The sequence below is a fragment of the Artibeus jamaicensis genome, unplaced genomic scaffold (assembly GCF_021234435.1).
Source record: "Artibeus jamaicensis isolate MK-2021 breed Jamaican fruit bat unplaced genomic scaffold, CSHL_Jam_final contig_475, whole genome shotgun sequence".
NCBI lineage: Eukaryota > Metazoa > Chordata > Mammalia > Chiroptera > Phyllostomidae > Artibeus > Artibeus jamaicensis.
Window position 1 is genome coordinate 6,083,579 of NW_026521852.1, and position 72,089 is coordinate 6,155,667.

The window sequence follows — 72,089 nt, forward strand, 5'->3', positions numbered from 1 at the left end:
GTCAGGGAAAATAGGGTCTAGGAGCCCCAGTGCAATTGCAGATTAGGGCCTTCCCCTCCTCCAACAGTGGGCTTCCCTTTCTTGCCCTTCAGCACAGACACTCTTCCTGAGGAAGTGAGTCTAAGCCCTGGCTGGCTCACAGACCTCCAAGTCATGCAAAAAAGTACATCATTTTCACTTATCCTAGCTTCAGATGGACTTCCAGATGTTATCTCAGGATATTAGGCCCAACTGGCCAACTGAGACAGACCTCTTCCCCAGGGGTGGGGAATGAACCCAGAGTCTGATCACCACTAGAACTCTTGTTCTCCATTGCCCAGGGATCTAGGTGAGTCTTACTTTGACTGTGCTTTCCTCAATGGTGACTGCATTTTTCTTAGGAAAGGTGTAGTATTGTTACCACCTTTATCCCTCTAAACAAGGATCAAAGACTTGTTTTCTGCACCTTCCCTCCAAAGAGTCTTGTTCCTCCAGCCTATTTCTTGTTAATTTTTGTGTATACTGTGGCTCTTTTCCAAAAGACCCCAGTGCCACATTTTCTTGGATCTCCCTTTCTCTGCCTAAGAAGTGCTTGCCAACAAGGTGGCTCATTTTTTGGAAAGGGATCTGGTGAAAACTCCCTTAGGACCCAACTCTTCCCAAACCCCCACTTGCCTTGGAAATAGGGGCCCAAACCCACGTCCCCCATGACTCAACTCACAGTGTGTGGAGAGGAGAGCAGCCGGCTGCAGCAAAGACCCCTGGGCAGAAGCATCCATGCCCCCGACACTGCCCCTACACCCTAGTCCCCTTGGAGGGTGAGAACCGCAGACACTGCTGTTTCTCCTAAATGTAGCGGCAGCTCTGACTAGGACTTGCTATCTGTGTCATCCCCACTTCCCAGGCTCCCCTGCTCTTTTCCTGTTTCCATAGCAACCAGCTTGGTGACAATTCTAGAGCATCCAGCTCCCCTCCCCAGTTCTGGGTACCACTAGAGGCTGATCTACACGACATCGTTATTTTTAGCAAAGTCCCTCCTCTTGGACAACTCAGAGCTTGTGTCCTCACCCCTTCAGGAAAGAAAAAGAAAGAAAAAAGTTGGCATGCTTGCTCTTTCCTAGGAAGCTCCTTGCTCTGGGAAAACACTAGCCCTGTGTGGACTTCTGTGGTGGACTCTGGCCATGCAGAGTCCTCCTGTTGTGACTGAACACAAGAATAAATGCACAGGCAACACCAATCCTGTGGAGAAAAAGGGAATGGCACAGCTACTCTCTCAAGAGGAGAGTGTCTATGAATGCCTCGGCCACCCTCTCAAGAGGAGAGTGCCTCGACCCTCACCTAGACAAGCTTTTATTGTTTTCTTTGACTCTTACATCAGAGAAAGATATTATCTATTACATAGAATATTATTGTCTACATTTTAGGTACAATCAAGGAAATTAAAATAATATGCAAAGAGGAATGGCAACGAGCTGATTAGCTCTGTCCTTGGGAAAACTCATACAGGCTTTGGGAATTACCTAGAAGATAGACAATACACATTTGTTGTTTTGGACCAGGGTGATGGAGTTTTAGCAAGAGCAAGTAACCGTCTGTATGCATTTTCTAGGCCTGATTCCCACCGGAAAACTTGGTTTGAAGGTTTGGCTCCTGGCCACCACTTTGCTTCTGTAGGTTTTCCATACAGAGCTGAGTCACATTTGCCAGACTAAAACAAACCGGTCCCCTACAGTGTTCAGTTTCCCGGGGACTCAAAGGATCCTCTAGGAACTAGCAGTTTATCACTTCCAAGAGGGGTCTCTGGGTGTGGGTGCTGGCCAGGACTACTTTCACAGTTTTCATTTTCAGAGGTGCCACCCTGATCCAGAAAGAGATAGCTAGAGGGAAAAGAGACTTACCCAAAGAAGGGAAGCAGAGTAAAGTGTTCTAATCTTTATTACTAATTAGTGATGTGACCCATAGGAATCACTTCCCTTAGCCACGCTTTTTCCATCTATCACGTGTACAAATATCCCTTTTCCACCTTCTTCACAGGTGTGCAGATCAAATGAGGCAATATATAAATATAAGGTGTTTGAAGTTAATTTTGTTGATAGCAAAACTCTAGAAATAATCCAAATGTTTGGAGAGAAAAGGTTAGGTTTGAGCTTACTAATTATTCATTCAGCAAATGTTTATGGAGTCTAAGTGTCAAGCAATGTGCTAGGTGGGGGGGGTTGGTAACAGAAATGAATAAGTGCCCAAAAGAGCTCATGGTCCAAGTGGGGAGAAAGGCACCTAAACCCATAATACTAACACTATTGCTAATCATTTGTTGAGCATCAGCTATGCAGTAGACACATACCTCATTTAAAAACCCTGTGAGATACCCAATGAGATAGGTATTATATTCATTTACATATGAGAAAACTAAAACTGAGAAAGGTTGAATGATTTACCACATGTCATAGAGTTTGGATAACGGCAGAGATAGTAGTCAAACTCACACATCTCTGTCACCTCCTGTGCTATTTTCACAAAGTTACACTGCCTCAATAATGTAATATCTGTGGCATATCATTATAATCAGTTACTATGGTCATACATGTAAATGTGCATGTAGGCACAGTTATATGAAAAAAGCATATTCTTTTTAAAAAAGATTTTATTTATTTATTTCCAGACAGAGGAGAAGGGAAGGAGAAAGAGAGGGAGAGAAACATCAGTGTGTGGTTGCCTCACACAGCCCTCACTGGGGACCTGGCCCATAAACCAGGGATGTGCCCTGACCATGAGCCAAACCGGTGGCTATTTGGTTTGCAGGCTGTTGTTCAATCCACTAAGCCACACCAGCTAGGGCAAAAGAAAAAAAAACATAAAATATTCTTATAAATTGATCATAACTGTATCATAATAAGAACACTGATAAAAATCAGGGGGAAATTTTGGAGAAATGTAAATATTTCAATGTTCATTTTCTCCAGGGAAATAATTAAAAGCAGAGAGTGGTATACAAACATCAGGTGTTGTTATTATCACTATTATTATTGATCTGTTATACTCCAGATTTCTTAAAGTTGGAATAAGAAGATATGATTTAGAAGAACAGGAAGAGATAGAAATGGACACCGGAGGTTTAAAAGTTCCTGGAATGAACTGGCAAGATGGAAATATGGTACTGAATAATTTCTGGAGGTAGTGACCAGGGTTCAAATCCCAATTCTGTCTACTACCAACTGGGTGATTTTGAGCAAGTTACTTAATCTATCTAAGAAATGAAAGTAACTATATTACCCATCTCCTGGGGTTGTCATGAGGATTATCATATTTTGATGTGTATAATGCACACTTTTTGCCCACATTTTTTAGGGAAAAATAAGGATGCTCATTATACTTGGCTACAATGATTACATTCCATGGGTATAATAATCCTGTGTATAATGTGCACAAAATGTGCATGTGTACTACGCATGGCAAAATACAGTAACATGAGGCAATATCTGGCACACTTTAAATATTCAGTAAATGAAGCAAATAAAATATAACCAGAGTCATTGAAACTAAGAACAATCTAACAATAGCCAGAAGGGAGTGGGGAGAGGACAAAGGGGAGAAGTGTTTTCAGGAACTATGATAAAGGACACATGGACAAAACCAAGGGTGAGGGTGGAAGCAAGGGGAGGAGGTGGGTTTGGAGGGGGTAGGGGTAGGAGTGGGGAGAAAATACAGACAACTGTAATTGAACAAAAATACAATAATTTTTAAAAGGAAAAATAATCAGTAAATGCTTGCTAAATCCTCCTCCTGGTCTGATCCTCATCCCAGGCATCTCCTGAGATATCCTCCCAGCTTGTGCTTCCTTCCTCTGTTCTGGTGCCACCCAGTGAGACCTGCAGAGGGCACTCCTGGTACATGACCTTCCTCTACCCAGCTCCCTGCTGATGTTTCTTGTTCAAAGTGGAAATATCAAGTTTTCAGCTGAGATTGGCATCAGGAGGGCTGTTAAAGCCCCAGTCAACATCCTCATCTCCTGGGGCTAGCCCTGTCACCTGAGCTTTGGGACTGCTAGCCTGCCCCTCTCTGTCCTGCCAAGTGACTGCTCATGTTGGTTCCACTGTGCCAGGAGCTCTGAAAGAAGAAACTAAACTCCTGGGCAAGAACGCATTTGCATAGAACTGGCCCCATTTCCTGAAGGGGGACATCCTGGGGCTGGCAGGGCCTTGGGGAAGGAGGATCAACCAGCCCCCTGCCTCAGTTCCTGCTGCCCTGAGTCTGGCCTCACTACCTTTCCTTCGATTTACTGATCCTGTAGGTCCTGGACTTTACCTGATATCTAACCTGGATTCCTGTTTATCATTGAGCTTGAACAGAGCGAGGTGGAAAATTTTTTTCTTAGGTACCAGGATACAGAAAAATGGGCATGATCCCAGCTTTCAGATATTGTGAGATTTGGGGAAAAAAAAACTTTACAAGGAATCAATAAAATATGTCAGTACAGTTGTGATGATGGAAAATAGGTTTTGGAACTGGAGAATATTGAGGGCAGCAGGGGCACAGCTGGGGCCACATTGATGATCTACAAAGAACTTTGGTACAAACCTCTCTAGGAAGATGAATTCCTTGTATATGGCATGCAGCTTAGAGAGCAGGTGGTACTAATTACGAGGGAATCCCTCCAGTAGACACAGCTCTGAGCCATGGTGCAAGAATTGGTAAGCTAAATGCAGTTCAATTCTCAACTTGCCCCCTCAGCAGGTGCCTTCATGCAGTCCACAAACTGCACAACGATATGTGGCAGTCCAGGGATCAACCAATCTGAGAAAGTTTCTTTGAGCAAGATCATGAGACTGAGCTTGGGTAAAAGCTCAGAGGTGGGGGAGAAAGCATGATGGGAAGACAGGAGATGGTTGAGGATATGAGTTGAATGAAGCAGTGAGGCTGACATGGTAGATTATAAAAATTTCTGTAAGTTCATAGGAGATGAGACCCTAGAAAACTCTGAGCAGAGGGAGGATATGGTTGAAACACTGAATGTGGCTGGGGTTAGAGTGATATGGGAGAAGCACAGGACAACTCAAAGAAAGGTAGAGAGAGTCCCACTGGGCTCCTGAGGCTGAGGTGCTTGCTGGATTTTTGGCTGTTTTCAGCGGAACTAGAGGATAAGAAGACTTCTCATACATGAGACTATCTTGCTTTGTACGATTGGGTGGAGGTAGATCAGGATTTAAAAGTCACGGCATTGGGGGCAGTCTAAAATTAGTCCTCATTTTACAGGGGAGGGATGGGTTCTAGGAGAATAGACAGGACTCAGATTCAGGCCTCTCAGGTCCTATTTCTTCATTTCTTTATTTCCTGTTGCCTTTTTCCTACCTTGGTAGATTGGGTGTTAATGAAATTTTATATATTGGACTTAATTGGAAAGTTACTAGAGGAACCACATAGTTGAAGAAATTCTGGAAAGAATCCTTTAGTAATATGATTAAATATGCCCGAATTTATCTAATAAATGTGTTTGTATAGATTGCATTTGCTGAAAGAAGGTGGTATACTGAAATAATGATCTTTAGTGACTATGGAGATATAGCTCAGGCCCTCTTGGATTTCTCCTCAGTGGTCTGAATTATCCAGCTCTGAGGTGCCCCACTACCCATGGGAATTGTTCAGCTTTATGGGGCCTGAACACTAAAATGTCCCTTGGAATTCAGTAGTGAACATTGTCACTCTTTTCAGCCAGCTTCTATGACTGTGAACTATTGCCTATTTTGAGCCTCATCATACTTTCTGATCCAAAGTTTCCATCATCCCTTCTGTCCAGCAGAAGTCTTTCATACTGCTGCCCACTCATAGACTCTCCTTCTAGAACAGATTACTTACCCCTGTCCCATCATGAATACAGTGAAAGAATAGATAAGGCCAAAGTTGGAAGGAGTAAATCTGATTGGAGCAATCAAAAATAAGAAAGACACAACTTGCTAAACTGAAAGAAGGGAGGTCCTCAAAGAAAGGTGGTTCCATAACTGTCACTTTGTATGGTGGACACTGGACATCACAATCCTGCTAAATTTTTCATACCAACATGTACTCATGTTTACAATGAATATTATATTTAAAACATGTAGATTCATTCTATGTTACCAAGACAAACACATGTGGATTCAAGTTCCACATTTCACACTTTCTAGCTATGTTACCACAGACAAGCCAGTTACACTTCTGAACCTCAGTTTTCCCATCTCAAATAACATACCTATCTTATATAATAAACACAAATACAAATTTTCTAAACCCTTTATCATTGATTTTCTATTGGGATCCTAGTGACTATTCTAGGATTTCTCTTATAGAAAGAGAAAGTTAATAACTATTAAAAGTTAATAACTCATTGGCTATGTACAAAGGAATTATGTATGATAGATGTATATACATATGTTAATGACATAATTTAAGAACAAAACCTCTATTTTTAAAAAGATTTTATTTATTAAATTTTAGAAAGTGGGGAAGGGAAGGAGGAGAGGGAGAGAAACATCAATGTGTGGTTGCTTCTTGCATGCCTCCCACTGGGGACCTGGCCTGCAACACAGGCATGTGCCCCAGACAGGGAATTGAACTGGAGATCCCTTGGTTTGCAGGCTGGCATTCAATCCACTGAGCCACACCAGCCAGTGGCAAAAACTCAATTTATATCACTCTTTCTAAATTAGAAAATCATGGAACCATTCAAGCTTATCGGTGTACTTTTTATGCCATCTCAAACCCCATCTGTTGTTGAATATCTACTCTTTTTAAATATATATTTTATTTATTTAATTTTAGAGAGAGAGGGGAAGCGAGAGAAACACTGATTGGTTGCCTCTTGTACAGGCCCTGCCTGGGGACCAAACCCAAAACACAGGCAACACAGGCATGTGTCTTGACTGGGAACTGAACTTGCAACCTTTTGCTTTGCAGGACAATGCTCAATTAACTGAGCCACAACAGTCAGGACCATCTAAACTCTTTCTAATTGTCTGGTCCCATCCTAACCCTGAGTTTTAGCAAATTACATTTCTGCCCTACAGAAAAAGTAAAGGCCATTTGAAATGAATTTTTCCAGAGAATTCTCTTTCACCTCAAATTATCTTTTTCTGGAAGACAAACAACCCAATTAAAAAATGGGCAAAGGACCTGAACAGACACTTCTCTAAGGAGCACATACAGAGGGCCCAGAGACGTATGAAAGGATGCTCAGCATCACTACCCATCAGAGAGACACAAATTAAAACCACAGTGAGACACCACTTTACACTGATCAGAATGGCCATCATAACCAAATCAACAAGAAGTGCTGGAAAAGTTGTGGAGAAAAGGGAACCCTAGTACACTGTTGGTGGGAATGCATACTGGGGCAACCACTGTGGAAAACAGTATGAAATTTCCTCAAAAAACTAAAAATAGAACTGCCTTTTGACCCAGCAATTCCACTGCTGGGATTATACCCTAAGAATCTGAAACACTAATTCAAAAAAATCTATGCACCCCAATGTTCATAGCAGCACAATTTACAATAGCAAAGTGCTGGAAGCAGCCTAGGTGCCCATCAGTAAATGAGTGGATCAAAAAACTATGGTACATTTACACAATGAAATACTACACAGCAGAAATAAAGGAGCCCCTACCCTCCTCAAAACATGGATAGAACTGGAGAGCATTAAGCTAAGTGAAGTAAGCCAAGGGACAAATACCATACGATCTGACCTATAAGTGAAACCTAATCAACAAAATAAGCAAGCAAAATATAACCAGAGACATTGAAATTAATAACAAACTGATAGTAATCAGTGTGGCTGGAGGGGGGATGGGAGAAAGAGGGGAAAGGGTCATCAAAAATATGTATAAAGGATCCATGGACAAACCATGGGGGGTAGAACTGAGGGTAGGAGGTGGGGGTGGGTGGGGTGGGGGAAAGTGATGGTGGGAAAATGGAGACAACTGTATTCAAACATTAATTTTTAAATGATAAAAAATTATCTCTTTCTGCTCCTTCCATTTGATTCTTTCTTCCCTCCCCTCTCAGAGGAGTACCCTATGTCAAGCTAAGGAGTTTGGACTGTGACCGCAAAGCAAGGAGCATTTGGGGTTTTGATACAAAGGTACAGGGACTGACGTGATGAACACAGGTTGCTTCTTCTTCTGAGACTTCCTTTGTGAAGAGTGGGTCAGGGTCCTGGGCTACCAGTGATCTTCCAGATACTGGTAGTAATCTTGGTGAGAAGTGATGGTGTCCTGGACCACAGCCATGATGATAGATAGAAAGGAGGAGGATTTAGGTGTTTTAAAAAGTAAATGTGTTGATTACATAAGGTAAATAAGGTGGAGAAGAAGGGAGAATCTAGGATTGCTGCCATGTTTCCCCTTGATTCAAACTATCTTGCTTGCCTCCTGATTAATTTTTCTGTAATTCATCTATGGCTTCCCCAACTCCAGCGCCCCCACCAAGACCCTGTGATTGCTCTCTATTGTTCAGAAGCTCAGAGTTGACCATGAACATTTGAAACGTACATTTATCCATCATATATGGCTTTTAGAGGTTGCACTAAGCTAAAATTTGAAGTTTCTTATTTTAAGATATACATCAACTCAATATGGTAATACTGATTACTGATTAGCAGTTAAATTTTCATGATGAATAGAAATGGGGCAATAATTATTTTCTTCCTTAATAAACACCAAGAGTGGGGGTAGATTGAGAATAAAAACCTCTTAAAACATGAATTTGGGGGTGGGGTGAAAAGGGTAAAAACAAATAATGAAACTGTTAGACAAACTGTTAGACACAGACAACAGTATAGTAATTACGAGAAGGAAATGGGGGTAAGAGCAGATATAAGAGGGTAAAGGGGGGATAAATGGTGATGGAAAGACTTTTGGTGGTGAACACACATACAATTTATTGATGATGTACTATAGAATTGTACAATTAAAATCTATATAATTTTATTAACCAATGTCACCCCAATAAATTAATTAAGATTTAAAAAAACATAAATTTAGATGATGAGAGAAGTCATTTGCTGATGTAAAGGCTGAGAACCACCACCCTGTCCTCGTTCAATGGACCAGTTGCTGCATTATCCCAAATAGACTTGTATTTTCATGTCCCCCAGGATTTTGTGAATGCTGTTCCCTCTGCCTTAAGTACCCTCGCTGTCATCTCCGAATACCCGAGCCTTCCACATTCTTTAGATGTCACCTGGGTCCTCCCACATCTGCTAGGACCCCCCCTAAGTAGAGCGATCTTTCACTTTCTGCCGCCTCCAGCGTCCCCTCTCTCTTTCCAGACCCAGATGCTGCAGGCGGAGATGGTGTTTTGCGCATCTCGCATCCAGGACTTCGCCCAGTGCCTAGGGAACAGAGAACACAAGGAAATTGTGCTGAAAGACAGAATCCTGTAGCCCCAGTTGTGCAGCCCCTTGTTTACCCCACTGGGCTGCCCTGAATTCATTTCCACCTTATTAACTCCGCCCAGGCCCGCCCCCGTCGGCACCGCTCGGTTCCCCACTCTGTCAAGATCGCCTCCTTCCTTCTCTCTTCCCTGTCATCTTGCCAGCGTAGTTTCTATCGCTTCGCGGATCGTCTCTTCTCTCTTTCCCCCGAGCCTGTCGGGTTCTCAGTCTTCTGGAGTTGAGCTCTGCCTAGCCTCTCCCTCAGTCTGGGCTCCGCACAGTCGCTCCTTTCGCCCCGCCCTCTGCCTGAGACCCTCCAATTAACGCAGCGCGGGCCTGGCGCTCCACGCTCCCATTGGCTTGTCCTGAGCCTCCCGCCCCGCCCTCCCGGCCCCACTCTAAACCCTCCATTCACACAAAGTTTGGCTCCGGAGTTGTGAAGGGAGGGGGCGGCCCGGCCCCGCCCGGCCCAGCTCTGCCCCCAGCCAGCTCGACCCCGGCCCCGGCCCCTGGACCAGCCCTTATCTGATCCCAGCTCCGGTTTAAGAGTCCTGGCCCAGCGCGCCGCACAGCTCCTTCCTCACTCCTGTCCTCCCCGTCCATCTGTCAGTCCTGCTGCCCATCTGAAGGGCCACTCCACAAGGACCCAAGGTAAGCCCCTGGCCTTAATGAGGGAGGGAGTGCTACCGCCCGACCGGTGTCCTGTCCTCCTTACTCTCCAGGAAGGTTGGAGCCCCAAGCCCCTCGGTCTCTACCCTGGCTGGTCTCAGCGGGATGGCTCTGTTCCTCAGCCTCCCACGTTAGGCGGCCCCACACTGATGCCCCTGGGAAGGGCTCCCAGAAGGTAAGCCAAGTTGGTTACCTCAGCCCTTTAGGCTAAGGAAGGGGCTTTCCTGATGCTCCTTCCCACTGGGCAGCCCTGCAGTTGCATCGGGGCTCCTGCAACAAATACAGTGACCACCACCTGCAACCATGCACTCCCACACTGGCACTCTAGACAGTGCCCCCTCTTCCCAGGATCTTCAAGTTACTCCCACTCCCATGCCCAGCCCTTGCCCCCTCCCTAGACAGTGACACTCACATAGCAACACCCACTTACCACTAGTTCACACATGGAAGGAAAAACACAACTTGAACTAGCGATCCTCAGTAACCTGGTGTGCTTAGGACCCCTGCCCACCCAGTCTCTTCCCTCCGTTCCTACTTGCCTTCCACTTCAAGATACCCCTCCTCATTTCTACTCCACTCCCCCAGCTGTTTCACACTAAGATCCCCAAGAGGAAAGCAGTAGGGCCACTCCAGCTAGAGGAAGAAGGGCAGATTGCACTCTAACATTCACCTTCAGATGGAGATGACCTTCCCTTCCCATTCCTTCTACCAGACAGGAACTAACCAAGGGCACCTGTGTAAGGAAAGAAGTAAGAGAACTTCCTGATTTGGGGGGACTGGGAGGAGAGCTGAACCCTGGGGTGGAGAGAAGGACAAAGCTGGGCAAAAGTGGGACTAGGGCCTCTCTTATCCTGAGATTTCATTCTTGTTAATGAAGTACCCCAGGCAGACTGAGGGAGATGGTGAACTGGGATTGCTGGGGACACCAGTATGAATTTGGACCCAAAGAAGGCCACAGCTTCAAGCCTGATTATGTTGCTCATCAATACAAATTCTGGCTAAAGATTTTTTGATGGTCTGCCTTGGTTGCAGGGTTTGAATTTTTTCCCCCCACCAGGACTGCTTTTAGGCAGTTCTGTATGGGAAGAAGATGATGATATGAGATTTGGTGCCCTTCTATGAGGAATGCTCATTGCTTAAGTGTGCTGAGGAGGGCCTGGAGTGGGTGTCAAGACCAGCCTGAGGAGGGACAAGCAGCCACCACTGAATTCCCTTTACTTTCATCTCCAAACCCTTTTTCTGATCTCCAAAGATTTCTAAACATGTTTCAGGCATGATGGAGGCCACCATCCTGTGATGAGGAGTGGGGCTTTTTAATTCCTAAGAGTATAGGCAGGGTATGAGGGACCAAGTAGAAGGAAGCAGGTGTCCTGGCTCATAGCTAGTTTTTCATGGAGGAAGAAAATGAAGAAGGAGGGGGAGGGAAGGCACTACCCCAGGAAGAAGGGCCAGGGCTGGTCTGTAGAGGCAATAGGCATGGCTCAGGAAGTGCCAACCCCTCCCTGCACTCTGCCCCTCCCCTCCCCCCCCAGTCCTTTGGTGGTGGTGAGGAGGGAGGGAGGGGATGTGTGGGGGGTGATCTGGGCCAGTCCAGCCTCCCAAAGGCCTTGCCAACCTGGGTCCTGAAAGGAGCTGCTGTTTTCTGAGCCATCCCCCAGCCCCCACCCAGAGTCTGAGCAGCCAACTTGTTGCAGTGGATATCAAATGGCAATGACTACTGAGTGGAGGGGGGAGGCAGGGTTATGGTTCCATTACTTCTGTGGTTCTAATGCACAATCCCACTGCTGCCCCTACCCTGAGGAAAAACTCTATATCTCCTCAACATCACCTGAACATCCAGTCTATTGACATATGTAATTTGTGTCTACCCTTTGGCATCCTCCATCTCATCCCTGTGCCTCAGTGAATAGCACCTGCTACCTTCTGTACAGGAGCTCATTTATAGCCCCAGGCTGGTTGGATTGGGCTACAAGGAAAAAGCCTGGCAGAAGACCCAGAGGCCTCCTTCCCTTGCTGTCCATAAGGACCAGAGAGGCTGGGACATGGATCTGAGTGTGCTCAGGTGAAGTCCCCTGTGGTCATCCTGTGAGTGGTGGAATAAGGGGTTTAGGGCTCTGAGGGGTGAGTCATGTGGGAACTCCCACTTCCTCGGAGGAAAAAGGCTTTCTGGGTCTCCTAGCAATATGTGAACAATATGAAAGATAGGCTGAGCCCCCTGGTGGGGAGGGAAAGAGGCATTGGGCAATGGCACTCCTCAACTCTCCTGCCAAGGGTTATTTAGGACAGAAGAAAAAACCTCCACTCTCCCTCCCTTCCCTGGCCTAGATTCTTCTCTTGCCTGACTGGTCAGTGTTACTGTCCAGTCTGAGGCCAAGACGTTCAGGACAGTGGTGAGGCCCTGGAAGGAGGTAGAGAGAAGGGATCATACGAGGCACACCACTGAGAAGAAACAGTGAGATTGGAATCCAAGTGTTTTAAAAGCACCCAGTGAAAGGTGGCTGGCTTGGGCAGCTGCTGGGAATCAGAGCTTTTTGAGTTTAACATATCACCCCACTCTACCACAGGCTAATATTCATTCATCTGAGTTTAATGTATGTGTTGCCATCATTCTTCATGGAGACAGTGCATCTAAGTGTCCCCTCTTTATCCCCTCCCCCCATCAGAACCTTGAAAGAGCAAAGAGAAAGGGATTGTGGGAAAAACTCTCCCGTGGGTGTCTGCCAGCTTGGAGCTGGATTTGAGGTGGTGGGGAAGTGGGAGGGGCTGACTCTAGAATGTGGGAGACAAGTAAAAACTGAACTATGTGGCTTGCAGAAAGAGGTTCAAGAAGCTGGACCCCGAGAGACCTGAATTAACACTTCAGGCCTCTAAAAAGGTGAAACATAGAAGGGGCGTACAATGACCATCTGCTTCTCTTCCAATGGCAGAGGATCTGGGAAAGGAGTGAGGCTGCAGTTTGAGGAACTTAGGTTAGATTTCAGAAACCACTTCTCATAAAAGGAAAGAAATCTAAAATAAGGATTGAGAAAGAAAGGAAGACCACCTTCTGCACAAAAACAAAACCAAAAATTCCAGAACAAAAAAGCCCATCAGTAGACTTCTGAGGTGAGCTGTGAAGCTCAGATAAGTGCAGGGATTATTGTGGCAGCTGTTGAGACCTCTCTGGAATGGCTGTTCCATGCCACAGTGTTCTCCCTGAGTCCTTTCTGCTCTGGCATTGCCTGAGAAGCAGTAGACAGAGTGATTAAGAGCATAGCCTTGGAGTCAGACTTCCTGGGTTTAAATCCTGGTTTTACCACTTAGCTACACAAGTCTCCTCATCCTTACAATGGGGCTAATAATAGTTGTGGACTGAAAGAGTCAATATTTGTAAAGGGCTTGGAATGGTGCTTAGATTGGAGAAAGTACTCTGACTCTTTCTACTCTGTCATCTTTCCTGGCTCCTGTGCCTCACCACAGCCTTTCACTGTGGTTTTTCTGAGGTCCTAGGTCACCATCCCCCCACAGTTCTAGAGTTTGGGAAGGTGGGAGAATTATCATGTAGTTTAAGATGAGTTTCCTATCTTTATTCCAACAGGCTGACCCAGGCACCAGGCCCTGGGTCTCCATACTTATAGCCTCTTCCTTCTGAAGTTTTCACCAAGCAGACATCTTACCTCAACTTGGATTCAATAACTGAGCTGTTCAACTTCTTCCCTTAGATGACAGGTGGCCAACACAAGGGCCGCAGGTCGAATCTGGCTCTCCATTTTGTTTTATCTGGCCTGGCACCTTGTTTCTATGGGCAGCAGTGCTGAGCTCCTTGCCCCTAGTTAAGGAGTGTAGGACTGTATAAATGTCCTACAGTCCTACAGTCCTACAACTGCATTTGGCCCTTTGAAGGTAACTGCAAGGCTGATGTGGCCCCAGTGAAAATGAGTTTGACACCCCTGTGGCTTAGATAGTCTCTTTCACCATTCTGCACAACTTCTCTCTTTCAGCTTCTCTATCCTGCCTTTCACCTGTTCTCCTCAATGACCCTGCCTGTTCCTCTCCCTGCCTAGGTTCCCCCCCTCTCACACATTCTCTCAGGTGTATGTGCTCTCCCCTTCTGTTAGCTTGTCCATCTCATTATGGGCTGGGATGCCCACATAATGACCTCCCTAACGTTAGCCTGTCCCTTTCCTTGATTCCCTTTCTACCACAGAATTGTCCCTGAAATTGTCACCATGAAGAATCAGTTTTATCTTGCTCCTTTCCTACCTATATATCCCTATTGGTTTTCAGATGAAAACTCCCAATCATAGTCTTCAAGATACTTTTGTAAACCTTCCCCCTGTCTCCTCAAGCACCCCCATTTTGGGGGACTGCTTTAGTCAGATCTTGTTCCAGGGGAATATATTCAATGGCAATTCTGAGCCACACTCTTTCTCCCACTCTGGGCCTTCACACAGGCTATTCCTAGTCCTACCCTTCCTGCCAATCTCCATTCCTCTGTTTCCCTATCTGCTCTGTCATCTTGTACCCTCTTCTCCTCAGCATCCTGATTGTCCCTTGTCCCTTGTGTCTGTAACTTTGCCCAGGATGCTCTATGCAGTGGTGATGTTGGAGGACATCCTGTCTGCTTCATTACACAAGGGCCCCTCTAAGGTTAGGCCTCTGCCTGTGTCAGATTGCAGACTCCCCGAAGCAAAGTCATCTTTTTCTGCATTAGACCCTTGGCTCGAGAGTTCCTGCTGACCAACCTGGCTCTACCTAGGAAACCTTTCTGATTGTTGATTCAGGGGCAGGGGGGACCTTGCTTTAGATACTATGAGTGTCCTGGAGTAGGATATATGTAAGACCTCATTATCCAACTCTTAAGGGACCCAAAAGAAATCCACCTTCTAGCAATAACCCCAACCTGTGGAGACAAAATCACCTGAAGATTAAAAGCAGCAGACCCTAGAACCCCTAATTTCCATCTCTATCCCTGATGCTAGTCCCAACCATGAGACCACAGCACATACTTCCTTCCCATATCTAAACCTCCCAGTTTGACCCTGTCATAAAAAAAAAATGACATGGCAACTGGTAAGAAGAGAGGGCAAGTATATTTGGGCCTGGGGTAGTTGTTCTCAAACTTTTTGATCTTAGGATCCCTTTACATTCTTAAAAATTATTGAAGATGCCAAAGAGCTTTTGCTTTATATGGGTTGTAACTATTGATATTTTAGGAATAAGAACTGAGGCTCTGACCAGTGTAGCTCAGTTGGTTGGGTATTGTTCTGCAAATCAAAAGGTCCCCAGTTTAATTCCCGGACAGGGTACGTGACTGAGTTGTGGGTTCAGTCTCTGGTTGTGGTGAGTACAAGAGGCAACCAGTTGATGTTTCTCTCTCACACTAATGTTTCTCTCCCTCTCTTTCTCCATCCCTTCCCCTGTCTCTAAAAAAAATAAATGAAATCTTAAAAAAAAAGAAGTAAGAACTAGGAGACTTAAATAGTTATTAATTCATTTAAAAATAACAACACTGGCCAGTGTAGCTCTGTTGGTTGGAGTGTTGTCCTGTGAATCAAAGGGTCATGGGTTCGATTTCTGAGTAGAGCACATGCCTGGGTTGCATGTTTGGTCCCTGGTCAAGGTGCATATGAGTGGGTTATGAGAGGCAACTGATCAATGATTCTCTCTCACATCGATGTTTTTCTTCCTCCTCCTTCCTTCCCCATCTCTATAATCAATGAGCAAGTCCTCAGGTAAGGATTAAAAAACAATGACAAAACCATTGCAGGTCAATATAAGTTACACTTTAAATGAAAAATAACTACAGTTAAAAATCAAACAAAAACTTCAGTAAGAAGAGTGTCATTGTCTTGCATTTTCACAATTCTTTTAATGTCTGGCTTAATAAAAGAGTTGGTTTCTCATGTCTGCATCTGCATTCAACACTACTATATGTTGTATAGCTTCTGGAAAACTCTGAATACTCATGAGAGAATAAGTGAAAAAAGCAAACAACATATTAGCATTATTATAAAGGTAGGTTTGACCTCAAAGAACCTCTGAAAGGGTTTCAGGAACCTCCAGGGGCCCCAGACCATACTTTGAGAATTACTAGTTTAGAGGAACCTCAGGAAACAGTTTGAAAAAACTCTTGGCCAGTCTGGATATTCTGGCTGATCTTTCTTCATTGCCCACATTTTTTTAAATGTTTTCAGTAGGGATGAATTTTGGGGCCAATCACGTGGGCTCTGGAGACAGACTGCCTACTAAAATTGAGCTTGAATATCAACTTTACCACTCACTATCAGTGTGACCTTGGGCAAATTATTAACATCTCTGTCTTTCAGTTTCCTCATTTATAAAATACGGCTTAAAATGTCTACTTTTTTAGAGTTGCTGAGAACTAAACAACATAATACTAGAAAAGGTCTTAGCATAGTGCTGAATAAAGTAAGCTCTTATTAAATTCCAGAGCCTTACCCTCTGAGTTCACTGTCCATTGGCCCAGAAAGCAGGGAGCTACAGAGGTAATCCTTCCCACATTACCGATAGGGCTTCTTGGCCCAGACAGGGAAAGTACTTGTACCAGGTCCCAGGGAAAGTTAACAGAGTTGTTGGACCCCAAACACAGGAGTTCATCCCCTAACCCTATGCTCTCCCCACCAGACTTTTCCAGTGGGGTAAATAAACCCAAGCAGATCTTACCTTTACTCCAGCAATCCAGGTGAGCCATCAGAGCTCCAAAGCTCATGGGAGTAAATCAGGAAGCCTTGAGGGCAGATATCCTGGAGGACTTCCTGACATCCCAGGAAGAGGAGAAAGCCAGAAGACTTGCTTAAGTCCAAAGGATCTTTCTGTCTTGTCTTATGGTGAACAGTTCTGTAAAGTGGCCCCAGTCCTTTCTCCTGAGGGTTCCTGGACCTAGGGCAGAGGGAGTCTGTGATAGGGCAACAGTGCTTCTCATGTGGTGCCTGTAGCCTCTTCCCAGAGCATTGTCTGCTCTCAGTGGTCCCACCATTTCAAGCGCACTCACTTTCTCAGGCTCTCCTGATCTGCCTTCTGTGCTGAGGTGCCATAGGGCAGGACACTGCATCTTGGGAAAGTCAGCTGGCAATGTTGAGGGTGATAATGGGGGTTGGGGAAGGGCTGGGGATCCCCTGGGCAGAAGAGAAGCCTCTCCCCACAGCATGGGGAATGAGTTGAGGCACATGGGGAGACAGATAGACACACACTGAGGAAGAGCTAGTCCTAGCTCTTGGGCCCTTTAGCCAAATCCCCCTAACCTGGACTGCAGGCACCATCTTCATTAGAAGCCCAAATACCCCAGGCCTGAGTGCACACCCTTTCTGCATTCTGGAGGTTCAGCTCCTACCCACAACCCCCAAACTTGACAACTCTGAGACATGGTGGGCTTAGGTTTGAGATCTCACTGTCTGTTGCTCTGTTTTTCTTCTACTGCCCACATAATTCCCTTGAATAAAGGGTAAAACTGAGGCAAAAAAGTAGGTGGGCTCAGACTGCCCACTGCTTTTTTCTAAAGCCTGCCTGAAACCAAGGGGCCTGACCTCCCACAGCCGCCCCCCCCCCCATCACTACCAGTCCCTGTGGCCTTTTCCACTTGCAAAGTCCTTTCTGGCAAGTGGCAGGTTTGGGGACTCTGGTCTAGTCTCCTCGCCCTGTCTCCTTGGTAGTGCCCCCCAGGGAGCCCTTGTGGGCTAAGATCAATTCAGTCTGAGCCCTGCCCCACCCCTGCCTCCATTGGTATTGCCAGCAGTCCCCTACCTCCTGCCCCTGGGCTGGAGGACCGGGAGAAGGCTGAGGGGCTGGCTCTGCATACTAATGTCCTGCCCATTGTCAAAGACGCTTTGTGCCAGAGAGCTCCATTGAGGTGGCTCTGGGGCAGGCACAATGGGGGCTCTGTCCCCAAGTTCCCCCAAACAGTCACCTGCTTTCAGAGACTGCCCCCACCACCAACCCCCACACGCCCCAGTGTCCAGAGGGCTCAGAGAGCATGGGGGAGTGGGCCCAGAGCTGGGGTAGGGAAGGGAGAGGGCAGGAAGCACCCTCCCTTCTCTTGGGCAGGCTGGGGAAATGGGCACATGGAGGGGAGAGGCCCCAGCTGGCAGGGCAGGGGCAGCTTGTAAATGCAGTTGGAGAAGAGAAGGGACACAGCCTTATCCCCTCCTCTGCTCAACTTGCCCAGCTGGGCCTGGCTGCCACCTCTCCTCCCCCGACAACTACAGGACTCATAATATATGCAGAGGCACACAAGCACACACTCATCTATGCAGCCCCACACTTGGCATGGGGAACAGATGTACCCAGACACAGAGACTGCCCCAGGCCCACAGACCTGCACGTCTGCCACCATCCACTAGCCGATGTCCCTGCTCACCCACTCTCCTCCACCCAGCCCCCCTCTTTCCCCCTTGTACCCTCTCTACCAGCCTCAGCCAGCTCAGCGCCATTCCATCCCTCCCTCTCATGCCCTCGCTGCCCCCTGCTGCTCCAACACAGGTTATAACAAGTTTGCACTTGTTGTGACCTCAAGAATGTGGCCCTGAGGAAGGGAATGTCCAGCTGCCCCAAACCCACCTGCTTATATGTTAACCACAGACATGGCCTCTGCTGAACTCTGAGCACAGTGCTCCCCCACCTGACCATGAAGGAGTTGGGTGGGCTAAAGTCTCTGCGCCCAGCTCCCTCACATCCCCACCTGAGCAGAGCCAAACATGTTGGAGGAGCTTTGTGTGAATGACCAAACCCTGGCCTGATACAGCACAGGCCCAGGGAAACCATCCTTGCATTTTCCCAGTGCACGTGGACAAGTCACAACCCTTCATGGCCCTGTGGAGTAAATGGAACATTTATCATTTCCCTTGTGAGAGGTAAAATGATGTGTCCAGGTGACAAGGCTGGAATGAGAATGGAAGTTTCTTGTCTATAAGGGCTTTTTTTTTGGTGATTTTTGAGGGTCATTATCTGCCTTGTGGCTTCATTCACATGATCCTATGGAATTTTCACAGAGTTATCTTTTACCCACCTTCCTTGGGAAGGAATGGGAGCATGGTGGGGTGGTAGGTAGGGCAAACAACATGTACAGGAAACTTAAGTAGGATTCTGGGTCTAGAAAGAACTTCAAAAGGTCACCTTGACCCTTCTACTGCCTCTAGGAAGAGTGATCCTAGATCTTTTCATTCCCTCCCCTCCCTTTAGCCCGCCTCTCCTCCTGACTTTGGATGGCTAGAGAGGGAGAAACCCCACTGCCGTCTTGCTAGGGTTTAGAGTCTGAGATCTCTATTGATTACAAGTCCTTCATGATGCCTGGCTCTGATCCTCCCTGCTAATATCCTATGTCTGTACAAGGATCTGTAAGGGGGTGTCTATTCCTCTCCTACTATTCTGGCCTGAGACATCTTCGGGAAGCCCAGAGCAGGTGCCCTGAAAAGGGAGTTAGATGGAGGACTCACCAGAACCCCAAGAATTTGAGGGCTACCGTTACAGTGCTATGCTGGGATTTTGGGCGGTGGGTGGGGTCACAGTGGCAGAAACTCCATCAGATGGAGAGCTAAGCTAATATTGGTTTTCTTATTTGCTGATACTATCAAACACTGATCTACATGATGTTTCCCTTACATCAGAGTGGCTCACACACTTGCATTCCTTAACTCTACTCCTCACTTAGAATTCCCTCTCTGTGGCTACAGGATTTTGCTTAAGCCATCTCATCCACAAGATATTTTCCCCACCCTTAAACCCTGGGATGGTTCCTCTGCCTCCAAATGCCCCTTCTAATGTCCTCTGTCGGAGAAAGAGGCCCACCTTAAGTATAACTTCAACTCTTCCAGCTGCACTTAGGCAGTTAGCTACTGAAAGAGGGAGGACAGGGATATAGTAACCTCTTAATCTAGTTCTGCATCTCGTCAGTGTCTTTATGCTACCCCTACTCCATCCTTCTCTTAAAACAAGGAAAGTGAATAAAAAATAAGTAGAAAGTTGAAAAGGGAGTAGAGATATTCCTACCCAGGTGATCCCCTTAGAATTCTGTGTGCGAAGGTCAGGTTGCTCTCCGTACATGATCTTGGAGCCCTGAGAAGGACAGAAAGTTGAAATAACCTCTCTCAGAGAAGGTGGCTCAATTTTCTGGATATGCATCCTAAGTACAGTGTACCTATGGGTCTCTATCTTCACCAAGGGTGAAAATAGGGATAAACTGCTTATGCTACAGCTGGTAAATTTTGACATAACAGGAAAGCATGTCCTGGATATAAGGTATTTCTAGGCAAAGGGGAAGAATAGAAAGAGGTGGACAACTCACACCCCCTGATGAAAAAGAGAGGTCTCCTATTGAATAAAGGCTGGTGGCACAGAGCTCCTGTGGGCTGTGGGATTTCCAGCTGTCTTGAAGAATTCTCTTGCCCATTGTCATACCCTGAGCAGAGAACATCACTGAATCTGCCCCCTCCCTCTGGGCCAGCTATTTGCTGTTGTTTATGATCTTGATGGTGTATTTTTGGGCCAGCTGCTAAAGGGGTGAGGAGGATTTCTGATACCTGGTGATAGGCTGGGCACATTGGACACCTCTTGGGCTGTGGCTGTGGTTGGACAAGGGAAAAGTCAATGGACAATGTTCCCAGGTTGGTCCCCTACCACTTGGCTCTTTGGTACCCCAGGGTCAAAAAAAGGATCTTGTAGGAAGAGAGGGGTTGGGGAAAGAAAGAAGTTCAGGGTTATTGCTCTAATTCTGATTGAAATCACATATGATACTAGCCAGCTGTGTGGTCATGGGAAAGTTATTCAGCTTTTCTAGACTTAGGCTGCTTCTTCAGTAAAATGAGGGAATTGAATGGGATGACCATGAGTAACTTTCAGCATGGATATTCTATGACAGTATGGCGGTAGCAAGGTGAAAAGCATAGACTTCTGTTTAAGCAGACCTGGGTTCAACTTCCTAGTGGGCCTCCTGGGCAAATCAGCTACCCTTTCAGAGTCTGGTTTCTACATCATCAATATGAGGTAATGGCACTACCACTTCCCAGGGAGGATAGGATGATGTGGTGCACAGCACCACACACAAGGCTGGCTCATTGTAGGGGCTGAAGTGGTGAAGTCCATGGTACTATGGGAGGACATAGTATGGGTTGCAAATCCTACTGCAGGTGTGGGCATTCAGAAGGGCTTCCCTGAGAAAGTGATATCTAAGATGAGACCAGATTGGGTATAGAAATTAAGCAAAGTGAGAAGAGGAAGAGTTCACCACAGTGAAGGCCCCATTATTTGCCAAGAACTGTTGCTGGTAAGAGAAAGCAGAGCCTAGTTCAGGTTATTATGGCCTCTGTCCCACCTGTAATTCAAGGGGCTTAAGAGCTGGTGCCCCCCTGCTTCCCCTACATCTTCCTTTTGCTACTCTTCTTCCTCCTTTACTCAAAGCCTCAGTTCTCTTGTCCTTGGTCCCTGGGCACAAAGAACCACTGGGCTCCTCAGAAGGACCTTGTTGGTCAACGGAGAAGCTCAAGTCCAAAGTTGTCCAATTCTGGAGCAGTTTTTGGCCCAGCTCTGAAGTTTTCTGGCTCTCTGTACTGTGAAAGAGGAATTTACCTCCCCATAGAAGACTGGATTTCTGGCATTGAGGCCCTACTGTTGAGTATTTTGCACCCCCTTTGGGCCTTCATTTTCCCATATGGCCCCCTCACTACAGAGAGTTGGGAGAGGGCAGTGTGGAGTGAGGACTGAGTGAAACTAGAGAAAAGACAGCTTTTCACTCTGTCATAAAGGCTGTTCGTGAGACCAAATTAGTGCCCCTAAATTTCAATAGGAAGCTTGGAGAGAGAACTTCCCAAGGAGGAAGCATGTTACACATCAAAAGGGGGGGCTAAGGGAGGAAAAAGAAATGTAGAAGACCGATCTTACAGACTCTTTTAAGCAAAGCTCTATTAGGAACTGAGGAGGACACAAAGATGAACAAAACAAAGGTTAAGAATTAACCTTTTCTAACCTTTCTCTTATTTGGGAAGATGGGCATGGTTCTTCCTGGAAGGAGTGGTAAGATGAAATTACTCCAATGGGAGCTGCTCCTGAGGGTGCTTCCATACTGGAGAGTGATTCTCCTGCCTCCTCCTATATTGCCTCTTGGAGCTCCCACCAACTAGGCCCAAGCCCTCTCTCATCACTAGCTAGTGCAACTTATAAGATCACAGAGAAGAAAGTGTGTAGAGAAGGGGCCTTCAGCTAGGATTTTAGTTGACCTGCCTTTCTTTTCTCAGGTAGGGAACCCTGCCGGTCCTGGGACCCTTAGGAACAGGTCCCATCAACTTGGCCCTTCTTTGGTTTCTCAGACTGTAGTAGCATATCTGGTGACAGCTCAGTGGCTCACTGGCCTTCACCCCAAATACCTTATCTGCTGAGGTCTGGCCATACTGGGCTTTGAGAAGCCCGCCAGCTGTCTGGAGCCACCAAGGCTGGGGAAAAGCAGGAGGGCAAAGGGCCAAAGGGCAGTAGCTGAGGAACTTAGCTCTATGCAGTATCCCTCACTGCACACCCCCTACCTCTCAGCAGGTGGGGAGGCTTTTGAAGGGACCCTCCTCTCAGGAATTAAGGAGAGGTGGGATAAAGCATAGTGTTTGGAAGACTCCAATTCTGGGGCTATGGTACATCCTACCCCATGAATCACTGTTCCTTAGAGAAAGGAGAAATAAGGCAGGGGTTAACCTTGAGCATCATCAATTGTACTGGAGTGTGGAGAAACAATGTGACAAATTCCATAAGACTGAAGACAGAGGTTTTGGCTCAGCTGTTAAATGTCAGCAAATTATTGTATTTTACCTGTCTCAGCCCTTGTTTCTCTAATTTAGTAGATACTTTTCTTCATTTGCAAAGTAGGCTAATAATAACATTTTATATTTGACTAAGAGCCTTAAAGATTTCACATATTTTATCTCATGTAACCCTGACCACACAATGGAAAGTTTTATTGCCTTCTTAGGTGAGGAAACTGAGCCCTAGAGAGATTAAGAGATTGACTGAAGTTTCTATTAGCTAGTAAATGACACAGACCAGGATGGCAAATAGTGGGAAAGAAGAACAGATAGGGACCTTTGGCTGTTACCCAGACATGCCAGTATAACAAATAGGTTTCATTTGCTAGGCCACTCCATTTGATTGAAAATGGCTCTCTATATCACCACGTTGAGAAGATTCTGAGGCTCAGTGAGAAATAAAGTACTGTGATAAATTAGTGATATCAGTTAAAGGCAAGGGACAGTGTTAGTGGTGGCCCACTTGCTTTATGGGTGACATTTCTAGCCCAGAATCAAAACAGGGATTTCAAGTCCAAGTCATTTTTTTATACTAATCAATTCAGCAAAATGAAAAGGTACCAGCTTAAAAAAGAAAACTAAGATATAGTCTCTGCTTTCAAAGAGCTCACAATTTTTTGAGGAGGACAAAAATGCACTATATTGATAAAGTGGCAAAATGTCCTAGCAACACAGAGGGAGAGTAAGTCCTTGCAGAGGGCACTCTGGACAGAGGGAACTGCATAACCAAAGGGATGGAACATGCAAGTGGAATGCAGCCATGTTTTGAAGAGTGAATGGAAATATCAAAGGAGACACTGTGAAAATTAGGGTGGAATCAGATGGTGAAGTGTTCTGAATACTATGTCAGGAGTTTGGGTTTTATTACAAAAGCTGTGGAGCTCATTAAATGATTTAAAGCAGGAGTAATGGAAAAGTCCCTATGGCAGGTGGGGTAGGTGGAAGTGAGGAAAGTGTGTCTGGGACAGGAAAAGCAGGAGATTCTTTCTCTTAGGATCCCCTAAGAGTTTTAAGTGAAAGAGAATATGAGACTGAGTGAGGGAAGCCTCTAAGGAGATGGACAGGTACCCACAGAGGCAGAATTGATAAGACCTAGTTACCAATTGGATGAGGGGCAAGGAGAAACTCAGGGTACTGAATGGGTGGCAATGCTGTGAACAAGAGGGAAAAAAGAGTCCCTTTTGAGCAGAGTGGACATGAGTCTGGACACATTAAAACTGGAATGCTTCACATAGGGGGAGCCTGTCTGTATTTGGACAGATAGGCAGAAGTGAAGTGGAATCCATGGGAAGGGTTCAAACAGCTGAGGAAGGGAGAGTGGACTGGTTAGAGATGACAGCCAAGGGTGAATTCCTGAGACACGCCAACAGGTAAGGGGAAAAGGAGAGACCACAGTCAGAAAGATGGATCAAAATTAAATGGAAAGGGAACCTTAGAGAACAATGTCAGAAAGTAGCAATGAGACTCTCTTCACATTTAGTGCTTTTATAATGCTCTTACATATTTACTCTCAATTCATTCTCCATATACCATAGTGAGAAAGGTATTATTATGTCCTTTTTACAGATAAAGGAAATGAAAGCTCAGAAAGTTTAAGTGATTTGCCCAAAGTCATGAAATTTAGAAGTTACAGGGACACTTGGTGGCTATTCAAGGTCTACAAAATCAGTGGATTCCCATCACAGGAAGAACCAAATGAAAAAGTGTGAAGAGCAGACTAATTTGTTGTCAGTTTCAAATGTTGTAGAGAGATTGCTGACATCAAGGACTGAGAAAACACTCTGGATTTAATGATTGGTCAGCTGTGATCTTAAAGAAAGCTCAGTTCTGCTCAGCTACCACTCAACCTGGCTGTGTGGGTCAAGTGGAATTATGTCTAATGTGTTTTGTAGAGAGCAGAGCCTCATGATCTGCATGTGGCTGATACTCTTATTTTTATTGTTATTACATATTAGTAGATTGAACCATTTGGTGTTGCTGATGTGGGACCCAATTTTTCAAATTGGCAATTTGATATGGCTTGACCTATAGTAAAAGGAGTGGGCTGGGGTGGGAAGGGGCTATGAGTGAAGGCAAGCTACAGAGCCAAGGGACTCTCCATGGGGCTGGGAAGCCCTGTCCTCTGGTGGTAAGAAGGTAAATCTTCAGTGCTGGGCAGACAGAGAGGGGCAGATACCTGGAGAAGCTTAAAGTTTGAAGGAGTTCCCCCTCACCTTCTGCCTCTCCCTGTCCCCATCTGTAATATTACCAGCTTCCTCTGCTGTAAGTGCAGCTGGGGTGAGGGTGAAATCTCCAGAGAAGACTCTGTCTAGAAGAATATTTCTAAACTCTAAACTGGAATGAGCACCTTGACCAGTATATTTGGGGATCAGTTGGGTATAGATTCCCTCTGTGGGGGGTTTTAAGAGCCGAAGCCAGATGGTGATTATCTGAGTGATTGTGATGGCTCTCTAAAGAGTGATAGAGGGCCAGGGGAGGCCATCACATGAACAAAAGATTCTGAACATTGTGATCATTGCTTTATTTTCCCTTAACTTACCTCAGCCCAGACCCTTGGAGATCTTCCCCAGTGTTCTTCAAAAACCTCTTCAGTGTCTCATGTTTTACAGGTAACAATAGAATAACAATGAAAATAGAAGTTATTACTATTAATGCCATTGCTCCCAGTTATATCTTAGCACTGATGCTGATTTTCTGGCTCTTTAGTGGAGGTGACAAGAGATGGGTTAACATCTTTGAGTAGATGTTCTTCTGAGGTGAGGGCCCAGATGAGGGCAGGACTGAAGGCTCTAAGGGTTGCTGGAGCTGGGATTAGGGAGGCTGTGGTGAGTCTTTTGTCCTCAACCGAACTCTGCTCAGTGCCAAACTCCTCAACAGAACCAGGATGTGCAACCTGCTGCTCCAGACAGTGGGTAGCAGCAGACACTGTGGCCCGGTGATGACTCGGGGTGAGGGTTACTGTGAAAGGGGTGGAGGGGGTGGGCAGGTACATCAAAGAGTGCTCATTTACTGTACATGCCAGGAAATCATTCTCCCTTTCCAGCTGGGGACAGAGGGTGTCTCTGAGATGCCTCTCTCTGGGCAATTCTCTGCAGGAACACTGTTCTCTTCCTACATGGGCAAAAGGTGCTGCCTGGGATTGGGGCAGAGGAAGGGTCAGTGGTCCTGATCAGCCCACATTGGCAGGTAGGCATGGTTTCTGGACAGAGGAGAACATCTGACATGGCCCCATCGCTATGTCCCTCCCTCGCTTGACCAGAAAATACAGAGTGGGGTCAGAAGAGCCAGAGAGAGGTCACAGCCTCCCAGGAAATGCTCTGAAAGCTTTTATCCTTTCTTTTGATCAGACTATGAAAACTTTCCAAACATTGACACAAGGGAAGAAAAGCCTATTCTTCCCTGGGCCAGGGCCTTGGTGTCAGGCTGAGGCTAGAGAATAGGAAGGAAGGGGATGGAGGCCTTGGGGGTGGGGGTCAGAGGCAACAGTGACTCAGCTGGCAAGGCAGGCCCAGGACACACACACTGCCCACTTTTTCCCCACCTCGAGATTTGTGTGTATCTGGCTTAATTTTTATTTCTCTTTGGGGCAGGACAGGAAGGAGATTAATAAATAAAAACATGAAGTTTGGAAAGAACCCCAAATGCAACTTCTCCTAACCTTGAGGGCTTACATACCTTTAGCACTTTTCTTACTGGCCTTCCTCTTACATCCCCCACCCCTCATTTCTTCCACTTTCTCTCTCATTAAGGACATTTGAAAACCCAGAGATGCTTCTTTTCAGCCTCCAATGTGAGCTGATCTCCTTCTGGAGCCTTCCAAGGTTGCTTTTCAAGTTGGGCTCCATATCTGAAAAAAGAGATACATGGTTAGTAAGTGGAGGCTGAATAGTTGTTTCTTCTCTCCACTGAGGTCTGTGCTAAGGATGGGACCAAACTGCAGTGGGAGGGATTCAGGCTGGACATAGAGTTTTAAGGCAGGAAGTGACCTTGATAATTCTTGAACACAGCTTCTCCCAAACTGCCCTAGCAACTCTGAAAGGAAGAAGAGAGGGAATTATACCCCAAAAGATACAGAGGTGAGCCAAACATTGGGCATCTTTAAAATCCATTTTGTCTTCTAAGTTATGCATTTTTATTCTTCCCCATCATGCATTGTTTGTTTAATATTAAAATAAGATTTTACTTCAAAATCTTTAAGTAAAATTGATATCTCAAGGAAGTACATGAAAATTTAATCGTGTGGCTTTGAGTACCTCCTGGCACACTGGTCTGAGACAAGTGAAACTATGCCTTTATTCTACAAGTAAAGAAATAAAGGCTTAGAGGTTTAGAGATTTGCCCAAGTCATGGGCAGAGTTGAGACTGGCTCCTATGTCTCTTGCTTCCCAGTTCAGCCCATTTTCTACCAGGCAATGCTGTGTCTTAGTTCCTGGCAGGGGCTTCAATTACCCTTGTGCCTGATTCTCTCACTCCATCTCAGAGTGCTATGTTGGACATGTACCTTACTTAATTTTCTGAGATGAATGTGGGCTTAGAGACCAGCCTACCCTTAGCTTCTGAGACTGATAGTACTTCAGATTCCATTGTTTGTGTATAGGGCTCTCTCAACATACAGCATTTGAGTTTGATGAGCAGATAGATACTTGGACAGAGAGTGAGCTGGTACTACTGCTTCCTGTTTCTATTTACCTATTCATTTATCTATACCCCGCAGTGATTGGTTGAGGAATACCTTCAAACCTGAAATAATGGATTAGTTAATAGAGTGATAACTGCCTATTGAGCCTATTTCCAAATTCCTAAATTGAGAGGCTATTTGCAGAGGAGGGAAAAAGTAGGGAGAATAGGAAACTGCAGGGCTTAGAATATCTCCATTGATAAGGACATGTGGATGGTGATACAGTGTGGTACACAATTTTAAGGTCAGAGTTGTGATTAGATGAACAGCATACTATTCCTCCATATTACTATCTTCAAAAATCGGCTCTCCAGAATGTGATACAGGAGGCTGAAGAAACTATGAAGAGAAGGGACAGTCCAGACAGATACGTAGGGAATAAAAAAACAAAGAGGAAGGTGACAAGGAGGACAAAGGGGGAAACACTTTAGTAAGGGTCAACAAGAAATATCAGAGAGACATGCAGGGCAGCACAGATGATAGAAGATATGGGAAGAGAGCTGGGAACAGAGCTCTAGGGAAGGAAACAAAGGAATAAAGACATGCCATGCAAACTTAGGAGAAGAAACTCAGGATCAAGCAGTGACAGAAAAAGCCTCACCATAGACCATCAGACACACCCTAGGCATCAATGCTGGTGAGTTTTCTCACTAGACTGGTTTCTGCTTACTTCTAGCATGCTCCAGGTGTCATCTTCTCTGGTTATTGTGTTGAATTTGCTTAGCGAAGGCAAATTCACTATAAGATTCACTTGAAGTCATAGTATAAAGGACTTTGGAATGTAGCCAGAACTATGTACTAATCTCAGCCCTGCACTTGTAATTTGTATCACCTGGGCTCCCTGGCCCTGAATTTCATCAGTGATTAAATGAAGAGGAAAACTGTTTTACAGAGTTGTTGCAGAAATGAAATGTGAAGTGTTGGTCACATTTTTAGTAAATGGCAGTTTCCTCCTCTCTCATTCTATTTCCCTGAACCAAAGTTAGGAAGAGGAAGGACTCCACAGTAAAAAAAGAGAAATCACCTTGTGGCTCCAGGAAAGGATATCCAGCAGGCCAGAGCACCATGAGGAAGAAGCCACAAGATTCTACTCCTAAGTGGTGTGGCTATTGCCCTCTATTTAAGCAAAATGACCTTCAAACACATGGAACAGGAGAGTGTTAGGGGTCAGAGCACATCACTGTTTTCCCAATTTGTCCTATAACATCTCTCATGTGCTTCAAAAACTGCAACCAAAACAAATGGCTTCTGCTCCCCGGCTGGCCCTGGATTTCTTCAATTATACCTTTTACTCACACTGTGCCCTTCCCTGGAAGGGCCTTTTCTTTGACCCCCAAACCCCAAACTCCAAGGTTCAAATCTTGCCTATCCTTCAAGCCCAGCCCAATGTCACCTTCCTCTATTAAGTCTTCTCTGAATGAGACAGTTGGACATGTAGAAATAACTCAACTCCTGGTTGTTACTTAGTTATTATGTTTTCTGGTATAAGTGGTGCATTATTTGAGGAATTATATGAGTTAGCATTAAAAAAATTACCAACAGCCTTGCCTAGTTCCTGGTGCATAAGAGGTATTTAATGAATGCATGTTAATTTCTTTCCCAGCCCTACTTCCTCAAGCTAGATGTTACCTTTCTCTTTGCAAACTCCCCTACCACTTTAAGGATACCTCTTCTATGGCACTTATCACTTCCTGCCTATTTTATGGTTGCCTCTCTTTTTAGATTATAGGGTCCTCAAGGTAAGAATCTATATCTAATTAATCTCCATATTCCAATGTCTTGTTTAGAATCTGGCACCCAGTTGGTGCTAAAATTATTTATGAATGCATGAAAATACAGCCAAAACTGTACAAGTCTTCCTGTGTGGTAGGCAACATCATTACACATGAGAACATTTGGCTCATCTGCATATCTATTAGTGCTGATATTTAGTTATTGGGTTTCCATGTGTAGAAAGAAAAAGGCAATACATCATAAGAAACATCAAGAGAAGATACAAACAAGAAGGGAGAATGAGAAGGGCCCAAAGTGAGAGAGGCTCTGGACCAGAGGGAACTTCAATCCATCTTACCCTGGACAAGAGCTTTCACACTCCCTGCCCTACTGTGAGGAAGGGGTCCATTATCAGTTCTCTTAGATTGGTATGTATAGCTGGAGTCCTTTGAGAGTCCTCTTCTGTTCATTCATTCACCCATAAAATACTTCTTGAGCACCTACTTATGTGTCATACATTATGCTAATCATTCATCAAGCTAATCAAAACATACACATGAATCCTTATTTCAGTAAGCTTATTTGTAGTAGAAGACACATGATGTGCCAAATAGATGGGTCATAAATGGTACATCTGAGTATACAGTTGACCCTGGAACTATGCGGGGTTAGGGACAGCTTTAAAATCTGTGTATAACTTTTGATTCCCTAAAAACAACTGCCAATAGCCTGCTATTGACTGGAAGCCTTACTGATAACATGAACAGTCAATTAACACATATTTTGTATATGTATTATATACTGTATTCTTACAATAAAGTTAGAGCTAGAGAAAAGAAAATGTTACTAAAATCATAAGAGAAAATACATTTATGGTACTTACTAAAAATTTACATATAAGTGGACCCATGCAATTCAAACCTCCTTGTTCAAGGGTCAACTGTATTTCTAATCCACAGTTGGGAAACCATGCATGTGAAAGACTGACTTAAGTTTTTGACTGCACAGTGGTCAGCACTACTAACCTCTGTGCAGTTCAAGGCTTAATTGTTAGTGTTTGTGTTTGTGTATATAGACATATATCTGGAAAAGGGAAATAGTAAGCCTGTGGGGATGAAAGAAGGCTTTATGACAACTGGGCCATTTGAACTGGGCTCTGAAAAAGATCTCAGATATATAGAGATAAGGAGAAAGGGGAAGCTAGGAAGAGAGAAAAGCACGGGTGTGTACAACAGGAAACAGGGAATAACAGTTGGTATACCTGAACTTGCCATAGGAGAGAAGAGGTAGAAAATAAAGCCGGAAAGAAGGTTTAGAAGCAGTTCAAGGAAGACCATATATGCCAGACTGAGTTTGGCTTCTCTTTGGTAGATAATGCAGAAACATTAAAATCTTTTGGCTTGGAGAAGGAGCTGAGGCATTTATAGTATAATGAAAAGTGGATGGGTTTAGGAGACAGAGGACCTGAGCATGAGTCCAGTTCCACAATTTACCAAGTCATGTTATCTCTCTGAGCCTTAATTTCCTCATTCATAAAATAAGGATTATAATCTTAATACTTTATAGGAATGCCATGAGAAAGAAATGTGAAAATACTTTGTAAACTACTGAATACATGCTCATTGATTTGTAATCAGGGTTATAACTGAGGAAGAGTAATCCAGTAGAAGCATAGTGTAAATTTATGGAGAGACAGGATGGAGACAGGAGAGTAGGAGGCTGATGCAGTGATTTAGCCAGAAGGCATTAAAATAATGAACTAAAGAGAAAGTGGCACGAGTTACAAATCCTCAGCGTGTGGCATCAGATGAATGCTGAGTTGTGGAAAGAAAGTTTGAAATGATTCCAAGATTCTCAGTGTGGTAACTCAGAGGATGATGACACCATTAATTATTTGGAAAACCAAAAAGTAAAAGCAGGTAGGAGAAGAAAGAGAATTCACTCATATTTGAAAATGAATGCACTTAATATTAGTACCTAAAGCTTCTTTTAGTCAATTTGCTCTTGCCACAGAGAAAGCATAATGTTCTTTGCTTAGGGGCATGTCCCTGCCCCTCCAACATGATGGGTTTTAGGAGAAGGTGCACAACTCTTCCACCTACCTCCACCATTGTTCATGGATGGGGGTTGAAGCATCCTTTCTTGTCACTTAATTTGACAAAGTCCACTCTAATGCTCACAACTATTTATAAGACTAATTCTCCCTCTCCATATGCCTGCAAAGGAAGCAGCTGACCCAGAGGACAGCTGGTTTTGATGCCATGGGGCTTGCTTTCTCTCACCTTCTGAAAAAAGGGTTTGTAAACATCTGCAGCATTAGTGGAGCCTGTGTAAACTTGGGCCCCTGCCACTCTGCCGTGGTGTGCCTGAAGATCTCCATAAACTCTGCATCTCCCACAATGTAGAACAAAGCGGTTCTCACTTGGGCCTGTCTAGATCAAGCTTGCAGTCATTCTTTTATTCAGTTTTTCTTAACCACCTGTACTTGGTACTGGGGAAATAGTCTTTTGCTTTAAATTAATAACTCACAGATGGCAAAAAATGTCAATAAACCATTGCAAAACATATGATGTTTATTTATTTTTATTTTTTATTGAATTTATTGGGGTGACATTGGTTAATAAAGTTATACAGGTTTCAGGTGTGCAATTTTATTATATATCATCTGCATATTGTATTGTGTGTTCATAAACCCAAGTGAAGTATCCTTCCATCACCATTTATCCCCCCATACACTCTTTCACCCACTGTACCCCCTTTCCCTCTGGTAACCACCACACTGTTTTCTGTGTCTAAGAGGCTATGAGGTTTTTTCTTTCCTTTCTTTTTTTTTGCTTAATCCACTCGTCATTTTTACCAAGCCCTGCAACTCACTGCTCCTTTGACAGCTAGCTGTCTGTCTATTTTGAATCTATGAGTCTGTTCTATTTTGTTTGTTTATTTTGTGCATTAGAATCCACATGTGAGTGAAATCATATGCTATTTGTCTTTCTCTGACTAGCTTATTTCACTTAGCATAATGCTCTCCATGTTCATCTATGCTGTCTCAAAGGGTAGGAGTCCTTGCTTTTTCATGGCTGAATAATATTCTGTTGTGTAAATGTGCCATAGCTTATTTATCCACTCATCCACTGATGGACACCTGGGCTGCTTCCAAATCTTGGATATTGTAAGTAAAGCTGCAATAAACACAGGGTTTCAAATTAGTGTTTCAGGTTTATTTGGATGTATTCCCAGAAGTGGAATAGCTGGGTCCATTATGATGTTTTAAAATAGAAATGTGTACATGACTTGTTTAATAAACCCATTCTGGGGTGGAGGTGTGGAGATAGAGAAGAAATACTATTTTTTTGATCATCAGGGAAAACATCAAAGGGGCAGCTAACACTTGAGTTTTGAAAGATGAGTAGGTGGTCATCCGATAGGCATGAGACTGGACAATGTGAAAGAAGGTGCAAAAGCAGAAAGAATGAAAGTGAGGCTCTTTACAGGGCTGGAGTCTGGGGTCCATGAAGAACAGTGGTAGAGACCAAATCAACAAGGTCTTGAATGCTATGCTCAGAAGCTTGCAGCTTATCTAAAAGCAGTGGAGAGCCATGGATCACTTGTAGTTACGAGATGCACCAGAATAGTGTTCTTTCTCTACAGCAGTTCTGTACTCCAGAAAGGCTCTGACAAATGCATTCACTCTGAAAAATAAATGACCCATGAGCTCCCAGGTAAAGAAAGAAAGCTCTGGGTTGTTCTACAGGCATGAAGCACTGGATGGGAATGGTATTTGCTGAGAAAACATGCTGGATGTCACTGTAGTTATGTATGTCTGGCCTTTGTTTCATGGAGAGAATCATTAATTCAATTTTTAGAGGAGAAAGAAATAATGTCTCTATTTTTGTCCCTTTTCATTACTCAGAATCTGGTCTTCAGAATTCTTCAGATCCTGACCCTGGCATCTGACAGGGACTGTTTTGGGGAAACAGCACCCTCTAGAGGAAAAGAGTATGTGTATTTCAGGTGGAACAGAAATAACCATTTCCAGAACTTTGGTGGGCTCCCCTTCCAGGGGCTTGTCCAACTGAGAGTGGAGTGCAGCTGATTGTTTATCTGCTTCTGGCTATTTTAAAAATATATATATTTTATTGATTATGCTATTACAGGTGTCCCATTTCCCCCCTTTATGCCCCTCCACCCTGCATCCTCCCTCCCACCCACATTCCCCCCTTAGTTCAAGTCCATGGGTTGTACATATAAGTTCTTTGGCTTCTACATTTCCTATACTATTCTCAACCTCCCCCTATTTTGTAGCTACCATTTATGCTTCTTATTCTCTGTACTTTCCCCCCATCATCCCCCCTCATTGTCTCCACCGATAACCCTCTGTGTGATCTCCATTTCTGTGATTGTGTTCCCCTTCTAGTTGTTTGCTTAGTTTGTTTTTGTGGTTTTTTTAGGTTTGGTTGTTCATAGTTGTGAACTTGTTGTCATTTTACTGTTTGTATTTTTGATCATCTTCTTTTTCTTAGATAAATCCACTTAACATTTCATATAATAAGGGCTTGGTGATGATGAACTCCTTGAACTTGACCTAATCTAGAAGCACTCTATCTGCCCTTCCATTCTAAATGAAAGCTTTGCTGGATAGAGTAATCTTGGATATAGGTCCTTGCCTTTCATGACTTCAAATACTTCTTTCCAGCCCCTTCTTGCCTGTAAGATTCCTTTTGACAAATCAGCTGATAGTCTTATGGGAACACCTTTGTAGGGAACTATCTTCATTCCTTTTGCTGTTTTAAGAGTATCTCCCTAATATTGGGTAATGTTATTGGGTAATATTGGGTAATGTTAAAGGTACCCAATACACAGCATAGCTGTGCCTTGGTGTGTGCTTCCTTGGGTCCAACTTCTTTGGGACTCTCTGACCTTCCTGGACTTTCTGGAAGTCTATTTCCTTTGCCAGATTGGGGAAGTTCTTCATTATTTGTTCAGATAACTTTTCCATTACTTGCTCTTCCTCCTCCTTCTGACACCCCATGATTCAGATGTTGGAATATTTAAAGTTGTCCTGGAGGTTCCTAAGCCTCTCCTCATTTTAGTGAATTCTTGTTCTTCATTCTGTTCTGGGTGAATGTTTATTTCTTCCTTCTGCTCCAAACCATTGATGTGAGTCCTGGTTTCCTTCCCATCACTGTTGGTTCCCTGTGCATTTTGCTTTATTTCACTTTTTATAGCCTTCACTTTTTCCTCTATTTTGCGACCATACTCAGCCAATTCTGTGAGCTTCCTGATTACCAGTATTTTGAACTCTACATCTGATACGTTGGCTATCTCTTCATCACTTAGCTGTGTTTTTTTCTGGAGGTTTTGGTCTGTTCTTTCATTTGGGCCATTTTTTTAAATGTCAGTGCACCTATTATGTAGTAAGATGCAGAGCCTTATGTTTTTGGCAACCCATGTGGCTGCCTTGTGGCACTGTATGTGGGGGAGGGGTTCAAGAGGAAACAATGCCACTTGCTTTGCTCTTGGCCAGCTTTCAGTCACTTCTGCTACCCAGAAGCAAATTGTACTTTTCTGGTGCTGATTCCCAGGTGGGTGGGTTTGTGTACATGATAGGGACCTGTTGGTCTCTCCAACAAACTCTTCTGTGGGAGTTTCTCCTGTTGCTACAACACCCACAGGTTTTTTTTTTAGTCAGAGCTTTTGAGGCTTAATTTCCCCACACTGGAGCCCTGGGTTGTGTGGTGTGCCTTACTCCCCAGTTGTTCCTCTGGTTTTATCCACACACAAATGTGTATCTGCTGTGCCAGCTGCTGCTTACCCTGGTCCTCCAGCCACCACCTTGCTGTGAGTCCTCTCCACCCTGGCTGCTCAGCTTCATCCCTCCTACAGGTCTGGATGAATGTTTCTTCTTTAACTCCTTGGTTGTCATACTCCCATACAGTTTGATTTTTTGTTCATTCTGGTTGTTTTTTGTTTTTAAATTTCTTGTTGCCCTTCTTTTGGTTGTGAGAGGAAGCACAGTGTATCTACTTAAGCCTCCATCTTGGCCGGAAGTTCTGCTTCTGGCTCTCATCACCAGTGAGAATAAAGCTACTTGGCTGTGGGTGGTGGCATAACAGCTAGGAGCAGCAGATAACAGATGGAGGAGGCAGATCTAAAGGCTGGCAACAGCAGGCACATAGCTGGAGGCGGCAATCACAACAGAATTTTAACCAGTAGCCCAAATACCCAGTGCCTACAAGTGCATAGCCTTAACACTGGGCTCTAGAAGCTCCAGGTTCTGTCTTCTGTGTCTCAGCTGTGATTCTCCATACAGGGTTCTACAGAGGCACCTCCTGAAAACATGAGACCCATGAGAATGAACCTGGGAAACACAGAAGCAGTTGCTACAATTACAAAATTCTGGCCCAGAAGCCGGAATGCCAATTCTACCATTAATCTTGGAGCAAATCTTTCTAAGCCTTAGTTTCTAGTGATGCCTTTCCTACTTACCTCATGGTGTGGGGTAAAATTACATATTTAAAAACTTTAAAGTGATCTATAATCAGATACTATTATGTGGGGAATGATAAAGAAGATTTTCCTTGCATCCCAGGAGCTTCCATTCCTCCAGATATGCGGAATCTCTGCTCAGCACAAACAAAGCTGGTCTTTGATGAATGATCCCTGAATGTCACCATAGGAAGTGCTGGGGTTAGAGATGGGGAGGAGGACAGAGGCATCCTGATACTCCAGGTGTAGAAGCTTAAAGGCAGTCTTTCAGTCTTCCATCAAAAGCTTTAATCTCCTCTAGAGAATCCTTGAACACTTCCAGGAACAGTGCACTCACTACCTTTTGAGAAGTTCTTTCCACATCTGGTAGCAATCTAGAATCTTTTCCTCTGTGGCTTGAACTCACTGGTCCTGTTGCTTCTCTTGGAGTGCGAGGAAAAATCCAAACCTGTTCACTTCACAGTTCTTAAAACAAAATATTTGCCCACAGCCATCATATTCCTCAGATAATTTCTTTTCTTGATTTAACTTCTATATCCTTCAACCATTTCTTTCTTTCCATTTTTTTAATCCTCATCCAAGAATATATTTTACTTATTTTAGAAAGAGAATGGAAGAGAGAGGGAGAGTGAAGAGAAACATTGATGTGAGAGAAACATCAGTTGGTTGCCTCTCATATGCACCCTGACCAGGGATCAAACCTATAACCTAGGTAGGTATGTGCCCTGACTGGGAATCAAACCCATAAATTTTTGGTTATGATACTCCAACCAACTATGCCACCTGGCCAGGACTCTTCAACCATTTCTTATATTATATGGTTCTGAATCCTCTCATAACCTGATTTTTCCTTGATACTCAGTACTGCGGGTATGAAATAAACAGAGCAGAGCAGAATCTAGATACTTTAATTCAACTAAAGTAGGATAAGATTGAATTGCTTTTTTGGCAAGCAAAGGTAATTCATACATGATTATTTTCTGCCAAAATTTATTTTCATACCCCCTGCTTTCCAACCCAGAACTTGCTCAGGTGATTTTTGGACACAAATATGTAACTCAACATTTATTCTTTTTGTTAGATGTGGCCCACTCATGTGTCTCCTTTGGATCCTAATTCTGTCCCTGATTTTGCATTTGAGATCTGCCTCAGCTTTTTGTCATCCACATAAGTCATGACCATGTGTTCTATATTTTGCATAAAATTAGTATTAAGAACATTGAGCAGGACAATTACAAAGATAAAGCTTTCTGGTATATCATTAGAAAACTGATTCCAGGCTATCATGATCCACTCACCAATACCACTGATCTTTTACTTTTAAATCACTGAGTTATAGTAGCATTCTGTTCATTTTTCTCTGTTGTGTCCCCAAGGACATAATGAGAGATCTTGTTAAAAATCTTCCTTAGAGATGCTTTATCCACTGCATTTCTCTGATTTGCCAATTTGGTAACCTTGTCATAGACGGAAATTAGGTTAGTTTAATGTGAATTGTTCTTAGTTACCCATGGTGGGTCCTACTGACAACTGCCTTTTCTGTATCCCACCAAGTACTCACAATCTTAATGTTCCATTCTAAAATCTTGTCTAGGATCAATATCTCATCTGTTTGTAGTTTGTGAAATATACCTCATTCTTCTTATTGAAAATTTAAATTATGCTTATTCATCCACAGCTTTCTAGTACTTCCTTTGTTCTATAAGAGTTCTTCAAAATCTCTTATAGAGGTTTCACATCTTTTCAAGAGTTTGAGGGTCAAATAAGAAGGCATACTAATGTGTAAACTTTAAAATAGCATATAGACGCAGGCAGTAGGGTGGTTGTTTCTTCATATTACTACTACTACTGAATACCGAATAAGGCTGTACTAGGCCTCTAAATAAGAATTCTTCAAACTTCAGAATTATAGATCTTCCCTTTTACTTCAGTTAGCTAAGGATATTGGGAAGTGGATGGCATCCAGGTCTGGCTGAGTAGTCTCACCTGGGCAAAAGTACCAAGTGGGCATGGGCTTATAAAATGGGCTACTGATTGCCTCTGAACATTCTGGCATTTTCATCTGCCAGTGATCTCCAATTTAGTGCCTATTTAGGTGTGTATATGAATAGACTCAAATAATTTAGAGTTCTTAAGGTATAAGGCCATGGAGAAAAGTAGGGGTGGTGTAAAGGAATGAAAAAATGCAATGGCTCAGGCTTCTCAGAAAAAAGAATATGATGAGCTTCTCTGTTCTCCAAGAAGGACCATACTCCACAGAGATTATCCTGCTCCTTCCCAGAAGGTCTGGCCATCAGATTCAGAATCAAAGGGCTCAAGTGATTACAATTCTTTTACTGCTGGAAAAGTACAAGTTACTCCTTGGGCAGGGGTGCCAGACACCTTGAATTAAGTGAGCTGTCTCCTATTTCAGAGCCTTATCTCACTTTCTATTATCAGGACAAATAATAATCCTGAATTTAAGCTTGTGCAGATATAGCCATGATCATATACTCTTAATCTTTCTACTTCCTTCAGTCAAGACAATTTTGTCACCTCCAATCTGGCATTTTTCCCAATCCTTGAGAAAACCAATCATTTCTTCTCCTCCACCATTGTTTACTTTTTAAATAAACTTCTTTTTGTCCTGTGTTCTTTCTAATACTACCCCAAACCCTAACCTAGACCAAAGTTCCCCAAATGATACAAATAGATGATGGTTGTGGTGATGATACTAACACTAATAAGTAGTGAAATGGGCTGGGTGCTTAGAGAACATCTTCAAGGGTAGAAGAATGGGCAGTTGTTACTACTTTATGAGCCAGACGAATATCTTAGTATCAAAATTGAGTATTGACTTAGGGGTAGGGGAAAGAATAAGAAATTAAGGATATGTGTGTTGTAAGGGGAATTGGCCTGCAAGGATCTCAGCCAGGTAGTTTTTATTGCTGATGTCATTCATGAGGGTGGTGAGGGATTTCAGAATTAGAGATCTTCACAGAATTGGTTTAGTGATGAATGGAGATCAGTAGAGCCCCTCTATACTCTGGCCCCACCTTTAAGGAACTGTGAACTTATTATTCTTTCCTCTATGTTTCTCCCAAGGATTACAAATATTAAATTGTATTGCAATTATTTGCTTACTGTACACATGTCTTTCTCACTAGGCTGTGAGTTCTTGGAGAGCAAGGATGATGTCATTTTCATCTTTGACTTACCAATATCTTGCACAGTGCCTGGCATATAGCAAGAGCTCAAAAATATTTGCTAATAAAAGAACAAACCAATGGTATCAAAACGAACGTTATTTCTTTCTTCCTATGGGGTGGTGGCAAGGAATTGGCTGGATTTTGCAATAACCTCCATTATGCTGTCTTGCTCCCTCCAGATGACATCAGTTGCCAAGGTATATTACAGTCAGACCACTCAGACAGAAAGTCGGCCCCTAATGGGCCCAGGGATACGACGGCGAAGAGTTCTGACAAAAGATGGTCGCAGCAATGTGAGAATGGAGCACATTGCTGACAAGCGCTTCCTCTACCTCAAGGACTTGTGGACAACCTTCATCGACATGCAGTGGCGCTACAAGCTTCTGCTCTTCTCTGCGACTTTTGCAGGCACCTGGTTCCTCTTTGGCGTGGTGTGGTATCTGGTAGCCGTGGCCCATGGGGACTTGCTGGAGCTGGGTCCCCCAGCTAATCATACCCCCTGTGTGGTACAGGTCCACACACTCACTGGGGCCTTTCTCTTCTCCCTTGAATCCCAGACCACCATTGGCTATGGCTTCCGTTATATCAGTGAGGAATGTCCACTGGCCATCGTACTTCTGATTGCCCAGTTGGTACTCACCACCATCCTGGAAATCTTCATTACAGGTACCTTCCTGGCGAAGATTGCTCGGCCCAAGAAGCGGGCTGAGACTATCCGTTTCAGCCAGCATGCAGTCATAGCTGCCCACAACGGGAAGCCCTGCCTTATGATTCGAGTTGCCAATATGCGTAAGAGCCTCCTCATTGGCTGCCAGGTGACAGGCAAACTGCTTCAGACCCACCAGACCAAAGAGGGTGAAAACATCCGGCTCAACCAGGTCAATGTGACTTTCCAAGTAGACACGGCCTCTGACAGCCCCTTCCTCATTCTACCCCTTACCTTCTACCATGTGGTAGATGAGACCAGTCCATTAAAAGACCTCCCCCTTCGCAGTGGTGAGGGTGACTTCGAGCTGGTGCTGATCCTAAGTGGGACAGTGGAATCCACCAGTGCCACCTGCCAAGTGCGCACTTCCTACCTGCCAGAGGAGATCCTTTGGGGCTATGAGTTCACACCTGCCATCTCATTGTCAGCCAGTGGCAAATACATAGCTGACTTCAGCCTTTTTGACCAAGTTGTGAAAGTGGCCTCTCCTAGTGGCCTACGTGACAGTACTGTATGCTACGGAGACCCCGAAAAGCTCAAGCTGGAGGAATCATTCAGGGAACAAGCTGAGAAGGAGGGCACTGCCCTTAGTGTACGCATCAGCAATGTCTGATTGCTTAGTTTCCCACCTCCCTATCCCTCTGATTTCACTTTCTTTATTGGGACTCTGGGATATTACCCAGGCTTACTGGAGAGTTCCAGAAGCACCCATTCCCACTCCTTGTCCTTTAACCCAGTGGCCTATGGGAAGTGTAGACCAACTGGAGTCCAAGTTTTTCTCCCATCCTCCCCTTTCACTTCACCCTACTTCCACCACATTATACAACACCCCCACCCTTAAGCCAGGATGGGGGAAAGAGAGGGAAGATTAGCCTGAAAGGCTTGGAGGCCTTGGCCATGGTGGGAGGCTCACATTAGGAGGACCATGCAGTTGGATGGATTGACTCCCCTCCCCACCTCCCATAACCACCAGAAAGTTTGGTGATTTGAGACTGGAATCCCTTCCCTCTCTAACTGTCTGCCTAGCAAGTTCCCTAAGGCAATACTCTGTGAGGATCCCCTTAGGGTTTGTGTCCTCAGAAATATAGGAATCTAATCAATTTATACTGAAGTCTCTACCAACCTGTTGAAAGGAGTTGTGGTTTTTGATGGTGAATTTTTGTTGGTAACTCCTGACTTAATGTAGGATCTTGGTCACCACTATTTTACACTTTGTAGTTTCTAAAGTGGATCATCAGTATACTCAGTTCTCTCACTGATGCTTCTGCTCCCAGAGAATTGGGTTGACCCAGGAAATGGAAAACCTAGTCACAACCATCACACCTGTACCCACCCTGGATTCTGAACTCTTCATTGTGGAATGACCACTGCAGAACTACTGTCCAAATCCTTGAACCTGTCCTCCAGGTTGATCTGGGAGGATGATTTTCCCTGTGTCCTCTGAATGGAATGCCTCTCACTAATATGTTCCCCTGGGGAAAAGTTCAGTGCCTAGACCTCATGGAAAAGTCTGGAAGTGGTGTTCCAGATTACACTGCCCTTGGCTTTTCTTCTTTCCTGCCTAGACCACCGTTCCCTTAACCCTAACACTTCGGAGGAAGTGGGAGTGAGTGGGTGGGGTGGGAACGCAAGGGCCTTCCTCTCTTAACACTGATGTTTGACTAAAACTAGACTCACAGAGCACAGAGTTCCCAGGAAGGTTAAACAAACCAGACCAAGTGGGATGAGTAAATTCTCAGATTTCCAGACTATTATATAGAGCCTCTGGGAATCAGGGATGCTTTGTTAAGGTTTGGGCAGAGGCACAACTCTGTGGCTGGCAGACACTATTCTCCCTGTTATCCCTCCCAGTGTCCTTCTGAAGAGTGCCAGCTATTTCATTAGGCAATGCTGGGAGGGAAGGAAATTATACCTCCTGATCAAATAACCATAGTCTCCCTCAGCCATTCCTGAGACTTGGTATAAAGTGAATATCAGTCTCATTTCTACTTTTCTTTGCCATGAGGCCAGTTTCAGGCAACTTAAAATGCATACTTTAAGAGATCAGACTCAGGTGAGATCAGGCGCGTTCAGGGTGGTATGGCCGTGGACAAAAAAAAAAAAGATATCAGACTCAGGCCATTCCTTGTTCTCTGGTGGGGACTGTGGTAGGGGTCAGGAAGGGCATATGGGCACCAGAACTTTTTTAAATACCTGAAATCCAAAGAGTACTTCCTGGTCTCATTTAGGTACCAAGGGACCCCCCATCGCAAAGTGGTATGGTATAGAGTCCCTATATGAATCAAGTGGCAGTTTGTTTAAGGTGGACTCAGCCAATCGTTACAAGCTACGCATTTCTACAGAATTTGTATATGCACCTGTGTGCAGACCCTTGCTGAGAAACTCACAAAATTTTGTGGCTGAACTCATGATCACCACTTACTACAATTGCATAAGATCTTCTTATACTGATCTCTCCTTGAACTCTAATTATGTCTTGAAGACCTTTTGTTCTCTATTTATGGTAAACCCCACCATTACTCCCTTGCTCTTAAGAAATAAGAACCAGAAAAACTTGAAAATCTGAAACAGAATAGAAGGCAAAGAGTCAGCTTCTGGGCTCTCAACTTTATTCAACGTTAGATGTACCTGATTTCTTTCAATGTGTAAGGGCAAAAAGTACTGCAGTGTATGTCTCTTCTTATCTATTAGCAAATAATCCTCCTTCTAGTTTCTTCAGTACACAGCTGCTTCACTTCTAAGGGAATTACTCTCTTCCCACCCCCTGGTGTCTATTCTAAGCCCCCATATTCTCCTCCCATTTTTGGATAACAAAGTGAGAACATTTTCCACTTTGATTCTCCAACATGATCTCAGATTTTGCTCTAAATTGCACTTTAAATCATATTGACTTTTTAATACAACCTGGCTTATTCTCCCATAATTCCCCTTTCTCCACCCTTCAGAACAACACCCTGCACTGTCAACCCTAATAGCTCTTTAGACTACGGCCTCTGTTTCTTCTGAGTTGAAATCCTCTTTCAGGCTATCAGATAGGCTTTAGAAGCAGCCAGGTCTGGTGAGAAATGAGATCCCTGACCAACCAACCATAGACTTGGCATGTCAAGAGAGCACTAGGCACATATGTTAAAGGGAAGGATTTCAGAGGATGGGCAAAACAACTGATGACAGCAATACAAAAGATGAGAAAGTGTGCTACTGAGGAACTTAGTGAAATCAATGAAACCCTTGAGTTTTATATGAGCTAGCAAACAAGAGGTAAGTGGAGGCTTGGAAAATTAGAATATGATATATATGAAAGATTTATCTAGAAAAACAAAATATATATATATGTAGAGAGATGTATATAGATGTATATAAAACCAGATATACTGAATGTACAGAAAGGAAGTGTTCAGAGAGCTTAGCAAGGGCAGATATCTCGCTCTGGTTATGAGGTTGACTCCCTAGATTTCCAAATTTAACAACCAGTAATCATAGTTTCAATATGAAAGTGAGATACCTGATTATGGGAAAGAGAGTGGTGGAAGCTTCCATTCAGAAATAAAAGATTCATCCATTGAGGCTTCTGATAAAGTCTGTGTTGCTCATAGGACCAGGGAGACAGGAGAAAAATGGAGACACTCCACCCATAAAAATCTAGGAGGATTCCTACTTATGTTGTTCTCCCATACCCAGAAGTGTCCTGTCACTGTAGCACTGTTTAAAGTTACTAAATAAAAGCATCTCTCTGTTTCCTTCTCTTGAAGTACACTGAATTTCCTCTTCTTCCACAAGGGTGGGGTAAACTACAGCTCCAGTCCCTGGAGGCAATGGCCATTCAACTGAGAAGATGGACACTTGGTGTGCAGAGGCACTAAAGAGGAGCCTAGACCCTAGAACCCAAAGGCCAGGATAAAAGAAGTATCGGGCCCAAGATACTCCCAAGGCAGAGGCTCAGCCCTTTATGTGGCTGTAAGCAGCCCAAAGAGAATGCTGTCTATGCTAGAGGTGTCCTGAGTCCCAATCCTGGCAAGTTAAAAGGTATAATTTTATGTCTTTTGGGCATGGGGTCATGGTGCTTTAACATTGTTGCTTCTGTATGAAAATGAGTGAGGCTACCAGCTGCCCTAGAGGATCATGCAGTTTCATGAGAGGCTTCTGAAATTCCTACTCTGTGCTTCACATCACTATTCCTTCAACCTCTGTCAACTAATAAGACCATCCAGAGATTTCCCTATAAGACCTCAGTAAAGAAAGAAAGCCAGTTTTACTATTGCTACAAGCCAGAGCCACTGCTCTCTCCTCAGGGCTGCTACCTTGGTCCTTTACCCCTGCTATTTAACCTAATTTATTTGTAAAACAATACACTATGTTTGCTGTACACTTAGCACAGGCCTCCAGGCTCAGTAATGGCCAACTCTTCTGAAGTGAAAGTATCTAGGGATAGTTTTTCCCCATCCATTGCTTTCAAGTAGGTCAAATTTACCTAGGAAAAAGATGTGTGCGACTTTTTTGGTTTATTTTATTTTTGTCTGTTCAGAAAAGCTACTAAATAAAATGGATGAATCTCTGTTCTTCACTCTAGCTTCTTTTAGAAATCCAAACCCAATCCTATTATTAAGGTCTGAACTCACAGGTCTACCTGGAAAAAAAGTTGGATTTGTCTGTGCTGGAAGAACTTCTTATCATGTGACCACCCTTTTTCCCTTTATTGCTTTTAATCATTCCCTCTATACCTTTTCTACACCTCCCCTCATTAAGTTTAGGATAATTTATTGGGTACCTTTCAAACTCAGTTTTTAAAGAACAAGGGTTTTTTTGTTTTTGTTTTTGTTTTTTTAAGTTAAGACCCAGAAATCTGATATTTGGCTCAGCTTAATTCAGGGAAGTCAAGTTGCCTTGGATCCTGAGCACTGTGCCTTTTGCCAGTGATCAGATGCCCAATTTCCCTTCCATGTTACCATGTAGATATTCCTTATATATACTCAGGGCTCTATGAGCCTATTCAATTAACTGCTGGGCATTTCTCCCCCCAAAGAAATGGATTTCTCTTCTATTGTTATCTATCATGAGCCCGAAAAAGGCCTGGTTCAGTATTTAGCCCTAAATTCTCTCTGAGAGGAGATGCAACAGATCCTATAGTCACTGGGCTCTTGTCACACACTGACTCTTGTTCCTCAGAAATGGGAGGACCAAAGAATGATGGAAAAAAAATTGGGACTCTTAATCATCATCAATAAATACTTATCTACATTTGGAAAACACTACTTTAGTGATAAGTCATATGACATATATCTGTTGGGCACCACCCTGCCTGGTTTCAGAAGCTATAACCCCCGCATGGCTAAGGCTGAGTGAGCGACTTTCAGACCATAAGCCACTAAGGAGACAAAGCTTATCTCCCTGGCAAGAGCACTACATCAGCTCTTTTTATGTCATCCATAACTGGCCTCCAATGCTTGATTGGTTAGCCAATGACGGGTAAGATTCCCCAAGGGGAGAACAACCTAAGACAGGCATGATCACATGGAGGCCCCAGGGAAGGACTTGGGGGGCTATGGAGAAAGGAGGTGATGGACCCTTGTTCCTCGATTTTGACAAAACCTGAGTCCTCATTCTGTCTGCGAGAAGTCTCCTAATCTCTTGGCTGCCTTACTTCCACTACCTGACTTAAGCCTGAAACTATGACAGAGGGCGGTGAAGCCCTGTGCTGGAAAGGGAGGGCTCCCAGGGTGATCAGACCTAAGAAAGAATACGTAAAATCCTGTGAAATCTGCCTTGCTAAGAATGCTCTCAATTAAATGATAGGGGTCTAAGCAGGAAATGAGTTTGTTTCCCAAAGTTTTGTAGCCCTTTAGCTAACAGACCCTGACTCGGAATAGGCCCTCAGAGTTCTTTGTTATCTATTGTGTGATCCTTACTGCCTGACAATGATTAATGAACTTTACCTGTATTCCTGTGCTAATTGAACCCAATAAAAGCCTGTTTGGGCAAGGGTCGGCTCGGTCTCCTCTTGAGAGAGTAGCTAGGTCGCTCTGAGGCACTCCCCCCTTGAGGGAGTAGCCGGGCCATCCCTTTTCCTCCACAGGACTCGGTAGTCCGTGTGAATTTATCTCATATATCATCCATAATGCCATGGACACTGTGGGCCAGTACACACATCATATATCATATATAAAATATTAGAAATATAGTCCCTGAAAGTTTGAAGAAACTTACAAACTTATGAGGAAAACAAGCTAAAATAACTAGTAGCATACACTAAGGGCCAGATATATCATTAACAATAAGTTCCAAAAAGTGAGATCTCTATGGAAAACATTTCACAGGGACAGGCACTAGCCAAGGAATGGTATCAGTCTAAGAGTTCTGGTTAGAGCACATTTGACATAAGATGCAAGAAAAACATCAGCAAATATCGAGTCCCTATTAGTTGGAAGGTACCATTTAAGTAACAAAAAAAAAAAAAAAGGAAGACACGATATACTGCATAAAGGGACATACAATCATATTAGGTTTTGCACCTGCTTCTGTGGAACAATCTCTACTGCTTGCCAACCCCTAACCTTGTTAAATTTTACTATGCTCATCTTAGATCAGACCCTGTTAAAAGCTATGATTGCACCCTGTATTTCTCTTTTATAGTTGTTACCACAGCTACAATTTTATATTACTTGTAAATTTATTTGACTAGTGTCATGTCACTCAGACATTAAGTGCCAGGTTACTGGGATTCATGTCAATGTGTGGTTATCAGGGACCTAGTGACCAAGTTGATCAAAGCACTTAGCATAGCATCTGGCATGTATGACACTCAATAAATGCAGCAAAAGAAGACAATGCGGAGGAAAGGAACTTGCCTAAAGTTCACACAGCTAGTTTGCTGTAGAGTTGGTATTTTGTTAAATAACCATAAAAGATTTATATATTTCACAAGGAATGGCATAGTTAACTATTAAAAATAGAACAGATCATTTCCACTTGTTAAAGTCTGGGAAAAGATCAGAGAGAAGAGAAATACAATTGCTTGCAGTTGGTACAGCATAAGCAAAAGTACTGTAGGAAGAAAGTACAGGCATATTTAAGGGATGGTTAATAAACATAGAATTAAGGGCCTTATAAGTAAGTAGGTTAAAAAGGTAGAGTAATAGAGCGATTAAGTGTCAGACTAAATACTTTATTATTTTTATAGGCAGTTGGTAAATACTAAAGATGTTTGAGGAAGGACAGAATCTAATTAAAGTACTTATTATGAATATCAATCTGGCAGTAGAATTCAGAGACAGGAGACACTAAACCAGTTAAGAGTCTTGCAAAAGCTTGTAGGAAAGGTAATGTCACAGATTCTAGAATAACATAGGTCAGTGGCCCCCAATCTTTTTGGCAATTTTTGGCAAAAGTGATAATTTTTCCATGGACTGAAGTGGTAAGGATGGCTTTATAGCAGCTTAACTGTCACTTGCCACTCACTGATAGGGTTTTGATATGAGTCTGCAAGCAATTGATTTATTATGGTCTCCTGGCAGTCAAATCTCTCTGCTAATGATAATCTGTACTTTCAGCCACTCCCCAGCACTAGTGTCACTGCCTCAATTCACCTCAGATCATCAGGCATTAGATTCTCATAAGGAGCATGCAACCCAGGTCCCTCGCATGTGCAGTTCATACATAGTAGGGTTCCAGCTCCTATGAAAATCTAATGCTGCCACTGATCTGACAGGAGGCCAAGCTTAGGTGGTAATGGGAATGATGGGGAGTGGCTGTAAATACACATGAAGCTTCACTTGTTGCCCACAGCTCACCTCCTGCTGTGCAGCCCAGTTCCTAACAGGCCACAGATAGGTACTGGTCCATGTCCTGGGGGTTGGTGACTCCTGGTACAGGTGTTCAGTCATATTAAATTGAGTTGTTGAAGGTCTGGACTAAGGATTCTGTGCATGAAAATTAGAAATGGATTAAAATATAGATTTAAAAATTACAAACTAGGAAATATAAGCAAGATCTACCAGAAAAAGAAAGTAATTGAATTACGGTTCTAGCAGAAAACGGATGACACACTCAAAGGGCTAACTGGACATGATTTAATGAAGGGATTATTTACAAAGGTGTGATTGGGGTTAATAAACCAACAAAGGAATAGTGAAACATCCAGGACTCATAACAGTAGGAAGCCTTTACCAGTTTTAAACTTAAAGAAACAGTTGTTGGAACCTGGCGAGAGTGGTGGCTAAGGGAGGGGGCTATAGCTTCAGTGGAAGCCATAACCTTAGGTAGAGGAACTCAGCCACTAATAAAGATCTGCTTGTTCCTCCCACTGATGTGCTCTAATAAGAATCCAGAGGGCAAAGAAGCCTATGTGATGCTGTCCATAGAGATTAACCACGTAGAGCACAGATGTCAAAAAGCTGAAGAGTGGATCTGGAAAGGTAATGAGAGTATATACAGCATAATGACTAAGGTCTAGGTCCTGGCTAAGGATGCTAGGGATGAGCTATACATGTCTGTACTTTTCCCCTAGCCATTGGCTCTAAATGGATGGAAACCTACAGGCAGACAGTGAAAGGGGGTATTAGGAAGAACTGTAATAGTTCAAGGGGTAATGAACAGTTGAGCATATGAAAAAATGTGGCTCTTTCATGGATAAGTGAGAAGACAGAATCCCTAAGCCCAGTGTAAAAAGCTCCGTATGGGTTGCCAGTCCCTTTTTCATTCCCATAACTACTATTTATATCTCACTCCTGTGACTTCAGTGATCCAAACTAAGTTTCTTTTGATTAGTTGTTTCCCTATGTGCCCAAATTAGGTGCCTCCCAATTCTTTTTTAGGTCTCTATAGAAACAAATGGGCTGAAACCTCTGCCATACCACCTAAACCTGCCCAGTTAGGGGAACCTGTACTTAGTTAATTCTCCAACATCTACTTGCCAATATGCTCTACTTTCTGGGACTAAGTCTCACTTATTATGACAGAGGAAAAGAATAATCCAGAGAAGAATCACAGAGAGCCTATCAAAAAGATTCATACAAGAGATCAGTGAGAGGAGGCAGAGGAGAAAATCAGAACTAATCATTGACATTTAATTTGGGGTTAGTTGCATAGTTGTTAAGAATATTTTGGATCAGACAGACCTGCTTTTGTTGGATCTAACTCTGTCACTATTTCACTATGTCACTTAGAAACATTACTTAATATTCATAAGCCTTGATTTCCTTTTTAAAATTATTTTTAATTATTTTTAAAATATTTTATTTATTTTTAGAGAGGGGGAAGGGAGGGAGAAAGAGAGAGAAACATCAATGTGTGGTTGCTTCTCGTACACCCCCAACTGGGGACCTGGCTTGAAACCCAGGCCTGTGCCCTGACAGGGAATCAAACTTGTGACCTTTTGGTTTGCAGGCCGGCACTCAATCTACTATACCACACCAGCTAATGCTATAAGCCTTTATTTTTTCATTTGTAAAAATCAGAATATCTTCCATTCATGGTAAACATTTAGCACAATGCCTGGCACATTGCAAATAATTCTACAAAGCTGGCTCTTAGAAATCATCGTCGCCATTATTATTCTTTATGTGCTCTCCTTGTATGTATGGTTACCAAAATGCAGAAAATGGTTAAAAGTAATTATCGATATAAGGCATATAATTACAACAACGCATATAAAGGTGCAGAGATATCAGAATATGAATATGGAATGTAAACGAGTAACATGTTCCTCCAAAGGATAAATATAAGCTGTATGATGGATCAATGGAGGGTAGTCCTGGGAGCTAAATGCTCAGTCTGGATAATATCTTTTACTCTCCTTATGCTAGTCTAGAAGACTGCCTGTAGGAAATAGGGTCAATCTGTAAAATCAAGTAAATCAGTATTTACTGAACATTTACCATGTGCCTAAGACTGCAAAAAACTGAGTAATTGAAAAAAATTAAGGATAAGATATAATATCTTACCTCAAAACTTCTACTACCTCATTGATAGGGTTATAGATACAATCTAAATTATGAAATTCCACAATGCACGCTGTAAATGCAGTAAGTGCCGGCAGAAGGGAAACAGGTAATGGGCTGAACTCCTTGGTGAGAAATTCACAAAAGTAAGTTTGAAGTATGGTAGTGAAGAGGGCAGAACTTGAGATAGGTAAAGACTGTTTGAAAGAAAAAAGGACTGGGAGTTGGGAGGACCCCAAGGATGCCACTCTAGAGATATTTTGGTAATAGGAACATCTAAAATCAATTCAAATGTTATTGAATCTCTTCTATAGGTCTGGTAATGTGTCAGATATGGGAGTACAGAAAAGGACAAAATAATCTGTTCTTAAAGAACTCAGTGTTCTGGTGGAAAACTAGGAAAGAGAAACACACAAAAAATCGGTTATCACAAAGCCATGTGACAAATACTATAATAAAAAGATGGTCATTCCAAAAGGGAGTTTTGGAGCATTGGGACAGCAGCAACTATTGCAGGCCAGGGTCTTTGTGTGCAAATGATTTTCTAGATCTTAGAGCCTCTCTACCCTCAGTTAGTGCAGAGGTCTGGCATCTAAATCATACTGCCTGGTGAAAAATGAGCTGAAAGCCATCATATGCCTTTAGAATTAACACTTGAGCTGAGGCCTGAACGATTAAGTAGTGACTGGGGAGGGGAAGACAACCTTGACAGCAGCAATAGCAAATAGTGACTGCATAAATGGCCTGCAGAGCCGTTCAGAGTTTAGGAACGCTACGAAGCTTCCTCGTCCTTCCTATTCTTCCATCTAGGATTGCCTAAATTCGAATTTAGTAAACTGATGATTTCGAGATATGTATAAACCTGTCCAAATACTGCAGGAGACGTATACGCTCTGGGCTCTCTTCAACCCATCCTAGCCAGACCCGGGGCCCACGAACCGCTGGGATAAACCCTGAGGTGGCAGAGTAAACCGTCAGAAACTAAAACAGGTTTAGTTTCCCTTCACTCCGTTTTTCTCGCCTTGGTTTTCTGCCCAGGTCTCAGGAATATAGTTCCCTGATCGCTCCGTTTCCGGGTCTGGCTCCGCCCACTAAAATTAGGGCGGGTAAACGGGTTCATCCCAGTTTGAAATCCCAGCTCCGCTCAGTAATGAGGCAGCCCGGGAAGCGGAAGTCACCTTCCACAACGACCAGAAATTCCGCCCCCGACGGAGGAAGAGCAAAAGTGAGACAGCCAATTAGGTGAAAGCTAACTCTCCGCTGGGGTGACTGAGAACACCGCCCTGGGTTCGCGACCGAAAACAGTAGGGGGGCAGGCTTCATGCCGGAAGTACTAGCCGGTTGTTGTTTCGGTGGGCTGCCTGGCTGATGGGAGACAGGGGAGCAAGTGGAGGCGAGGAACCGGATCGAGGGTTAGGGATTCGAAGGCAGTTCGGCGCTGGGACTCAGCGGCTATCATCCAGTTAAATCATGGGTTCGACCGAGCAGTGGGCAGAATGGTTCCTAAGCCACCGGGTACCCCCCGCCGGCGTGTTTGGTGTGGCCTCCCTTGCCCGAGTCGCCCTGGTGTTCTACGGAGTCTTCCAGGACCGGACTTTGTGCGTAAGGTACACAGACACCGACTACCACGTTTTCACCGACGCCGCGCGTTTCGTCACGGAGGGACACTCGCCTTATCTGAGGGCGACCTACCGTTACACGCCACTGCTTGCTTGGCTCCTCGTTCCCAACATCTACGTCAGCGACCTCTTTGGAAAGTTTCTGTTTATCAGCTGTGATCTCCTCACGGCTTTCCTCTTATACCGCCTGCTGCTGCTTAAGGGGTTGGGCCGCCGCCATGCCTGCGGTTACTGTGTCTTTTGGCTTCTTAATCCCTTGCCTATGGTGGTATCCAGCCGAGGCAATGCGGACTCGATCGTCGCCTCTTTGGTGCTTATGGCCCTGTACCTAATAGAGAAAAGACTCGTCGCGTGTGCCGCTGTATTCTATGGTTTTGCAGTGCATATGAAGATATATCCGCTGACATATATCCTTCCCATAGCCCTCCACTTGCTTCCCGAACGCGACGACAGAAGCCTCTGCCAATCCCGGTATTCCTTGCAGGCTCGTTTTCTCCAATTCCTGCGGAGGTTGTGTGATCGGGCTGTGGTGCTCTATGTAGTAGTTGCTGGACTCACAATTTTTGCCCTGAGTTTCGGTTTTTACTATAAATATGGTTGGGAATTTTTTGAGCACACCTACCTTTATCATCTGACTAGGAGAGATATACGCCACAACTTTTCTCCATACTTCTACATGTTGTATTTGACCGCAGAAAGCAAGTGGAGTTTTTCCCTGGGAATTGCTGCATTCCTACCACAGTTCATCTTGCTTTCAGCAGTGTCTTTCGCATATTACAGAGACCTTGTCTTTTGTTGTTTTCTTCATACGTCTATTTTTGTGACTTTCAACAAAGTCTGCACCTCCCAGTACTTTCTTTGGTACCTCTGCCTACTGCCCCTTGTGATGCCACTAGTGAGAATGCCTTGGAAAAGAGCTGTAGTTCTCCTAATGCTGTGGTTCATAGGGCAGGCCTTATGGCTGGCTCCTGCATATCTTCTTGAGTTTCAAGGAAGGAACACCTTTTTGTTTATATGGTTAGCTGGTTTGTTCTTCCTGCTTATCAACTGTTCCATCCTAATTCAAGTTATTTCCCATTACAAGGAGAAACCCCTGACAAAGAGACTCAAATATGACTAATATCTGCCATTTCTATTACATTATGATTGTTCTGAATGGACCAGAAGAGAGCTATGGAAAAATTTTGAACATCCTAAGCACTCTAGTGAATGTTCAATTTGGAGCATAATACCCTGATTCCACAAATTAAAATTAATGTCTACCTTATATATCAAGGAGACTCAGTATTAAGGTCCACCCTTTAGGAAATGGGAGGGATGTTTGAAAATGGAAGGGCTGATGAAACTATTGGATATTAAAATGTTTTTGTAGAAAAATACAGAAATACAGTTAGGGACATAAGGTCTAAGTATTTGGGTTATACTGTGTTACTGTCAGAAGCAGTCTTATCTTTTAACCCCCACTTTTTCTTTCTCAAATTTTCCTGATAGCCATGGAAACTCTCAAACTGTTCCTAAAGCACAGCTTTTAGATATAAAGTGTTAACTAATAAGACTGTATGTGTTTAGGTTAGGAAAATTAGTTCAGTATTAAAAGTGGAGGCTTAAAAGATAAAGAATTCAAAGTATTTAAATTGTAATCATGTTTTATGTATTTGTTTTATAACTTAGTCTTTCAGCACTTAGTCCCAGTGGTATTTAGATTACCAGTTTTAGTTTTATACAAAAGGGATTAAATTTAAATTTATTTATTTAACCTTGAGTTGTTACATATTTTAAAATAGCATCTTGCTTTTGATGTTTGAGGTCTGCAAACTATTAGGACATTTTAGTGTTCTCTTATACCTCTTTGTTTTTAATTCTGATTTTTAAAACATATCTTTCATCTAGAATTGAAGTTAATCAGGTGTTATCTGTTGTAAAAATGAATATTAATATATTTTAGGTGATAAAAACTAAAATTGTTAGTATGGCATTTTCCAGCTTAAAAGTACCCCACTTACGAAAATACCATGATAGAAATGGAGACCTGTATGAGAGGCTCCTGGAAAGCATATGAAGCATCCTAAGTATCTATTAGTCTTTTAGATCAGGAAATACATGGAGAAATTGTGAAAATGAGGCTTTGTAGATCCATTTCCCTTATTACTATAATATTTCTGAGAAAAAATGCTTTCTGAGTTTAAACCAAGCACCCTAAAATTTTTTTTTAACATAGCCTATTAGGTTGGGGATTTCCTAACACTAACCTACAATAGTAATATATGAGTTTGATTTTATGATTGTAATTTTAAAAGATGAATAATTTAACAACATTGCTCTTCCATGGTAAAACAAATGAATAAACATCCTCCAAAGAAGTAGTATATTTCATGTCAGGTCAGACCTAAAAAAGCCTTTGAGAAGCTGTGTGTATGTGGTCATAATTAAGAATGCTATTACTGGCAGTATTTTGATGGACATCTTCTTGGGACCTGCCATTAGAAAAAAGGGAAGAATAGATGGCTTTGCATGGGTTGCTGTTTTTGTGAAAATAGAAGAGACAATTGAGGACTGTGACCTTATAATATCTAATCTTCTATCCTGCGTTAAGTATTATCTCTTAGTTTATAACTGTTCACTAGTGGCCTTTCAGCCTTGCCATTCTTCTCTTTCATTTTTTTTAATAATAGGAATTAAAAAAATTTTTGGTAGGAAAAGGGGTGGGTAACAGAGTTCTTACATCCCTATATAATTGTCTTTTTTGTATTCTTGACTTCCTGACTTTTTTTTAAATAGTCATAAATATATTTACTCATTAATTTTTTTTACTTCAACATTTTTTATTGTGGCTTACTCTTCATACTTATGTTGAAATTACAAGGAAGTTTACCTTGTGTGTCATACTTCTATTACATCTGTAGATTGCTATTAATTTTTAATATTCTAAATAATACTTGAAACATTTTTCATGTTTTAGATCATTCTCTTGACATTCTTAGAAGTCAGTGGAGTTCTGTTGGGATCTTTGGAGGGAACTTCAATTCCAGATCCTGCCCTGCAGGAAATTCTCTACCAAAGAACTATAGGTGTTTCTTAAAAGGTACAAAGTTTTTATGCTGCAAAGCTTATATGGTACAAAAATGTAGTAAATTAACTTGAGATTATTTTATTTGGTTTCTTGGGTTTTTTAATTTTTGTTTTCTGGTTCTGTAAAATCTTTTTTTTTTTTTTATCTTTTTTTACTTGCAATTTTTTTTTTCTTTAATGGTCTTCAATCACACCTAAAATTGTATATAGCACTTTGGTTTTTTTCCTACACAATTCTTTTTGTTTTTATACCACCCCTGAAGATAAGTGTACTCATTTACAGATAAGCATTAATTATTATCATACGGGGATTGATTCTTAAGATAGTCTGTGTTCAAAGCAGAGGTAACTATGTAACTTATTCCTTAGTTGCCTTAATGTCTTCTGGATGTGATCCCTCAATATACCTAGATAAATTCCTTGGATTAGGTCCATTGGAAAGGCAGTACTACTCCCTATCCCCACACAAATAAATTTCTTTCTTAAAATCATGGATTTTAGTTAATAATGACTTCTCAACATCTGACTGAATGACTGTAAGTGACTTAACATTGTTTTAAAAGTCTTGTAGGACTTGTCTTTTAGTTAATTGACTTTAGCTTAGTATGGGATATATTGTTATTTCCCCATCAGCTTTTTCTGCATTTCAACCATCTGTATGATGAGTTGAAAAAAGGAAAAGATGGAAAATTTCACCTGGGATAGTACCTAAATGCAACTATTCCCTGCTCCCTATACTTTTTTATGAACTTTTTTTTTAGATTTTGTTTATTTATTTTTAGATAAGGAAAGGAAGGGAGAAAGAGGAGAGAAACATCAATGTGTAGGTGCCTTTCAATTCCGCCCTACTGGAGACTTGGCCTGCAACCCAGGGATGTGCCATGATTGGGAATTGAACCAGTTACCCTTTGGTTCACCGGCCATGCTCACTCCACTGAGCTACACCAGCCAGGGCTATTCCTTCTAATCTCGATCTAGTTTATTGAAAAGATAGTAGTTATACATGAAAATGTATGTACAGAAAATGTCTAGTTCTGGTTTAACAATTTTGTATTTGTGTATTCCTGTCATATGTTAGCTTACTCTAATGAGTGGAGGCTTGGCTCATGTGCCTAAATTATACAGCATTTCTGTTCTCCCTTGTATTGAGTGGTTGTTCAAGGATTGATGCTCTGTTGATAAAAGGCATGTATCTTCTGCTTGGATCAAAATTATCAGAGTAGCAGAAGCATTTATTCAGCGCTGACCCAGGAGAACCATTCATTTAGTCAAAAGAAGCATTCATATTTATTATCCTGAACAAAAGCTATACTAAATAGGAATATTTCTAGCTGCTCACTTTGCTAATTTTTGGTTGGCCAAAAGTCCTATGATTTTTTTCCATAAAACAAAAGGCACATTTTTCATTTTTCAAATTGATTTGGATATTTTGAGTTTGTTGGCTGTCTTCCGCGTGGTACAACATTGATTGTTCTCAATGTCTCAGTTTGATCGCTGTGAACTTCAACTGGTCTACCCAACCATGGAACATCATCCAGCAAGAAATTTTCAGCACAAAACTTCGCAAATCACTTTTGACATATTCCATTAGTCACAGCACCTTCTCCACACTTGCACAAATCTTTTTTCGCATTTCAGTTGCATTTTCACCTTTATTGAACTAATAAAGCATATTATGACAAAAATGTTGCTAATTTTCTTCCATCTTCAAAATTAAAATGGCTACACAAAATTTCACCAATTTTGATGTTTTTTTAAAAAATGTGTGCTGATATGACATCTGTCACAATCTAACAAAAATTGTTTTGAATGAGGTAAACAACAACTAAATGCTACTAGTAGAGCCATCTTAAGGAAAAAATCAAATGAACTTTTTGGCCAACCCAATATGTATGCTATATAAAATGAAATGACACTTACAGTGACTATTTAAGAGTATGAATATTCGAAGCTCAGTTCATTTTACAAAGGAAATTTTCAACCTCTGCTGTCCATTCTTTTGGCAATTGTTTATAGATCCAGACCCATGTCAGGTCTGGTAATAGATGAGTAAGACAATGTGCTCTTGAATTAACACTAAGAAACATACCTTATTAGTAAAATGCTACATGAGACCCTATTCCACAACAATTCTGTGATTTGTAAAATGGGAAAGTAGAGGATAATACTCTTCCTAATTTACAGGTCAGAAGATTGAGGCTCAGAAATAGGTGACTTTCTAAGGGCAAACATTTTGTTAATGGCAAGACTAGGTCTTTTAATACTACTGTGTTTTGCAAGTCCTTAGTTCCATATGATGACAGGTGATTTCTGTGACAAATGTTTATTTACCAAATGCCATTTAGGCAGGTACCTAGCAAAAGGCTCTATCTTCTATATGCCAGGCATTATTCTATGTATTGTGGATACAGCTATGAGGCACTCTCTCTTCATGGAGCTTTCATAGAAGGCAAACGAGGAAATGCATGATTGTGATGATTGTCATAAAGAAAAAGTAAGGCAAACTAAGGAAGTAGAAAGTGATGGCAGTGAGGAGAGGAGCAGATGCAGTTTTAGATAAAGTACTTAGAGAAGGCATCTTGAGGTGGCATTTGAGCAGAGACCTGAAAGAAGTAAAGGTAATCATACAGCTACCTGGGAAAAGTGTATATCTTGCTGAGTAAATAGTGCAAAGACACAGAGAAGAATGAGCTTGGCATGTTTAATGTACAGCAAAAAGGTGAGTATAACTGAGTGGAGTGAGTAAGGAGCAAACTGTAATTTACAGTATCTAGTGAAACAACATGAATGCTCATTGAAAAATACAATTTACATTAGCATTTTACCAGCCTATAATAATAATAACTCTGGGCTCAACCTATTTCTTTTCCTGAGTTTTGAGCACAGGTTAGTTTGTAAGGAAGATGAAATATATATAAACATACTTGAGCAGTGCTACAAAGTACTTTTACATATTATTTTCAGACATGAAAATTTTTTAAAATTCTGTTTTTATAGGTGAGGACCCTAACTAAGGCTCAGAATATATGCATTTTGTCCAAGGTCAGAGTTTACTAACTCTGGTCCAAATGATGGTATGGACCCTAGAAGGTAACATATTCAGGAAATTTTTTTTCACTAGACAGATCATTTAGCAAACATTAAGAGCCTAATTTGTGCCAGACACTAAGACAGGTGATAAGGATGATTATGTCAATAGTCCTGGCTTCAAGGGATTTACAATATTTGATAGAGGATACCAATGGAAAGATGACAACTCAATGTGACAATGGTTAGAGCAAAGTGCATATGAAGTAGTTGGGAGAACACTAATCCATCAACTGGCCCAGCCTAGCACGGAATTTGGTACATAATTAGTGTTAATGAAGGAAACATCTTAGACCAAGGTGGATCTAATGCCTGTAAATGCCCCCAGGTTAAGAATTCAAAACCTAAGGATAACCAATTACCAACAGCCAAATTGGCTTTCCCAAATAATACAACAGCTTAACTTACAGTCAATAAGTTTCTTGCTTTGCTTCCTCCTCTTCTCTATAGGAGACTTTCCCCTAGTTCCTGTGGTTGGAGCACAGCTAAACACTTCCAGTTTCACTTTCTCAAGTCAGATCAAATAAAATTTTGTTCAAATAAACTCTTAAAAAATTAAATATGCCTCACTATGTACTGAGATGTTTGTCATCTGTTTTTCTTTCCTACTAAGTTTTGGGGGCTTTCTTTGAAAATTATACTTTTGCTAATCCTTAGTTCACAGGACATTTTATGATCTGCCTCTACATCTCTGGCTTTACCTTTTACCTCACCCACCCTATAGTCATAACAAATTATATTACCTCTTCATGCTTTTTCATCTGTTGTTCCTTTGGCTAAAACATTCTTTTCATCCCCATATGTTCTGAACAGTTCCTATTTAGTTTAAGGATGATCTTTGCAAAACATTCTCTGATTCAGTATGTAGTGCAGATCACATTGTACTGTAACTTCCTATTTAAGTGTCTTGCACACACAAATGACCAACAGTGATTATTTCTTATTCATTGATATTATTTTCCTGGGACTTTCTCAGGACCAAGCAAAGATAGACAGGCATAACTAATGTCTCCAAACTTCTGGGTGTGCCCCATACTCTCCTAGGTTTGTTAAGTTGAGTTGTACATGAATCTGTCAAATGAAAGCTGGAGATAGTGGGATCCTTTGCATAGTTAATGGCAGCAGCTGTGAAAAAGAAGGGCAGTTTATGTGCTTGTCATCTCTAAATGCCATTAGTATCCACCAGTCTTCTAAGATAGAATCTTATAATTACCTTTTATTCCTTCTTCTTCACTTGCTATCCTCTTCTTCATCTACAGTCATTGAATCCTGTCAGTTTTATGTTTTAATGTCCCTGGAGCCTACTGGCATCTTGGTATTGTCATTGTTGAGTCTGCTTTTCAGGCCCTCATTACCTCTCATCTGGAATGAATAGCTCCTGAGTGGTTGCCTTGCTTCCTATCTTTTCTGCCCTTCATTTCACCTCTCATTTATTCTCCTCACTGCGGCCAAAGTGTTTCCAAAGCAGATCTGATCCTGCCATCATCCTGCTAAGAGCACCCTAGAAGTCTTTGTGACTTGTAAGAAAAAGTCCAAATTACTTAGTGTCCTTCATCTTGCACTGAATTCTCCTACTCAGCCTCACTGTAGCCCTCTAGGTAACACAGTTCCATGAAATTACTACACTATTAAGCCTTTGCTCATTCTGTTTCTCTGCCTAGTGTGCTTCTGTTTTTCTGATGAACTGCTACTCATTTTTCAAGACCCCACTCATAGGACCCTTCCTCTACCAGGAGACATGCAAGGTGAGCTTATAAAGAGAGATTAACTATTAAGAACAAAGAAAAATAGAGCCATAATTATGTAAAGTTTGGTAAATAATTTTTATTAATGCATGTTGTCTATTATAGTATCTTATTTGTCTCTTTCGAGGTTAGTTAGCTCTTGGAGGACAAAAATTTTTTTGTGTTTATTTTCTTAGCATCCAGTATAAATAATAAATGTTTGTTCAATAAGTGAGGCTTCACTTTTTGAATAAGTGTTCAATTTTTACTAAGTACCAGTTGGGAACCTTTTCACATATTTTTTTTTAATTTTTATTTTTTTTAATTGATTATGCTGTTACAGTTGTTCTATTCCCCCCTTCATTCCCCTCCACCCTACCCCCCCATCCCCACCATTATCCCCCTTTAGTTTATGACCATGTGTCTCCAGTCCTTTAGATTCTATATTTCCCATGCTATTCTTGCCCCCCCCTTCTATTTTCTTTCTACTGTCTATGCTACTTATTTTCTGTACCTTCTCCCCCCATCTCCTCCTCCCACTCCCCTGTTGCTAACCCTCCTTGAGATCTTCATTTCTATGTCTCCACTCCTGATCTAGCTGGCCTTTTAGTTTGCTTTCGTTTTAGGTGTGGTTGTTAATAACTGTGAGTTTGTTGTCCTTTCACTGTTCATGTTTCTTTAACTTCTTTTTCTTAGATAAGTCCCTTTAACATTTCATATAATAAGGGCTTGGTGATGATGAACTCCTTGAATTTGATCTTATCTGAGAAGCACCTTATCTGTCCTTCCATTCTAAATGAAAGTTTTGCTGGATAGAGCAATCTTGGTTGTAGGTCTTTGGATTTCATGACTTGGAATACCTCTTTCCAGCCCCTTCTTGCCTGTAAGGTCTCTTTTGAGAAATCTGCTGACAGTCTGATGGGGACTCCTTTGTAGGTGACTGTCCCCTTAGCTCTTGCTGCTTCTAGGATTCTCTCCTTCATTTTAATCTTGGCTAATGTAATTACGATGTGCCTTGGTGTGTTCCTTCTTGGGTCCAACTTCTTTGGTACTCTCTGAGCTTCCTGGATTTCCTGGAAGTCTATTTCCTTTGCCAGATTGGGGAAATTCTCCTTTATTATTTGTTCAAATAAGTTTTCCACTGGTGGCTGTGCCTTTCCCCCTTCTGGTACCCCTATAATTCGGATGTTGGAGCGTTTAAAGATGTCCTGGAGGTTCCTAAGACTCTCCTCATTTCTTCGAATTCTTGCTTCTTGACTCTTTTCTGTTTGGCCATTATTTGCTTTCTTCTGGTCCACTCCATTGATTTGAGTCCCAGTTTCCTTTTCATTGCTATTGGTGTCCTGTGCAATTCCATTCATTTCAATTAGTTTCGCCTTCATATGTTTGTCTAATTTGTCAGTATAATCAACCAGTTCTGTGAGGATCCTGATGACCAGTGTTTTAAACTGTGCATCTGTGAGTTTTGCTATTTCTTCATCGCTTAGATTTATTGGCTCTGGGGCTCTGAGATCCTCCTGCGCCATTCTTGGTCTGTTCTGGCCCTTTAAGTGTGAGAAGGGGCGCCTTGGATTCCCAGGTCGCTGGGTTGTGACGCTGTATGTGGGGACGTGGCCAGAGCGGGGAAATGGCGACCCCCTCTGCCGCTTCTCACAGCTGGGTGCAGAGGAGCAGTGCCTTAGGTGGTTCACCTGGGCCGGGCCACTCAGAGTCGCTGGGTTATGACGCTGTATGTGGAGGTGGGGTCAGAGCAGGGAAATGGCGGCGCCCTCCACTGCCGCTTGCCGTGGGGACCTGCCGGCCTGGTCCAACCGCCCACTCCCTCGCCTGTCCACCCTCGCACAAATGCACGACCTCAGTCAACACGCAGCCCCGGGCCCGGCTGTCTCCCCCTCGGTCGCTCGCCTGGTTGCTCGCTGGGTCGCTCACTAGGTCTGACCCTGCGCCTGGATTCCGCGGGCCTGAGTGTGTCTGGCCGAGTCCTCCTGTGCAACCCTGCTCCGCCAGCCGCTGGTTTCGCCCCTTACCGGTCAGGCTGAAGAATTTGTTGTTAACGGACTTCCGAAAAGTTCAATTTTCTGTGTTCTGGCTGTGTTTTCTGTTGCTAATATTTAGTTTTCTATAATCTTGGTTGTGTGAGAAGGCACGGCACATCCATCTATGCCTCCATCTTGGCGGAAGTCCTAATGATTAATAATTCTAACTGTAAGAGTTAAGAGAAACTTTTTCTTTTTTCCTTTTTTTGTCAGCACAGTAAACTCAAAGAAGAAGGAGCCAGGTTTATTTTATCAGTATCTATGGCAGAAGAGGCGTTAGAGAAGGGTAGGAATTAATGGTGGTATGTGATAGTGATAGAAGGATGTCACAGAAATATTATTTCTAGCAAAATGATTCCCAGAACTATTGTTGCATGCAAATGTATGTGCATGTGTATGAATATTTTTGTGCGAGTGTTCTGTAGCCTTTGTCAAAGGAGTCCTGGCCTCCAAAAATTGAAGCCCATTACCCTGCAGATTGAAACATAGGTAATGAGGGCATTTAAATAGAAATAAGGTAACCCAGGAAAGGAAAAGGAATGAGTTTCTTCTAGGAGAAAGAGGTTTTCCTTTCGGAGTTAGATTTATTGATGTGCATTAGCAAACACAAAACAGAATAGAATCTATCCTCAAAGGTGCTGGAGTAAAGTTAAAAAGGGTGATAAGAGGGTCTGGAGAGAATGCAGGAGAGTGTGTGCATATGTGTGCACACATATGTGTGTGAGGAAAGAGGATGCATATTAAATGGTTCTATATATACCAACATTTATACTGGTTTCAAGTTCCACAGATGCCCTGAGGTAGCCAATAGTGCACAGTACAAGAAGGATTCTGTGAGGCTGAGTTGTCGGAAGCAGACTAGGTAATTAAGATAGAATGCTTTATTGTTTTAGTCAAAGATCTTTTTTTTTATGTTACAAAAACCAACTTTAGATAAAAGATTTACTAAAGAATACCAGGCAGTTCATGAACTCCAAAGGAAGAGCTGAATAAGGAAATCTGGCAGAAATTGGACAGTTTGGGGACTTGCACAGCAGGTGACCAGCTCCAGTGACCTCAGATTTGGATCTCAATGTCTAGGTTCTAAATTTCCAAGAGAGAAGTTAACTGTTGGGACTTGTTTCAGAGAAGAGGAAATCATAATAAGCCAACGAAACACTTCAGTTGCTGTTGACAGTAGTCATGGTCATTAGTGGTTTGGGGTAAGTACAATATCTTGAAAAGAGTGGGAGACGAGTACCCAAGTCTTCTGGTTGCCAGTTACATACTGTATGCTCTCAATTCTTTACTGTTTCAAAAACTAATTAACGTTGGATGGGGTGCGAGTGGGTTGGGGGATCTTTCAGGCAAAGGAAACAGAGCAGCAGCCCTCTGTAGGATGTACTTGGGATCTCAGAAATAAAAAAAAGGCCCTTGAAGCTTAGAACAATTTGCAAGGAGTAGAGAGCAGAGGACAGGCATTCATAAACCTTGTTGACTACAAGGTGAGAAGTTCAGGGGGGTTTTCCAAGTTGAACAGAAAACCACTAGAGGGCTGTAAGAAGGAAGGACATCTTACCTTTTGCAACAGCATGGATGGACCTGGAGAGTATTATACTAAGTGAAGTAAGTCAGTAAGAGAAAGACAAATACCAAAACATCTCACTTATATGTGGAATCTAATGAACAAAATAAGCTGTAAGCAAAACAGAAACATAGGCATGGATACATGGAATAGACTTACAGCTGTCAGAGGGGAGGGAGGTGAATGCACTGGATGAAAGAAGGTGAAGGGATTAGCCAAAGAATATATATACAAAACCCATAGACACATACAACAATGTGGTGATGGCCAGAGGAAAGGGAAGGGCAGGGGCTAGGTGGAGGTGAGCAAAAAGAAGGAAATTGGGACATTTGTGATAGTGTCAACAATAAAAATAAAAATAAATTTATACAAATTGAACTTTTAAAAAGATTTGGTGGGTTTTTTGTTTAAGATTTTATTTATTTTTAAAGAGAGAGCATGGAAGGGAAAGAAACATTGATCAATAAGTTGCCTCTTGCATGCCCCCAACCCAGGCATGTGTGCTGACCTGGAATTGAACCAGTGACCCTTCAATTTGTGGGATGATGCCCAACTCACCAAGCCACACCAGTCAGGGCTACAAATTAAAATTTTAAATATCATTGGCCCCTCACTGGGGAATGGGTTCTAGAGAGAGCAATTGGGAGGTTATTACAATAATCTAGATGAGAGATGATGTGGTGAGCAGGGGGTGGATTTGACATGTATTTTTGTGTTTGGGAAGAGAGAATTGACATGATATGCTGAAGATTTGATGTTGGGAGATGAAAAGGGAAATCCAAAATGAATCCTAGGCTTTTGGGGTGGGCAGCTAGGACAATAGTAATGCCCTTTATTGAGCTGTGAAAACTGAGAGGAGTAGTAGATTTAGAGAGGAAGACAGAGTTTAGGATAGACCTGTCAAGCTTGAGATGTCAGGTGTCTTAGCTGGGAAGTCACAGGAAAGACATATATATGTGTCTGGGAGTCAGTCACCAGATGACAGACATTACTTAAAATGAGGGGCAGGGTGAAGTTGGTTTGGAGGGTACCTAAGATTGAATCCTAGGCAGTCCCACAGTAGGAAGTCCAGCTGGCATTAATGGGCAAAGGAAAAAGGGAGTGGTTAGGTTAGAGAAGTGCCTTTTTGTTTTTAATGCACAGGCTCTTAATTTGTAGGTTTTACAGGTACCACTTAGTTTATTTTGGGCACTTGCATTATTGTTTATGAATACACTCTCAAACTCATCTAGTAAATAGCACAAACTTCACAGCTCCACATTTTTCCTTGCCTAAACCATTGGCAAAATCTTCCTAGCATTTCTTTCTGTGTATTGTAGGGGCTGGCAGGAATTCACTGTTAACATCCTGCAAGGCAGGCCAAGTCTGCTAATAAATCTCTCTCTGGGCCTGTAAATATTTGTATAAGGTTCATTAACTGTATTAAGTTGCCTTGGATAAACCAAGTACTTATAGGTAACTCTAAAAACCACATGTAGGAAATCCACTTTGTGGCTTATTTGCAATAAAATTATAATTTTTCAGAGTGTTAAATTAAAGCCTGCCAAAGTTCTCATTCTGGCATTTTGCATAATTCTGGGGTGGCTCTCTTTGCCATCATTTAGCATATCGCTTTATTTTAAAGTAGTCCAAGCAAAACATAAGTAGAAAGGTAAGCCTACTTATTATATGTAGTATATTTATACATACACACACACTTAGAGGAAACTAAACCATATAAGCTACATTTAACTTAAAAAATATTTTTTTTATTTATTTTTAGAAAGAGAGGAAGGGAGGGAGAAAGAAGGGGAGAGAGACGTTAATGTGTGGTTGCCCCTTGAGTACCTCTCACTGGGGACCTGGCCTGCACCCCAGGCATGTACCGTGACTGGGAACCTAACTGGCAGCTCTTTGGTTCACAGGCTGGCACTCATTCCACTGAGCCACACCAGCCAGGGCCATTTAATTCTTTGTAATACAGCTAAATAACTGTAATAATCAATGAGTCTAGCTAAGGACCCTAGTTTTCTTTATTTTTTAATTAAAAATGATTTTCCCTCCTTGTTATCTAACTATATGTTCATTAGAAAAAATAAAAACTTAATTTAAAAGGGTAAAACAAAAGGGTAAAAAGGGAAATTTGCAATGCAATAATTATAACTCTACAATCCAGAGATACCTACTTGGGATGTATTCTTTCTGATTTCTACATATGCTATATAATTTGGAGTCACACTAATTTAAAATTAAAATTAAAGTTTAAGTTTTAATTTAAAATGAAAAATGTTAAGAAATCCTTAGCAATGTCTATAAAAATCTTACAATAATAATAAGTATTTTTCAAGACTTTCACATTTTAATGACTGCCAAGAATTTTATAGTATGAATGTACTAATTTAGGTATTTTTCATTTTTTTATTTAGGTATTTTAGGTATTTTGACATCAGTTTTTGCATTGTCTTATTTTTTTTTGTTTTTGTGGTCTGCTGTTATATTAATAATGACATTCTTACAACTAAATCCTTGTATATATTCTTTTTTCTTTTGACTAGCCTTATAAAAATAGAATGCTCAGTTAAAGGGTTCTGGCAAATTGTTCCAAAAGTCGTATGTTGTGCTTTTACCAACATAAATGCCTTTGTCAACACTGGACCTCAAAAACAATTTTAAAAGATTTTGTAAAGTCAATAGGGAAAAATGGCATCGTGTCATTGGTTTAATTTGTATTTCTTTGATCACTGGTGAAGTTGAATATTTGTCATTTATTCACTTGCTATTGTCATTTCTTATTTTATGACTTATTTTTTCACATTCTGTGCTTGGTATTTTCTGGAGATGCTTGTTATTGATTTATAAGACTAGTCTCTCAATATAAGGGATATTTATCCTAAATGTTTTAAATATTTTTTATGTATTTATTTCCATTTTATTTTTTAACTGTGTTCCTCTTTTTTTATTGATTATATCATTACATTTGTTCTATTCCTCCCCTCCATTCCCCGACCTTGCACACCCCTCCCCCACCATTCCCCCCCCTTTAGTTCATGAACACGTGTCTCAAGTTCTTTAGGTTCTCTATTTCCCATACTATTCTTACCCTCCCCCCATCTATTTTCTATCTACTGTCTATGCTGCTGATTTTCTGTACCTTCTCCCCCCTTCTCCATCTCCCACTCCCCTGTTGCAAATCCTCCACGTGATCTTCATTTCTATGGTTCACTCCTGATCTAGCTGTCCTCTTAACTTGCTTTTGTTTTAGGTGTGGTTGTTGATAACTTTGAGTTTGCTGTCATTTCACAGTTCATCTTTTTTATCTTCTTTTTCTTAGATAAGTCCCTTTAATATTTTATATAATAAGGGCTTGGTGATGATGAACTCCTTGATTTGGTCTTATCTGAGAAGCACTTTATCTGTCCTTCCATTCTAAATGAAAACTTTGCTGGATAGAGCAATCTTGGTTGTAGGTCTTTGGATTTCATGACTTGGAATACCTCTTTCCAGCCCCTTCTTGCCTGTAAGGTCTCTTTTGAGAAATCAGCTGACAGTTTGATGGGAACCCCTTTGTAGGTGACTGTCCCCTTATCTCTTGCTGCTTCTAGGATTCTCTCTTTCATTTTAATCTTGGCTAATGTAATGATGGTATGCCTTGGTGTGTTTCTTCTTGGGTCCAACTTCTTTGGGACTCTCTGAGCTTCCTGGATTTCCTGGAAGTCTATTTCTTTTGCCAGAACGGGGAAGTTTTCTTTTATTATTTGTTCAAATAAGGTTTCCACTCATGACTGTTCCTCTTCCCCTTCTGGTACCCCTATAATTTGGACACTGGAATGTTTAAAGATGTCCTGGAGGTTCCTAAGTCTCTCCTCATTTTTTTGAATTCTTGTTTCTTCATTCTTTTCTGTTTGGTCATTTTTTCCTTCCTTCTGGTCTCCTCCCTTGATTCGAGTCCCAGTTTCCTTTCCATTACTATTGGTTTCCTGTGCATTACCATTCATTTAAATTAGTTTAGCCTTCATATGTTCCTCTAATTTGTGACTAAAATCAACCAGTTCTGTGAGAATCCTGATCACCAGTGTTTTGAACTGTGCATCTGAAAGTTTTGCTATTTCTTCATCACTTAGATTTATGGGCTCTGGGGCTCTGAGTTCTTCTTGAGCCATGTTTTTATCTGTTTGTGCCTATTCCATATGAGGAGTGGAGCCTTAGTTGTTTACCAGGGTGGGGCCACCCAGGTCACTGGTTTGTGATGCTGTATGTGGGGGTGGGGTCAGAGAGGGAGCAATGGTGGTCCTCACCACTTGCCCAGTCTGTCCCACCACTCGCTCCCGCCTGTTTATCTGAGCGGAAATGTGTGAGCCCGCAGCCCTGCGCCGTGCAGTCTCAACCCTCTCCTCTTCAGTGGTTTATCTGCATGCAAATGATCGACCAATCAAAGACAGCCAGCTGTGCCTCTTCCCTAAGTCCGCCCGGAGCTAGAACGCACCTGGGATCCTCTCCTTCGGCTGCCTGTGCAACACCGTGGTGGGGGATCTTTTTGGCCAACCCGCTCCGTTGCTGGCTTCACCCCTCTTACCAGTTTAGCTGAGCATTTCGTTGTTTTCAGACTCCATATTGTTGATTTTCTGTATGGTTTGGTTGCATTTATTGTTAAAACTTTGTTGTTTTTAGATTTGGTCGTGCGCGGACGCAAGGTATTTCCACCTACGCCTCCATCTTGGCAGAAGTCTCTGAATATTTTTCCTACTTTACCACTGGCCTTTTATTTTTTGATCTTACATGATTAAAAAGAGTATGTAGTCAATTTCAGTTTTTTCCTTTTATAATTTATGTATTTGTTGTTATTTATAGAAAGCATTACCCAGCCCAACATTACATATGTAGAAATACTACATCTCTCTCTCTTCTTACTGCTTGTTTAGTTACACTTTTTACATTTAAATCTGTATCCAGTGGTCTTTATTTGGTGTGCTATAAAAGGTAGAAATTTAATTTTATTCCAAATAGTTAGTTATTTAAAGATTAATCAATTTGTGTCCCATTTCACATTTCCCTCATCATATTTGCAGATTGGTGATGCTAGGAGATACTGATCAATAGTTGCACAGTGGAGGCTCATGGTCATATCTAGCCTAAGGAAATGTTTAGCTCAGATAATTTTTGCATTATTATCTACAAATAAAAACCAGGAAGTTTTATACAAAAATCTGGCTTTACAAATTCTCTTGAAAAAAAAAAACAGAATATCTAGCAATTCTGGTCTCACTTTCCCTCTTGACAAAAATGTTCAGGAGCTCGGAAGTTGTTGCTTCCTATAGTCACATAATGTGCTTACCAGTCTGCTTCATTCATTTTTTTTTTGTCCACCTGAAGGCATTTAATTTACATCACTACTCTAAAGCTTTGTATATTAATTTTGCAACTGTGTACATTATAAGAACTCTCTAGTAAGTACTGTATTTTCAGTTAATTTCCTTGATTTGCAGGTAATTGTATCATGCAAAAATTTTGTTTGTATTTTTTCCTATATGTATACTTTGTAATTTTTCCCTCACCTTATTACACTTGTCTAAAACTTCCTAATACTTTTGAATAATGGTCATGATAGTCAACATCTTTATCTTTATATTATATCAGATTTTAATGGGAATACTTCTATCGTTTGACTTTTATGTATGAAGTAAATATTTTTTATTCTGTAAAAGAGATACACTTTTATAGGTCACAGATGTTTTGATTTTTTATTAATATCAGCGAAATGTGTTGAATTTGATCAAATGACTTTTGAGCATCTACTACTATCATGGGACTATTCTCTGAATTAATAAATTGTAATAAAAGATTTTGTCATGTTTGAGCCATGTACATATTTTTATTATAAACTCTAACAATAGCTAACAATACCTGGTAAGCCTAAATAATACACCTCTTAGTGTAATTTTCTTTTTTTTTAATTCTGATTTTACGTATGTATGTATTTATTTATTTATTTTCAAATTTTATTGTTTATGCCATTTGTTCTGTTCCCCCCCTTCATTCCCTCCACCCCCACAATTCCCCCCCTTTAGTTTATGACCATGTGTCTCAAGTTCTTTAGATTCTATACTTCCCATACTATTCTTGCCCCCCCATCTATTTTCCACCTACTGTCTATGCTACTTATTCTCTGTACCTTCTCCCCCCTTCTTCTTCCCCACTCCCCTATTGCTAACCCTCCATGAGATCTTCATTTCTATGTTTCCACTCCTGATTTAGCTGTCCTTTTAGTTTGCTTTTGTTTTAGGTGTGGTTGTTAGTAACTGTGAGTTTGCTGTTCTTTCACTGTTCATCTTTTTTATCTTCTTTTTCTTAGGTAAGTCCCTTTAACATTTCATATAATAAGGGCTTGGTGATGATGAACTCCTTGAATTTGGTCTTATCTGAGAAGCACCTTGTCTGTCCTTCCATTCTAAATGAAAAACTTTGCTGGATAGAGCAATCTTGGTTGTAGGTCTTTGGATTTCATGACTTGGAATACCTCTTTCCAGCCCCTTCTTGCCTGTAAGGTCTCTTTTGAGAAATCCACTGACAGTCTGATAGGAACTCCTTTGTAGGTGACTGTCCCCTTATCTCTTGCTGCTTCTAGGATTCTCTCCTTCATTTTAATCTTGGCTAATGTAATGATGATGTGCCTTGGTATGTTTCTTCTTGGGTCCAACTTCTTTGGGACTCTCTGAGCTTCCTGGATTTCCTGGAAGTCTATTACCTTTTCCAGATTGGGCAAGTTCTCCTTTATTATTTGCTCAGATAAGTTTTCCACTGGTGGCTGTCCTTTCCCCCTTCTGGTACCCCTATAATTCGGATGTTGGAGTGTTTAAAGATGTCCTGGAGGTTCCTAAGTCTCTCCTCATTTTTTTGAATTCTTGTTTCTTCATTCTTTTCTGTTTGGTCATTTTTTCCTTCCTTCTGGTCTCCTCCCTTGATTCGAGTCCCAGTGTCCTTTCCATTACTATTGGTTTCCTGTGCATTACCATTCATTTAAATTAGTTTAGCCTTCATATGTTCCTCTAATTTGTGACTAAAATCAACCAGTTCTGTGAGAATCCTGATCACCAGTGTTTTGAACTGTGCATCTGAAATTTTGGTATTTTTTCATCACTTAGATTTATGGGCTCTGGGGCTCTGAGTTGTTCTTGAGCTATGTTTTTATGTTTGTGCCTGTTCCGTATGAGGAGTGGAGCCTTAGTTGTTTACCAGGGCGGGGGCCACGTAGGTCACTGGTTTGTGACACTGTATGTGGGGGCGGGGTCAGAGCGGGGATGTGGCGACCCCTTCTGCTGCCTCTTACTGCTGGGGCCTGCTAGGTCTCCTATCACTGCCCATTCCCTTGCTGGTCTATCTGCCCATGAATGTGGGACCACAGTTAACCCGCCGCTCACTGGGTTGCTCACTGGATCCAACCCCACACCTGGGATCCATGTGCCTGAGTTTGTCTGACCGAGTTTTCCTGTGCAACCCCACTCCGCCAGCTGCTGGCTTCGCCCCTCTTACCGGTCAGGCTGAAGAATTTTTTGTTATCAGACTTCCAAAAAGTTCAATTTTTTGTGTTCTGGCTATGTTTTCTATTGCTAATATTTTGTTGTCTCTAAACTTGGTTGTGGGAGAAAGCACGGTATCTCCACCTATGCTTCCATCTTGGCAGAAGTCCTAAATTCTAATTTATTGATTATGCTATTACAGTTGTCCCAGTTTTTCCCTATTTGCCCCCTCCACCCAGAACCCCTCATTCTCTCAGGCAATTCTCAAACCATTGTTCATGTCCATGGGTCTGTTTATAAGTTCTTAGCTACTCCATTTTCTATACTACACTTTACAACCCCATAGTTATTCTGTAACCACATATTTGTACTCCTTAATAACCTCACCTTTTCACCCATTCACCCAACCCCCTCACACCTGGCAACCATCAAAACCCTCTCTGTATTCACAATTCTGTCTCTGTTCTTTTTCCTTGCTTAGTTTTTGAGATTCAGTTGTTGATAGATATGTATTTATTGCCATTTTATTGTTCATAGTTTTGATATTCTTTTTCTTAAATAAGTCCCTTTCACATTTCATATAATAGTGGTTTGGTGATGATGAACTCCTTAAGTTTTTACATCTGGGAAGCTCTTTATCTGCCCTTTGATTCTAAAGTCACTGTCAACAGCTTTGCTGGGTAGAGCAATTTTGGCTGTAGATCCCAGGTTTTCATGACTTTGAATATTTATTGCCAATTTCTTCTAGCCTATGAAGTTTCTGTTTTTTTTATTTTTTTATTTTATTATTTCTTTATAATTAATTTTATTTAGTTATTTTTCAAGTACAGTTTTTTGTCTATTTTTCCCATCCCAGCCTGCCCCGCCCCTTGTCCCCACCTCCCTCCCATTTCCACCCCCCTTAGTTCTCATCCCTGTGTACTTCCTATTTGTTCCTCCATATCCCTCCCCCTTTTTCCCCTTAACTTCCCTTCCTTCTCCCCTCTGGTCACTATCCCCTTGTTCTCTATTTCAGTGTCTTTGTTTTTTTTTTTTCTGCTTGCTTGTTTGTTTTGTTGTTTAGCTTCCTGTTAAAGGTGAGATCATATGGTATTCGTCTTTCAGCACCTGGCCTATTTCAGTCAGCATAATGCTTTCTAGTTCCATCCATGATGTTGCAAAGGGTAGGAGCTCCTTCTTTCTCTCTGCTGCATAGAATTCCATTGTGTAAATGTACCACAGTTTTTTGATCCATTCATTTACTGACGGGTACCTAGGTTGCTTACAACTCTTGGCTATTGTAAATTGTGCTGCTCTGAACATCGTGGTGCATAGGTTCTTTGATATTGATGTTTTAGGATTCTTAGGATATAATCCCAGCAGTGGAATTGCTGGGTCAAAAGGCAGGTCAATTTTTATTTTTCTGAGAAAATTCCATACTGTTTTCCATAATGGTTGTACCAGTCTACAATCCCACCAACAGTGAATTAAGGACCCCTTTTCCCCACAACCTCTCCAACATTTGTTGTTTGTTGCTTTGTTTATGATAGCCATCCTGACTGGTGTAAAGTGGTATCTCATTATGGTTTTAATTTGCATCTCTCTGATAGCTAACGATATTGAGCATCTCTTCATGTGTCTCTGAATGTTCTGTATGTCCTCCTTGGAGAACTGTTTGTTCAAATCCTTTTCCCATGTTTTAATTGGGTTGGGTGTCTTCTTAGAGTGGAGTTGTGTAAGTTCTTTGTATATTTTGGAGATTAAACCTTTGTCTGAGGTATCATTGGCAAATATGTTTTCCCATACAGCTGGTTGTCTTGCTAATTTAATACTGTTTTCTTTAGCCATGCAAAAGCTTTTAATTTTGATGAGATCCCATTTGTTTATTTTTATGAGATCCCTAGGTTTTCCTTTACATTCCTTGCTCTAGGGGACATATCAGTAAAAAAGTTGCTGTGTGAAATATCTGAGATTTTCTTGCCAATGT

At 42.2% G+C, this 72,089-nt stretch overlaps 2 protein-coding genes across 3 annotated transcripts; both read left to right on the forward strand.

Annotated features, from left to right (window-relative positions):
• The first annotated feature begins 9,795 nt into the window (after positions 1 to 9,795).
• Positions 9,796 to 45,574, forward strand: KCNJ10 (potassium inwardly rectifying channel subfamily J member 10). 2 transcript variants are annotated; one of them, XM_037144087.2, is made up of 2 exons: positions 9,796 to 10,034; positions 39,073 to 45,574. In XM_037144087.2, exon 2 carries the CDS (start codon positions 39,073 to 39,075, stop codon positions 40,210 to 40,212), a length of 1,140 nt encoding a protein of 379 aa, XP_036999982.1. In that variant the 5' UTR covers positions 9,796 to 10,034; the 3' UTR covers positions 40,213 to 45,574. The 2 variants fall into 2 exon arrangements, with proteins under 2 accessions (XP_036999982.1, XP_053523999.1); XM_053668024.1 differs by lacking the exon at positions 9,796 to 10,034 and adding an exon at positions 36,336 to 36,417.
• A 5,165-nt stretch (positions 45,575 to 50,739) lies between these two features.
• PIGM (phosphatidylinositol glycan anchor biosynthesis class M) lies at positions 50,740 to 57,883 on the forward strand. Its single transcript, XM_037144088.2, has one exon. The coding sequence runs from the start codon at positions 51,002 to 51,004 to the stop codon at positions 52,268 to 52,270; it is 1,269 nt and encodes a 422-aa protein (XP_036999983.2). The 5' UTR covers positions 50,740 to 51,001; the 3' UTR covers positions 52,271 to 57,883.
• The last annotated feature ends 14,206 nt before the right edge of the window (positions 57,884 to 72,089 follow it).

Excerpts from the sequence above, each read along its gene's own strand:
- KCNJ10 (XM_037144087.2), top strand. The coding sequence starts at position 39,073 with ATGACATCAGTTGCCAAGGTATATTACAGTCAGACCACTCAGACAGAA.
- PIGM (XM_037144088.2), top strand. The coding sequence starts at position 51,002 with ATGGGTTCGACCGAGCAGTGGGCAGAATGGTTCCTAAGCCACCGGGTA.